The sequence below is a fragment of the Rhinoderma darwinii genome, chromosome 4, assembly GCF_050947455.1.
Source record: "Rhinoderma darwinii isolate aRhiDar2 chromosome 4, aRhiDar2.hap1, whole genome shotgun sequence".
In the NCBI taxonomy this organism is placed as follows: Eukaryota; Metazoa; Chordata; class Amphibia; order Anura; family Rhinodermatidae; genus Rhinoderma; species Rhinoderma darwinii.
In genome coordinates this window covers 402,382,643-402,454,731 of record NC_134690.1, presented here as the reverse complement: position 1 = coordinate 402,454,731, position 72,089 = coordinate 402,382,643, and the positions used below count along the sequence as shown (strand labels likewise).

The following is a 72,089-nucleotide window of genomic DNA, read 5'->3' as shown; positions in this document are numbered from 1 at the left end:
GGGTGCAGACTGATTACCTATGGGAGTTAACCCCGAAGCTGTGCCTGGCAGATCCTTTACAGATGACATCATATACCACACTGTGATGACATCATATACTGCGCTCTGTGATGACATCGTATACTACACTCTGTGATGACATCATATACTACACTGTGATGACATCATATACTACACTCTGTGATGACATTATATACTACACTCTGTGATGACATCATATACTACACACTGTGATAACATCATATACCACTCTGTGAGAACATCATATACTGCGCTCTGTGATGACATCATGTACTACACTCTGTGATGACATTATATACTGCGCTCTGTTATGACATCATATGATGACATTATATACTGCGCTCTGTGATGACATCATATACTACAATCTGTGTTGACATTATATACTGCGCTCTGTGATGACATCATATACTACACTCTGTGATGACATCATATACTACAATCTGTGATGACATCATATACCGCACTGTGATGACATCATATACTACACTCTGTGATGACATCATATACTGCGCTCTGTGATGACATCATATACTACACTCTGTGATGACATCATATACTACACTCTGTGATTACATCATATACCACACTGTGATGACATCATATACTAGACTCTGTGATGACATCATATACTACACTCTGTGATGACATTATATACTGTGCTCTGTGATGACATCATATACCACACTGTGATGACATCATATACTACACTCTGTGATGACATCATATACTACAATCTGAGATTACATTATATATCGCACTGTGATGACATCATATACCACACTGTGATGACATCATATACTACACTCTGTGATGACATCATATACTACAATCTGAGATTACATTATATATCGCTATCTTAGAGACTAGTTCGTGTCATTTATTTAAAAAATGACATGACATGACATGGAGGTTCCTTCTTGTCAAGTGGAAATACTAGGTATGAGGTGCACTTACTTTTGCCGCAAAAGAAAATGGCATATCTGTGAATTTAAAAAATTTATAATATTGTCAAGATATTGTGTTATTGCTTTTTGTCAATTCCATCTCCTTGATATACTGTGTGAATGAAGATCAAATATTGATATGTGCAGATTGGATACAAATGTTTTACCTGGGGCGTCTTTACTTTTTAAACACGACTAGTGACCCAACTTTTATGTAGATTCATTCTGTATGTAAACTGAACATGGTGAAGATGCTTTATAAATCTTGAAATCATCAGAGTTAGTTCAATGCCTTTATGATTTGGTTTCCCATGATGCATTGCTGCCATCGCCAAAAATATTCTCACGTTTTTTATTCTATTTTAATGCAACTGAACTAAGATTAACAGCCACTAAAAGGATGAACTTTTCCGGGAAAGTACTTGTAGGATATCTAGTCATGACATGATTAACTAATTTTCTCCTTCATTAAAAAATAATTAAGAGCTTTGAAAAATTGGAGTATTTGTATCATGAAGGTGCAGCTGCGGATTAAACGCTCATTATTCTGTAACCTTCATTTCTTCACAAATTCTCTTTTCTCTTTTCTAATTATTATATTAAAAAAAACACTCAGAGTTCAGACGAGGTGGAAATGTCACAGCGAAAATGACGCTCCACATATTACACCCATAATATTGTCAAAATTAGCCCTACACCCTGAACTAGACAACCAGAGGCAGTCACTCCATCATCCGGATTGTTCTATGATCACCGGAAGACATTAAATGGGTTTTCCCACTTTCTGATAACTGATGACCTATCCATATATGATCGGTGTGTGTCCGACACCCGGACCCTGCACCAATCCGCCACTCCGACTTCCTAAAGGGGACTGGACGATATTGCTGGAAGCAGATGGCTCGGGTCAAAGAATAGCGGCCGAACTGCAGTTCTGTATTCAAGTGACTAGAAGCAGAGCTGCAGTTCTGCCGAACGGCCTCTATGCGGTGGTCGGAGCCATCTGCTACCGGCTCCAACTACTGCATCCCGTTCCAAATATCCGGTGCACGAAGGCAGCCGGAGTGGTGGATCGTTGCGGGGTCCGGGTGTCGGACACGTACCGATCATATACTGATGAACTATCCGGAGGAAAACCCCTTCAGGCAAGCATTGAAGATGATACAAAAACAACAGTGTGTTCACCTTAATGCACCAAAAATCACAGGAGACACTCATAGGCCACGATGACACAGGGACGTTGTAAGGTTAAGAAACATCGGAGCACAAAAACTACTCGAAATGGGGATTTCATGTCAAATTTTTGGTGCTAAGGTAATTTTTTAAGCTTTTTTACTGTTTTCCTGATTATTTTCATTATTTAGTACAATGTATGCAGTAAGCTCCCCCTAGTGGTGGCTGCAGACTAAGAGATTTTTATCAATTTAAAGTGACGAAGCCGAAAATTACACTTTTGCCTTGAGGGAAGATGCTGAACCTGACCTGAATGTTATATACGCCCCATCTCTGGCTGCCTGAGCTCTGAATGTAAGTTCTCATAAAAGGGTTACCATTGGCACATGGAATGTGGATGACAGGTTCCCTTTAAGGGGTTAGTGAATGTTCACCCTTAAACAACATTTTGTTTTTCCCTCTACATAGGTCTAAGTTGTTTCATTTCTTAATATAGCTTTATACCAGTCAGTGCTTTGTTTTTATGATACAGAGCTCCAAATCCTCTGCATAGACATAGAGTTAAAGGGATTGTTCCGTTTAGAAAACCCATTTCCATACACCCTATTAGAGTGGAGAGCGGTCATGTAAAGCTTCTCTCTCTCTGGTGGACCTGTCCTGTCCTGTATTACACAGACAACACATTGAAATGGATGGACACTGTGTAATACTTCATTCCTCCTGTGGTGGCGCTGCAGGGAAATTGAACACTTACTGCCAGGTGTCACCACAGAGTACAGGTGATCGCTGGTGGTCCCAGCAGTTAGACACTTTGTGATCTGCTTATTGCCAAGGGACCCTTCTAACAAGTAGGGATTGTCCAAAGCGGAGACCCCCTTTAAGGACTTACACTGTGTTAGAGCAATGAACTATCGACAATGAAGACGAGAACTTGTAATATAAATCAACATATTTTTACTGAGAACTCTAGTATGTTGTGATTAGATTTTAGCGCAGTCATTATACAGAGAGGGAAGCTAATTGGCCACAAATTATTGAATACCATTTATGAAATGTGAGATTGCACTTTTTCTGCTCGCGGATTACTTACATCATCATGAAATTAATTTAAAGAAGAATTTATGATGAGGAGAAACAATTAACTAACTTCATATTACTAACAAGATTGATGTTTATGGAAATTTAAACTAGGAAAATGTTCTGACAACAATAAGCACTTAGCTCAAAGTCTTTACTGATTCCACAAGTCATTACATCAGGGTATAATCACCAACGGTACTCAGAGCGGTTGTCACCTCCCTTCCCCCGCTCCTTTTCGCAGCTCATACTCACTAGAGTAGTCAGTAGGGGGCGACAATGAGCACAGGAGAAAGCTCCTCCCAAGGACAAAAATCTGTTCTGCATCATAAGGAATGATGGGAGAGGTATTCAGAATAGAATGTTGCACTTTTTTTGGGGGACTAATTACCTATAAAAATCCAAAATCAAGTCTCTGGAGATGCCTGCTAGCCTAATAGACACCACTTGGCGATGAGTGTCTGTCCCACAGGCAGCAAATTTTTGGTAACCACTCATCGCCATAACTCTAACATGGTAGGCAGCCGTGGTCAATGAAACAAAAAAGTTAGTCAACGACCAAGGATAGCAGACCAAAAACAATATGAAGAAGGAGACCAAAAAGTTGCAACTAGAAATGAGCGAATCGATTCCATGTGACGAATTCCAAGACTTTCGGTATTCCTGGCACACAAAATAGAGCTCATCGGCGAGATCCAGCTGCCATTTCACAGTTTTAAAAGAAAATGACAAGACCTCGGGTGGGCAGTCTTCCCAAAATGCTCTGCGGTTGTCCCTCCCTCTACCCATATATGTTGCTGACACTTTGACATTACTAATGCTGTCTTGGCACTAAAGAGCCTGAATGGGGTTGTATATAGTCCTAGAAGACCTCAGGGAGTCAGACACAAGTTTTCAGGGAAATCTGGGAACTTTCAATTCGTGGCGAATTTATTCAGACCAGATTGAATCGATCCACCGATACAACGGACTCAGACCCGAAATGAATTTCGTGCAATTCGCTCCGCTCATCTCTATATGTGACCAGGCACTAATAGTCCTAAGGGAGGGCAGGTCCACAGGGAAGGGAAACAAAGCCAGGAGTCATAGGAGAAGTCAGGCTGGAACAACATGTCTAGCTGGATCAGACCTAGAAGGGGCAGAAGAGTCGGAGAGGACAAGGACCACGAACCACCAGCAGGATACCGGACAACAAGACTTCAGGAACTCAAGTACAGTATCTCTAGAGGGGGCAGGAAATACAAAGGATCAGAAGAACGGACACAAATCTTGAGCAATCTCTTATATTTCTATAGGCATAACTGCTGTGACCAAGTTGCAGGTCTATACCGCCTGGGAACACCCGAAAACGAGATAGCAACTCCACTTTTATGAAAACTCCACCTTTTTGAGGTCCCATTCACAGGAAACCAGATGGCCCAAGGTTTAATGTACCCCAGATACCCCACATTGTCCTGTGACATAAAGGGGAAATTCAATCCAAATAATTTTCTGGCTTGTCACATAGGTATCAGTATGGTAAAAATTAAGGAAACCCTGGGCATGTCAGATGATGACCTATAATCTGGCACAGTCGTGATAAGCCAATTGTTACTGATTGGAAAACTGTTAATAAAAACAAGTGGTGCAAGCAAGGGCCAGACTCAGACAGCAAAGGGGCCGAACAATATATGGGCTCTATGCTTTACAACAGCTGACCCAGACTCTCCTAGTTCAGTGTTGTTATTTTTGTTTTTAGAGAGAAGTTGCAGGGCCAGGTCCTTCACCTTCTGCAGATCCAACCACGCCAAGGGTTCCTGAAATCAAGGGCTGTCAAGTATTAGGAACAAATTATATAGGGTGCTTATGGCCGGTACCATACGTGTTGGAGTGGTGAATCTACACAGAGGTGATATTCTGTTAATGTGTGCCAGAACATGAGTACAATGCTGTGCTAGATTTGGTGTACTTTGGCCCACCAGAAGAAATGAGTCCAACACCCTTCAACAATACAGAACATTTGCACATAAATTGCATTGTAATCTTTGGTTTTATCATTGTACGCACCGGACATGTAATCAATAAGATCTTATGGGTTATTTGTGATCATCCCATAAAAAAATAGACCCTAGTGGCAAGTGATTGACTCCAAAGTCACCTCCAAATGGGGTTGTCTACTGTAGGGTTGTCTGCTGATGGACCATTGGGGACTACTTTTGTCTTAGAGCCTGGGCTCACCGGTATCCTCTGTTACTCTGGTGGGCAATCAGTCTGACCCTAGTCAAAAAGAAGATCTAAACTCATAACAGGTTGGGGAGGAAAGAGGATACTTACATTTTTTGTGTCCTGTGTAGAGATGAGCAAATTTACCAAAATTTTATTTAGTCCGAATAAATTGTCCTGCGGATCAAAAGTGCCCTGAAAATTCGTGTCTGACTCCTCGATCTCTTCTAGGACGGTATCCAACCCCGTTCAAACTCTTTAACGCCAAGATAGTATTAGTAATGTAAAAGGGACAGCGACATATATGGGTAGTGGGCAGGATAACCGCAGTGCATTATGGGAAGGCTGCCTGCAAAGCATTAAGGGAAAGCCTGTCTGACGTCTTGTTATCCTATCTCTAATCTGTAAAACGGTAGTCTGCTCTGGCCGACCGGCACCATTTTGCAAATTTGTTCGCCACCAACCCCAAAAGTTTCGGCATTTGCCATGTAGAATCAATTTGCTCATCCCAAGTCCCAACTTTTTGGTTTCTTTCTTCTCTACAATAAGGAAACAGGTCATGGCTAGACCATACCCAAAAATCATACCCAAAAATGCAATATACATATAGCACGGTGCCATTTCTGGAGAAGATATATACCAAAAAAAGAAAAAGAAAAGAAAAAAGATCCAGAAATATATCAAGGCACTCTCAGGTAAATATAATTTATATAATATCAATTTTATTTATTTAAACCTCCGAATATTTTCAGATACATTAATATAAACATACAAAAAGTTTTTTTTTAAAAAAAGATCTCCTGGCCAAGAGATGAAGGATGACATATAATCTAATACACCTTTACATATTAATTGAATCGCTCGTACAATACGTTTGTTCTCCCTAGGCATAGGGACATATAATAAATTTGGAACAATCGCTAGGTTGTGTTCACACTTGCGTTTTTGAACAGAATAGATTTTATATGCTCAAGGTGGCCACCATGCCTATTCATGACAAGTGGGAATATCTTTATCCTTATAATCTCCTATATAGTGGAATTCCAATCCTGGGAGAATAATCATCTCACGGCACATAAACTGTCTTGACGGCAGATCCTTATATTATTTAGCTCTTCCCTCCTATTGCATATATCATTGGATTTTGGGGATAATAAGTAATAGGCAGTCTATTTTAGTAGACGCAAGGTTTTAAGTATATCCCCCTCGATCCTCTTTATTTAAAAGGCAATCGGTTTTCCAAGATTTCGAAAAATAGCTTGTGTTTTTACCTCTAATGTTCCGGTGAGCCTCTGTAATCCATATGCGGGAGCAATCTGTTAACAGGTGGGACGAAAAGGCCTTCCAACGGTAAATTCCAGGCTATATATTCATCTGTTTCTCAACCCACTTTGGGGCTCCACCGCAAGGTCAGATGGCTCCCGCATATGGATTACAGAGGCTCACCGGAACATTAGAGGTAAAAACACAAGCTATTTTTCGAAATCTTGGAAAACCGATTGCCTTTTAAATAAAGAGGATCGAGGGGGATATACTTAAAACCTTGCGTCTACTAAAATAGACTGCCTATTACTTATTATCCCCAAAATCCAATGATATATGCAATAGGAGGGAAGAGCTAAATAATATAAGGATCTGCCGTCAAGACAGTTTATGTGCCGTGAGATGATTATTCTCCCAGGATTGGAATTCCACTATATAGGAGATTATAAGGATAAAGATATTCCCACTTGTCATGAATAGGCATGGTGGCCACCTTGAGCATATAAAATCTATTCTGTTCAAAAACGCAAGTGTGAACACAACCTAGCGATTGTTCCAAATTTATTATATGTCCCTATGCCTAGGGAGAACAAACGTATTGTACGAGCGATTCAATTAATATGTAAAGGTGTATTAGATTATATGTCATCCTTCATCTCTTGGCCAGGAGATCTTTTTTTTAAAAAAAAACTTTTTGTATGTTTATATTAATGTATCTGAAAATATTCGGAGGTTTAAATAAATAAAATTGATATTATATAAATTATATTTACCTGAGAGTGCCTTGATATATTTCTGGATCTTTTTTCTTTTCTTTTTCTTTTTTTGGTATATATCTTCTCCAGAAATGGCACCGTGCTATATGTATATTGCATTTTTGGGTATGATTTTTGGGTATGGTCTAGCCATGACCTGTTTCCTTTTTGTATAAATTATCTGGAGGGTGTTCCCTCCCTTTTCTTATATACCCTTGAGAAATTAACTTTTTTCTTTTTGGAGTTAGGGAGGATCAGTGGTGTGTTTTTGAAATGGCATATTGTCTAGATACTGAGGTAGACGCACGGATTGCGGCACTATTAAATTGCGAAATGAATAGAAATACAGAAGTTTTGAATGGAGATATATATGGCCTCTTTAAAAACCATCGTAGACTCATATTGAGTCACTTAAGACGAAAATGGGATATTCAGAGTTTGGAAGCCTATAAAACATCTAATATAACACCAAGAGGTTTGCGAAGACGTACAGTTCCAGCATCACATTTCAAGAGTGAATTATTTTTGGAAAAATGGGATAATGAATGTTTAAGACACTCGAGGAACTTGATGGAATTATTAATAGAGGAAGAGAAGATCATGTTAGGATCACTTACTATTGAAATTGAGGAAAGTGTTAAAAAGCTAGATATGTTTTGTAATGACCCAGAATTTGGGAAATTAAATGATAGCCTTAAAAAAGAGGTGGAAATGGAACTTCGGGAAATTTCAACACGCAAAAGAAAAAAATTCCAAAGGGATACCTTTGACTTTGAACAAAAGCAGATTTTTTCATTTCAAAAAAATAAAGAGAGACAAAATAGAGGTAGATCATGGATAAGAAGAAATACCCTTATGTCAACGGATGGGGAAACGACGAGTGACCCATCAAGTGACAATGAGACTGGGAGACATACTAGAATTGAGGAACCTCAACCAAAGGTCTCTTTTTTAGGGGACAGAAACAGAGGAAAATACGGAGAGGAAAGATCAGTAGAGAGAAAAGGAGGTCCAAATACAAGGCAACGCAGGGGAAGATAGAAAACAATATTAATAATATAATCAATTTAACAGATTTCCCTTTGACAATGGATCACATCTCCCTACTTAATCGAGGTTTGGGTTTCTCACCTGTTACCCCTGGGAAGGAATTTGAGATCTGTAAAGATCTCCATTTATTTTTGAGAAAGATCCTTTTGAGACTCTGGCATGGGGAAAGACATGAGAAAAATAGTGGGAATGGTGATACAGGACCATCACCCCAGGGAGAAATAACTAATTTAGAGACAGCCCCCAATCTATCGTTATCAGATTGGAATACCCTGGTAGATTTAAAGGAATTATGGAGGGAAGGTAACCCATTGGAAGATATTGATGGATCAGAAGATCATATTGATATCATCCCTGAATATACAGGATTACGGAAAAAAAGTAGCACTATGCCAAGTATATATTCCAATAGATATACGCAGACTTTCTTGGAGGCAATGCTTAGAGATATAGGTCTCATTGACTGGTCCTCTTTTCTGTGTGAGGACAACTTAACAAAAAAAGAACGAAAAGCTTTGAAAGAATTAATAAAAGAAAATGATATAGTGATAAAACCGAGCGATAAAGGTGGCAATGTTGTTCTCCTCAGGGAAGAGGACTATGTCAGTGAGATCAAAAGACAACTAAACACGAATACCTATACCCTCTTAATAAATAACCCATTGGAAAATATAACTGAAATATTGAATAGAAAGTTGGCCTTTGCATTGGATGAGGGTCTAATCAATAGACATGAATTCCAATATTTGGAGGTGAGGGATCCACGAATGCCGACTATCTATGTGCTTCCCAAGGTGCATAAAAATAGGAATATGCCACCGGGCAGACCGATTATCTCAGGGTGTGATGGCCCGACAGATCACCTTGGGAAGTACATAGATGAGAAGTTAAAACCATTTGTCCGTACATTGCCCTCCTTTGTTTTGGATACAGGAGACCTTCTAAATAAAATCGAGAATTTAACGCTTGATGATGATTTCATTTTGGTGGGATTAGATGTGGAGTCGTTGTATACATCGATTCCGCATAATATTGGCATGAGAGCTGCTGCGCATTTCCTGGAGAGGAGAGGAGGAGATTGGTCTCATCAAAATGAGTTTATTATAGAGATGTTGGAATTCATTTTGAATTATAACTGTTTTTCTTTTGATGGCAAATATTATCGCCAGACACATGGAACGGCCATGGGATCCTCCTGCGCACCATCATATGCGTGCTTACATCTGGGATGGTGGGAGGAGTTCATTGTATATCCTCATCCCCTCTTCAGGAAGTGTGCATCTACCTGGCTTAGATATATGGATGATATCCTACTATGCTGGAAAGGATCTTTGAGCTCTCTTAATGAATTTATTGGGGATCTCAACATTAACAATCTGAATATCCTCTTGACGTTTACACATAGTAGAAATACTATAAGTTTTCTCGACCTTAATATTTATAGGGATGGGAATAGACTTAAAACAACTACGTACCGAAAACCGACATCGGGTAATACCTTATTGGCAGCAAGTAGTCATCATTTGCCCTCTCAAATTAGGGGGATCCCAATCAGTGAGTTCCTTCGAATTCGACGGAACTGTACTGATTTTGAAAACTTTAAAAATGAAGCTCAAGATCTTTCCTCCCGTTTTATAAATAGGGGGTACTCTAAGAAACTAATTAAAAAAGGATATAATAGAGCACTCAGACAAAATAGAGAGGAAATTATGAAGAGAGACAAGGGGGACAATGGTGACAACAGAGTCAGATTCATCTCCAGATATGGATCTCACTGGGATATATTGCGGAACCTTATGATAAAGAACTGGCCATATTTAACATTGGATAAAAGGATCAATTCAATAGTAGGAAACATTCCAAGTATGGTCCCCAAAAGGGCACCTACACTAAAGGATAAATTGGTCAGCTCTGAATTTAAGAGAAATACCCCAGAAAGGGACCTATGGCTACAAAAACGCCCAAAGGGAATGTTCAAATGTGGCTCGTGTAGATGTTGTAAATATGTAACGAAGTCAGATACTTTTTCCGAACATAAAAAGGAATTTAAAGTTTACAATTTTATCAATTGCCGCTCAACGATGGTGGTATATTCTGTTACCTGCCCATGTGGGAAACAATATATCGGGAAAACGAAACGTGAGTTACATATACGTATAAGTGAACACATTTTTGATATCACCAAGGGGGAAATGAAGAATCCACTAGCAGCACACTTTAAGATACATCATGGACAGTCACCTATAGGTTTGAAATTTATGGGAATTTATCAATTATTTGAAGATAGAAGAGGGGGTGATCGGAACCGTATACTGCTACAAAAGGAAACCATGTGGATTTATACGCTAGGCACCCTAAACCCTAAGGGACTAAATAACGAAATAAAATTTAATATGTTCCTTTGAGTATTAAAAATGTTGAGAGCAGGTTGATTACTGCTGGGATGGCTGTTTACCAGCGTCCATAGCGGTCTCCACCTGCCCCCTATCATTAAAAATATAAAAATTTGAAAATAAAAACCTAAAATTTTGAATTAAACGGTTAAATTGTTATTCCCAATGGGGAATATGAATACTATATGGTGCCAACAAATGGGTCTATCGGTTTTCTCTATCTTTTCCCTATGGTCCTTTTGAATAAATGGCAATCCCAGTATATATGAAATATCCCTATCCAAAGGCTACAACTTTGGGATATAATGAAAAAGATAAAGAATCTATATTTGTATTTGTTTTCCTTATGGCTCCCTTAAACAAATGGTAATCCCAGTAGATATGAAATATCTCTATCCAAGGATTCTTATTTTGGAATGTGATGAAAACAAAAATAATTAAAATTAATGGAAAATATTGTCTTTGAAATATGGAATATTTATATAGATGGCCCTATTTTGGCTTTTTGAAATTTATATTAAAAGATTATTAAATGATCAGATTGCGCTATAATATAAATAATCCTTCCTCTTCATAAATAGGTACCTGACATATCGATCAGAGAATTTCTTGTTGGTTCCATATAGAATGGTGATATTAATAAAAATTATGTATTAAGATTGCGTTATTGAAAGAATTTTCTTTCTGGCAGATTGGCAATGGATTTGCGGACTCTCGGGGTGGGTGGGGACACAGGTCATATTGCCCTTTGGCATGAGACGTGTTCCCCTGCCCTCCCCGAGAGACTGTATAATCTAGTCAATGCATGATGCTAAAAAAGGTGAGAAATTGGCTATATGATTAGAACGGATGCATTGGGGGAAGGGGAAAAACTTTGTTTTCCGTTTTTCTATGATCCGGGAATAAATTATAATCTGGAATAGTTCTTTTGTGAAAAATTATACTGTTCTATGCTATTCGTGTCAGACTAAACAGATTATCTGTATTGGTTTTCGAAGCATACCACTGATCCTCCATTACTATGTTAATAAATTAAATATCGTATAGATGTGGGTTAATGATAAAAGGAATTATCTATTTATTTACTTGTTCTGTTTAAAATGTAAGGGAAAAGCTTTTTCCTTTTTTGAATTATAAATTACAAATAAATATATTGTGCAAAGATAACATGATATAATCTATACACATCTGTTTATATATATATATATATGAAATAAAGCCTCTTTAAACTTATAATTGAGGAACCAATGAATAACTGTTGGGACACTATAAATACAATGCCCTTGGCTACACTTGCTAAAACAGCTCTGAGGAAATCCCGTGTAGGGATGAAACGCGTCAGCTGACTTAATCAAGTTGGGCAGGTAGTGACGTCTATACCTGGCCCTGCAAATCCCTGACCAAACTTGGAGACATGATATGGAAGGAGACATCATGTGAATTGTAATTCACTTTATTGCCGGCCTATGCTCTTGCCTTCCCGGACCTTGTATCGCCTTGTGCACGGTGTGGAATAAGCGGGTATTTAGAAGAAAACCTAAAGCCATCTGACCTTGCGGTGGAGCCCCAAAGTGGGTTGAGAAACAGATGAATATATAGCCTGGAATTTACCGTTGGAAGGCCTTTTCGTCCCACCTGTTAACAGATTGCTCCCGCATATGGATTACAGAGGCTCACCGGAACATTAGAGGTAAAAACACAAGCTATTTTTCGAAATCTTGGAAAACCGATTGCCTTTTAAATAAAGAGGATCGAGGGGGATATACTTAAAACCTTGCGTCTACTAAAATAGACTGCCTATTACTTATTATCCCCAAAATCCAATGATATATGCAATAGGAGGGAAGAGCTAAATAATATAAGGATCTGCCGTCAAGACAGTTTATGTGCCGTGAGATGATTATTCTCCCAGGATTGGAATTCCACTATATAGGAGATTATAAGGATAAAGATATTCCCACTTGTCATGAATAGGCATGGTGGCCACCTTGAGCATATAAAATCTATTCTGTTCAAAAACGCAAGTGTGAACACAACCTAGCGATTGTTCCAAATTTATTATATGTCCCTATGCCTAGGGAGAACAAACGTATTGTACGAGCGATTCAATTAATATGTAAAGGTGTATTAGATTATATGTCATCCTTCATCTCTTGGCCAGGAGATCTTTTTTTAAAAAAAAACTTTTTGTATGTTTATATTAATGTATCTGAAAATATTCGGAGGTTTAAATAAATAAAATTGATATTATATAAATTATATTTACCTGAGAGTGCCTTGATATATTTCTGGATCTTTTTTCTTTTCTTTTTCTTTTCTTTCTTCTCTACTGTTTTTGATCTGCTATCCTTGGTTGCTGACTAACTTTTTAGAGGGATGGGGGATAACCGCAGTGCATTTTGGGAAGGCTGACTGCAAGGCATTATGAGGAAGCCCATCCGAGGTGATGTGATCCTTTTTCTAATCTGTAAAATGCCGGCCAGTGTCGCCGACTGACCCTATTGTGCCACATTTTGTGCACTAGAAAGTCAAAAAATGTCGGGAGTCGCTGAACACAAAACTTTTGAAAATTTGGACCAAATTCTATTCATGTCAAAACAATTTGCTCATCTCTAGTCCTGCACAATAACGGATTAGGATGGAACTGATTACTGACGCATTTAATGGGATGCAGTTAATGGGATCGGTCAATGAATTTCGCTTCACAATTATATATGTCAATATATCTTCTTATGAAAACTCAACTCTGCTACATCTGTAGCTGCAAAACATGCAGCCCTGAATAAGCAATCTGTAGCCTTTAGATTACATTGTAACACCCGAGATTTGCAGGATTTGCATTAGATTCAGACAATGGGAAAACACAGAAGCTGCCTAGAAATCATAGGATATTAAGCGACCACCTGGGCGCACGTCGATTTGCCAACGTTCCTCTGTTATTCTCAGCATCTGATCAAGCAGAACATCGCCGGCGGGAACATGTGGATAGAAAATAACTCGACAAATAAGCTCCATTTTACACGGCACATTGCAATACATCAAATCAAAAACAAATTGTGACTGCGGCAGAAACGATGGATTTATCACTGGCACGAAACACATTAGAGAAGCGTCGGGTAAAGATTGCCTGGAATATAGAGAGAAGATTGATCAGACACATTGCAAACACTTCACCCCCACACGTGAGCATGAATAGAAGATGAACCAACCGAATCTACACAAATCAAATTTACACCGAATTTCCAAAAAGTTTAGGATTCGGTGAATTCTGAAACTTTTGGGGTTCGCGGAGCAAGAATTGCAGAAACATGGCGGTCACCGGCAAGCGCTGGCCGCCATTTTACAAATTAGAATAATGATCACATGACTTGGGATGGGCTTACCCATAATGCCTTGCAGGCAGCCTTCCTTAACTGCACCTCTAGCACAACCAATCACAAGGTGTATAGGTGATGACATCACTAATGCTGGGTTGGGGGTTGGATAGAGTCCCAGAAGACCTCAGAGGGTCAGACACAAGTTCTCACGACAATCAGGACACTTGTGATTCGCTCCGAATCAGACATGAAACAAATTTCTGGAAATTCGCTCATTTCTATAGAGGACCTCAACATGTGGAGACCTTGTGTAGAGCCACAGCCACCACCCGGGTCAGGACTTTTTGGGGGTACGATTACATTGTAGGATCAGCTCTTAGGATACATTAGTTCCATTGAGTAGTAAACTATAAAAGTGGGGGGTCCCCTTCTGATCAGAAGACACCATTGGTGGGATCCATCAGCTGCGAGCTCCACATCAAAAAATCTTATCACTGCTCAGGGTGCTCTAGAAATCTCCACCATGGCACTATGATAAAAACTCCCCACCCCCATCACGGTTCTCTTCTGATATCTTCTTATGGCACCGTCCAACATTAAAGGACCCAGAATTGATCATGTCCGCTCATGTCCGTGTCAAAGTCATCCACTCTGATTGGTCTTAAAGGGATTCTCCATAAAAAATATTATTATGGAAGTGAATAATATAAGGTTCACACTGTTAAGACTCTTGGGCCCTTGTCTGATTATGTCACGACCGATTCAGCCTTGAGCTAAGGAGTTGCGTAATCTGAGACGGACTGGTTGCTAGTTGAACGTCTTCATCCCCTTAGGTAACAGTTAGGCCCTGTTCACACAGAGTTTTTTTACACGTTTTTTTGACGTGGAAACCACGTCGGAAAACGCGCCAAAAACCGGCCGAAAATGCCTCCCATTGATTTCAATGGGAGGCGGAGGCGTTTCTTCCCCACGAGCGGAAAAACCGTCTCATGGGAAAAAGAAGCGACATGCCCTATATTCGGTCGTTTACGTCTCTGATCTCCCATTGACATCAATGGGAGGCAGAGAAAGCAAACGGCATGCAGGCAGATCAATATCTGCCTCAAAATTCTAGACGGAATTTTCTGCCTGCAAAAAAACTCTGTGTGAACAGGGCCTTAGAGTATGTTCACAGAGGGTGGATACGCAGCGTAAAAAGCACACAGCATATCCGCCCTGGTCGCCGCAGGGAATTCCGACCGAAAAACCGCACAAAATTGGGGTGCTGCTTTTCGACTGTAATGTCCGGTGCGAAAAACTACATGTATGTAAGTTTCATACCCGTAGCCATGGTGACGCGTCCCTCAGCCGTCCTGCAGCCTGGCCTTCTGGGACGACCCAATGTGACCGATGCAGCCTGTGATTGGCTGCAACGGTTACATGGGATGAAACGACATCCCACGAGTCCGGCTTGGATTTTTTTGCAGTGGAATTGAAGCTTTTCCGCCGCAGAAATTGCAACATCTGGTATTTGTTTCAGGTTTTACTTCCCATTGAATTCAATGGGGAAAACCCGCATCAAAAAAGCAGCGATTACGCAAATACAATTGACGCTGCGGATTAAAAAAACGCACCGCAGGTCAATTTCTGAGCGTTTTTCCACTTATCATTTACGCAGCGTGTGGAGGAGATTTGTTCTAGCTCATCCACTTTGCTGCTACTGTATTAGGGTATGTTCACACAGAGTGTTTTCAGCCATTTTTAGGGCCGTAAACGACCCGAAAAAAACGGGTGAAAAATCGGCAGCAGAACGCCTCCAAACATCTGCCCATAGATTTCAATGGGAAAAACGGCGTTCTCTTCCGACGGGGCGTTTCTTATGCGGCCGTTTTGAGAAAAACAGGCGCGTACAGAAACGGCCGCGAAAAAAAAGTGCATGTCACTTCCTCAGCCGTTATTGGAGCCGTTTTTCATAGACTCTATAGAAAAACAGCTCCAAAAACGGGCGTTAAAAACGCAGCGAAAAACTCGACTGTTATTAAAAAAACTTCTGAAAATCAGGAGCTGTTTTCGCATGCAAACTGCTCCGTATTTTGAGACTTTTTTTATTTTGTGGATGCACATAGCCTTATGCTGAAGTTTTTCTGCAACGAATTCCGTTGTGAAAAATCCGTAGTATTTACACTGTGTGAACCCGGCCTAAAAGGGCTTAAAGTGGTTGTCTGTTATATGGTTTTTATTTGGGAGAAGTCTGCTGATCTTGTGGGGCGGGGGGGCAACATCATTCTATTGAGCAGGGCCTTTGACCTTTACATATAAAATAAAAATTCACAACCAGAATTCTTAGTCAGTCACTGTGAAATTAAGAAAAAAATAATGGCATTTCTTACAATTTATATTTCAAACACTAAATTCAGTTGTGTTGACTGAACGCACAGGAAAATCCTACCTGTAATAAACTAGTGAGACGAGAATATCCATCAGAAATTGAGAAAATAATTGCATTTTCACACTATGATAAGCGGAGTGCTAATTTATAGCCAAGAAGCGCAGAAAACAAAAAAGTGACGAGGGACAGAAACTGTACGGAAAAGGGATCCCAGGAGTTACTTCATGTCAGACACCGATTAAACCTTAGTTCCATTGGTACAATATTAATGTAATTCTATTCTTCTCCACAGGGAGCAGTATTATAGTAGTTATATTCTTGCATATAGGAGGCAGTATTATAGTAGTTATATTCTTGTATATAGGGAGCAGTATTATAGTAGTTATATTCTTGTATATAGGGTCAGTATTATAGTAGTTGTATTCTTGTATATAGGGGGCAGTATTATAGTAGTTATATTCTTGTATATAGGGAGCAGTATTATAGTAGTTATATTCTTGTATATAGGGGCAGTATTATAGTAGTTATATTCTTGTATATAGGGGGCAGTATTATAGTAGTTATATTCTTGTATATAGGGGGCAGTATTATAGTAGTTATATTCTTGTATATAGGAGCAGTATTATAGTAGTTATATTCTTGTATATAGGGGCAGTATTATAGTAGTTATATTCCTGTATATAGGAGGCAGTATTATAGTAGTTATATTCTTGTATATAGGGGCAGTATTATAGTAGTTATATTCTTGTATATAGGCGCAGTATTCTAGTAGTTATATTCTTGTATATAGGGGGCAGTGTTATAGCAGTTATATTCATGTATATAAGAGCAGTATTATAGTAGTTATATTCTTGTATATAGGGGCAGTATTATAGTAGTTGTATTCTTGTATATAGGGGGCAGTATTATAGTAGTTATATTCTTGTATATAGGGGGCAGTATTATAGTAGTTATATTCTTGCATATAGGAGGCAGTATTATAGTAGTTATATTCTTGTATATAGGGGGCAGTATTATAGTAGTTATATTCTTGTATATAGGGGCAGTATTATAGTAGCTATATTGTTGTATATAGGAGGCAGTATTATAGTAGTTATATTCTTGTATATAAGGGGCAGTATTATAGTAGTTATATTCTTGTATATAGGAGCAGTATTATAGTAATTATATTCTTGTATATAGGAGCAGTATTATAGTAGTTATATTCTTGTATATAGGAGCAGTATTATAGTAGTTATATTCTTGTATATAGGAGGCAGTATTATAGTAGTTATATTCTTGTATATAGGGAGCAGTATTATAGTAGTTATATTCTTGTATATAGGGAGCAGTATTATAGTAGTTATATTCTTGTATATAGGGGCAGTATTATAGTAGTTATATTCTTGTATATAGGGGGCAGTATTATAGTAGTTATATTCTTGTATATAGGGGGCAGTATTATAGTAGTTATATTCTTGTATATAGGAGCAGTATTATAGTAGTTATATTCTTGTATATAGGGAGCAGTATTATAGTAGTTATATTCTTGTATATAGGGGCAGTATTATAGTAGTTATATTCTTGTCTATAGGAGCAGTATTATAGTAGTTATATTCTTGTATATAGGAGGCAGTATTATAGTAGTTATTTTCTTGTATATAGGGGCAGTATTATAGAAGTTATATTCTTGTATATAGGGGCAGTAATATAGTCATTATATTCTTCTATATAGGGGGCAGTATTATAGTAGTTATATTCTTGTATATAGGGGGCAGTATTATAGTAGTTATATTCTTGTATATAGGAGCAGTATTATAGTAGTTGTATTCTTGTATATAGGGGCAGTATTATAGTAGTTATATTCTTGTATATAGGAGGCAGTATTATAGTAGTTATATTCTTGTATATAGGGGCAGTATTATAGTAGTTATATTCTTGTATATAGGGGCAGTATTATAGTAGTTATATTCTTGTATATAGGGGCAGTATTATAGTAGTTATATTGTTGTATATAGGAGCAGTATTATAGTAGTTATATTCTTGTATATAGAGGCAGTATTATAGTAGTTATATTCTTGTATAGAGGGGCAGTATTATAGTAGTTATATTCTTGTATATAGGAGCAGTATTATAGCAGTTATTTTCTTGTATATAGGAGCAGTATTATAGTAGTTATATTCTTGTATATAAGGGGCAGTATTATAGTAGTTATATTCTTGTATATAGGGGCAGTATTATAGTAGTTATATTCTTGTATATAGGAGCAGTATTATAGTAGTTATATTCTTGTATATAGGGGCAGTATTATAGTAGTTATATTCCTGTATATAGGGGCAGTATTATAGTAGTTATATTCTTGTATATAGGAGGTAGTATTATAGTAGTTATATTCTTGTATATAGGGGCAGTATTATAGTAGTTATATTCTTGTATATAGGAACAGTATTATAGTAGTTATATTTTTGTATATAGGGGCAGTATTATAGTCGTTATATTCTTGTATATAGGAGTAGTATTATAGTAGTTATATTCTTGTATATAGTGGACAGTATTATAGTAGTAATATTCTTATATATAGGGGCAGTATTATAGTAGTTATATTCTTGTATATAGGGGCAGTATTATAGTAGTTATATTCTTGTATATAGGAGGCAGTATTATAGTAGTTATATTCTTGTATATAGGAGTAGTATTATAGTAGTTATATTCTTGTATATTGGGGCAGTATTATAGTAGTTATATTCTTATATATAGGGGGCAGTATTATAGTAGTTATATTCTTGTATATAGGAGCAGTATTATAGTAGTTATATTCTTGTATATAGAGGCAGTATTATAGTAGTTATATTCTTGTATAGGGGGGCAGTATTATAGTAGTTATATTGTTGTATTATAGTAGTTATATTCTTGTATATAGGGGCAGTATTATAGTAGTTATATTGTTGTATTATAGTAGTTATATTCTTGTATATAGGGGCAGTATTATAGTAGTTATATTCTTGTTCATAGAGGGTGCTATAATAGAAATATTATTTTATAAAGATGAATAGTTTGTCTCTGTTGTGAACAATTATTATTAAAAAATTATTAAGCATGGGTCAAAAAGTAAGTTTTCCCCTCTTTACTGTGAAGTGAGTCTAATGAAGTCACTAAACAGGTTATTTGACACTTAATACAAAAACAAATTCTAACTGTTGGGTTGTTGATGACATCATATCTCCCGTCAATCATGGATAGAGGGGTCATTTACTGCAACCAGCAGAATCCTTGGCCATCTATTTTTATTCCCATTTTGGATCTCCTTCTCTAAACTGCATTGAGAATCTTTTGTCCTGAACCAAAACTATTAAGCGTTTTTCCATTTTCATTTTTGCTTTGCTGCCCTTTTTTCTTTATCTCTTGCTGTTCCATGGCCGTTTGTTGTAACTTGTTTTCATATTAACCTTTAAACATAGAGACCAATCTTAATGCTAATCCTATAGAGATTGCAGATAAATGCACAGCAGAGTGTAGGAGGCACGATCGTTCTTGGAGACTGATTCTCTCTTATCATATATCAATGTGTGAAATTGCAGCAATACGAGAGAATTCGTTGCGTGTTGATGAGAAGAGTGGTCCTATACTGACCCTTTACCTGCCAGTGATAAGAAACGCCATATACATGTGTAGACAATAGGTCTGCTGCTATAATGGCATTTATTATGGCATTTTAATTATAACTAGTGCACATGACCCCCTTCATCCCACCCCAAAATGAACACAGACCCCCTAAACTAATACAGACCCCCAAACATGTGGCCAAGTAGTCTAAATCTGTTATTACATATGGCTAATATGCAGCATATGGTCCGCTATAGGCATCAACATATGAGTGTGTGTAAATATTTTAGAGTTTAGTGATGGATGGGTGTAGTGATTTCCGAACAGCCCCATAAATGTTACAGATGTGCAAAGAAATATCTATAAAGTTGCACAAATTGTAAAAAGAAGAGGTCGGGATCCACTAATACCATGCCCCATCTAATAAAGCTTGAAAAGTAGTCCTTATTAATGCACCATAACACCCTTACATATATATATTCAATAGCCATTGTAGGGGTATACCCAACAGAGAGATTTATGGAATATCCATTCAATGTCCCACATGCCTCATATCCTCACGGACTTCTCCATAGCAGCTGCAGTTTGAATCTGCTGTCCATCTCTGCTTGCAGAAAGGGGGTTAGGGGACCACCGTTAACCCAATAGGTGGAATCCCAGAAGTGGGACATTTATAGCATATCCTATAGATATGCCACACATATGTAAGGTGAGAACTTCCCTTTTAAAAAAACACGTACAAATACTATAAGGATCACCCATAATAAGCAGCACTTAAAGGAGTCGTCCCACGAAAATATGGTTTTTATTTCAATGAAGTTCCAAAAACTGAGCCTATTTTCTATTTACAGAAGAAAAAGAATATCACGACTATGGGGTATGAGGACCCTCTAGGCAGCTCCGCCGTAGCAGAGTGACACATGGCCAAACAACAGTCAATGAAAGTCTTTTAGGACAATGGTACCTGGATAGAGGAGAGGCAGACACTTGGCGTGATGTCACTTGGCACAGATGAAACTTGGCACAGATGACCCTTGGCAAAGATAACAAACTCAACTCTGACACAATACTTTGTACTGGAACAAACACAATTACTGGATACAGTAAACAGGATACGGGAACACTGGGTACAGGATACAACCAAGGGACCATTTGCTAAACAAACATGGGCAGACACAACAATGCTCAGGCAGGAGGGCAGGGTGGATTTAAATAGGACAGAATGCACAGGGATAGGCAAGGGAAGGTTATAGTAGTGTGCGCGCTGGCCCTTTAAGATGTCACCAGGGCGCACGTGCCCACACCTTGAGGGTGCAAGCAGTTGGCGGGAGCAGTACATGCCGGCGTCCCCGGGAGGAGGACGGGAGCGCCGGCACAGACGTATGCTGTCGGCCGTCAAGGGAAACCAGATAATGGCGATCGGCGGCAGCCAGCATTACAAAGAAGAATAAAAAGGGGAAGAAAATAAATATAAAGAAGAGGTAAATTAAGAAGAGGAACAGGAACAGAACTGGTAGAGGATGAAGTAGAAGAATAGAAAGAAGAGGATGAAAAAGCATAAGAGAAAGCAGAAGGAGAAGATGTATAGGAAGATAAAGAACAGGTAAAGGAAGAAGAAGACTAGTAAGAGGAAGATATAACAAAGAGGAAGAGAAGTGCACGTAGAGGAAGAATAGGGAAGGGGAAGGATGAAGAATAAAAAGATTAAAACAAGGAAGGAAAGAGGAAAAAGAAGAAGAGGAAGGGAAAGGGTAAAGTAAGATGTAAAAGAGGAGACATAAGAATGGGTTAAGAAGAGAGAGGAGAAGAATAAAAAGAGAGGAAGACAAAAAAAAAGATGAGGAAGCAGAAATAGGAGATGAAGAGGAAGAGATGAAAAGGAAAAAAGAAAGAAGAATAGAAAGAATAAAAATAAAATGAAGAATAAGAAGACAAGGAAAGGAGAAAAGAAAGATGAAGAAGAAATAACATAAGAAGAGGCAAGAGGAAAGGAACTGGAAGAAGACAAATACAAAAAGATGAAGAAGAATAGTGAGGGAAAGCAGAAGAAGATGTAGAGGGGGGGAAGTAAGAGGAGACGGAAGAAACAGAGAAGGATGAAAAACAAGTAAAGAAAGAAGAAGACTTGGAAGGAGATAACAAAGAGAAAATTTAAGAAGGAAGAAGTAGAGGAAGAAGAATAGAAAAAGAGGAAGAAGAAGAGAATGGGGAAAGAAGAAGAAGAAGAAGCTCCACCAAGAATAACAAATTATTAGGGCATGCCCAGACGTGGCGTATTTCTTCCGCTACTGTCCGCATCAATGCCGCACAGAATCTGCGTTGCAGATTCTGTTGCGGATCTGCCCAAAATGGGCATTAAATTGATGCGGACTAGCCGTTGCGTATTGAGGTGAAAGTACTTCCCGTCTCTGTATCAGTGCAGGATAGAGAGAAGGGACAGCACTTTCCCTAGTGAAAATAAAAGAATTTCATACTTACCGGCCGTTGTCTTGGTGACGCGTCCCTCTTTCGGCATCCAGCCCAACCTCCCTGGATGACGCGGCAGTCCATGTGACCGCTGCAGCCTGTGATTGGCTGCAGCCGTCACTAAGACTGAAACGTCATCCTGGGAAGCCGGACTGGAGACAGAAGCAGGGAGTTCTCGGTAAGTATGAACTTATATTTTTTTTACAGGTTGATGTATATTGGGATCGGTAGTCACTGTCCAGGGTGCAGAAACAGTTACTGCCGATCGCTTAACTCTTTCAGCACCCTGGACAGTGACTATTTACTGACGTCGCCTAGCAACGCTCCCGTAATTACGGGAACCCCATTGACTTCCTCAGTCTGGCTGTAGACCTAGAAATACATAGGTCCAGCCAGAATGAAGAAATGTCATGTTAGTAAAACCAATACGCTCCGCAGCACACATAACATGTGCATGACAGCTGCGGACTTCATTGCGGAATTTTGAATCTCCATTGAAGTCAATGGAGAAATTCCACAATGAGTCCGCAACCAGTCCGCCACTGCTCCGCAACAACCATTGTATGCTGCGGACACCAAATTCCGCACCGCAGCCTATGCTCCGCAGCGGAATTGTCCGCAACGTGCAAACGAACCCTACTAAAAAGCTGTGGAAGGCGATGGAGAAACGGGTCCACTGCGGATTTCCGCTGCGGAGTGTCCGCAGCGGAATTCCAGAGCAATTCCGCCACGTCTGGCCATGCCCTTACAGGGGGCTACATAATTAAGAGGGGCTGTCCAAAGTAAATAATTGTTTTCAACTTAAGTGGGGAAGGGGTGTGTCATAGGGAAAGGGGCAGGGCATATGTGTCCAACAATAGTAAAAAAGTTATCAGGGCTTAATTAATAAATCTGCTGCAAATATTTGACAATGTAGGGATTTTTGGGCCATTTCGTCTATGCTTAAATCCTTTCGGCACAACATTTCTGCAAGAAGAATTTTATAAATGTTCCCTCATAGTCTTCATGACGCCTAATGCACAAACAAGTGTGAAATGGAACACACCGGTGTAAATGGAGGAAATACATCATATCGTGTAACAAGAAGCACGTGGAACGGCTCAAGAGCCTTAGTGAGGACATAAAAACATGAAAATATGAGGTTACCGGGACCTTTGTATGAAAAAAAAACATTACAGGCAAAACCCAGAAGCTGCACATTACTCTATAACACACACAACAAAGATTTACAATGGGTGGAAATCTTCTGCTCCGCTCAACAATAGAAAGGACCATTAGAAAGCGTGAGAAACTTGAATGCTCTGTTACCATAAATGTCAGCAAATGGAAAAAAAGTACAAAAAGATTTCAAGGGGAACTCAGATAAAAGCAAACAACCGCCTAGTAATGTTTCTATTCTACTTCTTAGCAGCTGGAACACAAGATTGAATAGATAGAGCTCCTATACAGCTCCGAAACCAAGTGCAGCGTAAGACTGGGGCTCCTTGGACCAACCAAAGGAGATGACCCTGAGGGCCACCCTCCATCTATATACAGTGGCACATATACTATTCAAAATGCGCCAGATTTATGAACTCTTTTAGACACTTTTTGCGCCTTGCTAAACAAGGGGGTGTGGCTGAGAGGGGAGGGGTGGGGCCTAGTAGAAAGGGAAGTGGCTTAAATGGGCCAGATTGCACTAACAATTTGGCACAAAAGAGTTGAACTAAAGTAAGTCAACTCAGAGGTGGCATTAAGTTCGATAGAAGTATATAAAGTTTCGCCAAATTTATTACACAGCATGAGCCACTGTGATAAATGTGGCGCGACTAGTTCTAAGCTCTCTAAATATGACACAGTATTAATAAATCTGCCCTATTGTTATCATTGTACACACTGGACGCATCATCAATATTGTCGAATGGGTCATTTGTGATAATCCCATAAGAAATAGACCCCAGTGAGAAGTGATTGGCTCCAAAGTCACCTCCAAATGGGGTTGTTTTCTGCTGGATCTTTAGGGACCATTATTTTATCTAAGCCTGGATGATAGAGATGAATGATTTTATTTTCCCCTATCGAATTGGGTCCGAATTTTCCAAAAGTTTCGGATTTGGAGAATATTAAAACTGTTGGGGTCTCTGGTGACCATTTGGGGTGTGTGTCCCTACACAGACTTACATTGTCCCATCACTGCTGACAGTGAGACTGTAGGGACATGCGCCTTTAACAAGGGGAATGGTAACACCCAGTTGTCAGTTTATTCCTAAATTTCTAGGAGGAATAACAGAGGAACGGCACAGCGCAGAATTCTAAGAAAATATGTTCCAGAATTGTGATTTCATGCAGCTACAAATATTTACTAAAACAGACGTGTCAGGAGAGGTGACAGGTCCCCTTTAAATCCTGAATAAATTCAACTGCTGCAAAAGATAAATGTAGGAGGAGTCTAAATATTCTAGAAAATGTGGCTCTGAACTGCTGCAAAATAACATGATCATCATATCAAAGATAATAATATTGATAAGGCCTTGACAAGAACATCCACACTATAGAGGCTGATATGGGACCCATGAGGAGAGGAGGCCCATCCTTTATTACATAACCCCTTCCTGCTTAACTGTTGTGCCCGCGAGATCAATTGTGGAGGGGCCGGCTGTGATCGACAGCTGCCAATCCTTGGCAATGGGCAGGATCAGAAAATACTCTGAACTTGGCCATTTAACTTTTGTGAATATCAAAATAATGATACTGATCAGGCCCTTCGAGGGTGTAAATACTATTGAGGCTGCTATGGGGGCCTTGGAGAGAGAAGGTCCACCCTTCGTTGGTCCCATGCCCTTTGTGACTGGGTAGAGAATACCTGTGCAGAACTCCCTTCCCCAAAGAACCTGCATTATTAGCCAGGGAGTAGGGAATTGACCCGAGGTTCAGGACATGGAGGAGGAAGCGAATGCCAAGACCTTACTTGGCACTATCATAGGAGCCCGTTTTGATCTTTCCTACGGAGCCCCTCTATTTTATGTAGGCCACGGGGCCCTGGTTATCACATGGTAGCATCAAAACATTGTTTCTCATCGTGCAGCCGGATTATCCGCCAAGTAGCTGAATGTGACACGTCCCGGGGGTCCCCAGTGAACACCACGTCCTTCTAGATGGATCCTGTTGGATGTTCAGTCAGGCTGGAAATGTCCAAATCTTAGATTGGTGACGCCAGTGAGAGACGGGATTTCCATCTAGTCCCTGTCGTCGGTATAACACTGCAGGCGTCTACAGTCAACCCATCACCCTCCATCATTGTCAGCGATCACAGCCGTTCACAGACGCCTCTCCGGTGACATGACCGCGCTCGGCGCTCTGAATGACGCGGCTCTTGACCTTCAGCTGTCAGTGAAGAATGTCCCCATAACACAACAGTCAACAGCAGCCTCTATAAAAAGTATTCACCCCCTCGGACATTTATCAGTGGATTTAATAAAGATTTTTGATCAACATAAAAAGATACAAATTTGTACAAGGGGTTAAATACGTTTGATAGACACTGAAGATTATATAATAGCTGTCAGGACTATGAAGTAAGGAACTGTTAGTTAAAAGGGTACATTAGATTTTAAGGGTAACATTCACTTTAGGGCCTCATCTATCAAAATTGTCAACAGAAAAACTTTCCTTGTCCTCAGTAACCAATCAGAGCTCATCTTTAACCCCTTCCTGACACTTGACATATACCTAAGTCATAGACGGGCAGGGGAAGTATGGAGCGGGCTCACGGGCTGAGACCGCTCCATACAATGCAGGTGTCGGCTGTATGTTACAGCCGACACTTCACAGTAACGAGCGGGATCGCGCTAGAGCACGATCCCGCTCGTTTAACCAATTAAACGTCGCAGTCAATAGCATTCAAATCGTTAGAAAGAGGGGGCGACCCCCTCTAACAGCTCATCGCCGCCCCCGCGATGGTGGCAATGGTTGCTATGTGCTCCTATTCAGGGGCGTAACTAGGAAAGACTGGGCCCCAAAGCAAACTTTTGACTGGGGGTCCCCCCTCCGCTGGGTATCACACAATCCCCCTTTGTAGATAGTGTCTCCCTATAGATTCCACCACACAGCGCCCCCTATAAATAGCACCATACAAAGCCCCCCCTCTGTAGATAGCGCCATACACAGCCCTCTGTAGATAACGCCTTACAGCCCCCCTGTAGATAACGCCTTACAGCCCCCCTGTAGATAACGCCATACATTCCCCCCTGTAGATAACGCCATACATTCCCCCTGTAGATAACGCCATACAGCCCCCCTGTAGATAACGCCATACAGCCCCCCCTGTAGATAACGCCATACAGCCCACTCTGTAGATAACGCCATACAGCCCCCTCTAGTTAACGACATACAGACCCCCCCTGTAGATAACGCCATACAGACCCCCCTGTAGATAATTCCATACAGACCCCCCCTGTAGATAACACCACACAGAACCCCCCCTGTAGATAACGCCATACAGACCCCCCCTGTAGATAACGCCATACAGACCCCCCTGTAGATAATCCCATACAGACTCCCCTGTAGATAACGCCATACAGACCCCCCTTGTAGATAACGCTATACAGACCCCCCCCTGTAGATAAAGCCATATAGACCCCCCCCCCCCCCAAAAAAAATGACTTATAGTTTGTCCTACAAAAGAGATGTATACATGTGTGATCGCTGGCAGCGATAAGGGCAACAGGGGACCGAAAGTCCCCCCAAGTTCTCCATGACTAACCTTGGACTTCCGGAGTCTGCGCAGTTCAATAAAAATGAAAGGAGCGCTGGTCACGCATGCGCACAAGCGCGACTGATGCACACGTCATTTCTATGGAGCTGCAGACAGACCCTGGAAGTCCGAGGTTTGTCATGGAGAAATTCGGGGGACTTTCGGTCCCCCCGTTCTCCTTATCGCTGCCACAGTGAAATTCCGCTTCTTCTCTGCAACAGACAGTGCATGCTGCGGAGGGAAAATTCTGCACCGCAGCGGAGTTTTCCACAACGTCTGCACGAAGATAACTAAAAAGGTGTGAAAACCAATGACAGCCTGTCTGCTGCGGATTTCCACTGCGGACTGTCCACAGCAATTCCACCACGTCTGAACGTGCCCTAAAGCATTGCAAAAAATTTAATAAATAAACATAATTGGTATCGCCGCGTCCGTAAAAGTCGGAACTATTACAATATATCATTATTTAACCCGCACGGTGAACGCCGTAAAACAAGAAAAATTAAACTGCCAGAATCGCTATTTTTTGGTCACCTCATCTCCTACAAAAAATGGAATAAAAAGTGATCAAAACCTCGCATGTGCCCCAAAATGGTTGCATTAAAAACTACAGATTATTCCGTAAAAAATAAGCCCTCATATCGCTTAATCGACAGAAAAATAAAGTTATGTCTCTCAGAATTTAGCGACACAAAATAAATTGTATTTTTCACAGTTGGTTTTTTCCTTGTAAAATATAGCAAAAACTTTATAAATTTTGTATCACCGTAATCGTATTGACCGGTAGAATAAAATGAACATGTCATTTTAATTGCACAGTGAATTTCGTAAAAACGATGCACAAAAAACTAATGGAGGAATCGTTTTTTTTCCTTTTCTACCCCAAAAATATATTTTTTCCCGTTTCCTAGTACATTATATGATACAATAAATGGCGCTACGAAAAACTACAACTCGTCCCGCAAAAATCAGGCCCTCATAGGACTATATAGACGGAAAAATAATAAGTTATGGCTTTTGGAAGGTGGGGAGGAAAAAGCGAAATTGAAAATCTGAAAAATGGTTGTGGGGGGGAAGGGGTTAATTTCTTAATTCCTTCCCTTCCTGTGCAGTAGATCAACACGTATGTGTCATCGTGATTGGCCTTCCGCTCCACAGGAGGTTTCTGTCCGCCCTGATCTCGCCTCAGGACATCTGCGTGACTTTCATTAGATCGCAGCGAGGTAGCTGCTCTGCTACGCACGAAACCAGACTCAGAATTAGGTAGTCTACGAATGATTTAGCACCGGGTTCCCACCCAACATGCGATGCGTTCTGATCCTGGCCCTTTAAATTTTGGAGATGCCACGATGAATACTGAAAGTACTCAGAGGTGACCAGTTTAGAAATCGGGATCGCAGATCTTCAGGGCGGCACATTCATACCATATGACTATGATTAGCATTTTATTACAGTATCGAGGACTCGCCACGTCTTTGATCAGTAGCACAAAGCCACGGGAGCGAGGAATCCACGAATCATATGCAGCACACGGACTATACTTGTCACGAAGCGGGTTAGTGGACCCACTAGGCCGTACCGCCATAGCGGGGAGGCAGCTGGCCAAACCACAGGAAACCCCAGAAATACAATGTCCCGCACAAGGGTACCTGAATAGTCCAGGCGGTGGCCGCAGCTCTGGCACAGATGAGATGGGTGCAGCAGATGGCGCCAAACGTGGCGGATGACACAGGAGCCGCAAGTTGCGCCAGACGTGGCGGATTCCTCCGGACGTGGCAGATGACACAGGATGTGGCGGATTCCTCCGGACGTGGCAGATGACACAGGACGTGGCGGATTCCTCCGGACGTGGCAGATGACACAGGACGTGGCGGATTCCTCTGGACGTGGCAGATGACACAGGACGTGGCGGATTCCTCCGAACGTGGCAGATGACACAGGACGTGGCACGACTTGATACTAAGGCAGAGCACGGGAAACAGGAACGGGGAACAAGGCACGGGTAACAACAGGAACGGGAAAAACGAAGGGACCATTTGCAAGACAGACTGGGAAAACTAACAACGCTCAGGCAAGGATTAGAAGGCCAGGGGCCTTCTTATAGACTAGGAAATCGTGGCAGTTGATGATGATGACGATTTCCTATTGCGCGGGACACAGCCGAACGGAGCGGAAGTGAGCGCTGGCGTCTCCTAGGAGGGAGACGGGGACCAGCGCTCACAGATCCATGGACGCTACAATACTCATATCTGCAGGCTACATACTGCTTAGGCCTTGTTCACATCTGGGGTCAGGATATCGGGTTGTTCTGCTCCGTCAGCGGAGCAGAACAAGGGAATGCCGTACGCAATGATTCCTTTGCAACACGGACACCACCGGCGGCCGATGGAAACCATTGACTTTAATGAGTTCTGTAGGCTTTCCGCCGGGGTGTCAGTCATTTTATATGCTGCGTTATTGTTTCCGGTAACGTCTGCCGGTTCTGCGACGGAGGCCCTTAATGGAGACTCCAACGCAGATGTGAACAGCCCCTAACTCCATCTTGGCCCCTCATCCAGCACTTCTTCGAACGCTTGTTTTCTTTTCCTCAAACCCCTTGAGTTTGTTGGACATCTGAGCACAGAGAAACTTCACCATAGAGGAATCCGTCCTTCATGTGGCAAAGGAGCTCCAAGCATAAGGCCACATGCACATAGCCACGTTACGGGTTAGTTTTGTACGGAGCCTTAAAGGGGTCGTCCAGTTTAGAAAACCCATTTGCATACCCCCTATTAGGGAAATCTGGGTTAATAGAGGGGGGTCCTTTGTTCAGGATCCTCATCTCTTCGGCAGAGTGGGGAGCGGTTAAATAGAGTGTCTCTCTCTCTGGAGGACCTGTCCTGTCCTGTATTGCACACACAACACATTGATATAAATGGACACTATGTGATGCTTCATTTCTCCTGTGGTGGCGCTACAGGGAAGCTGAACACTTACTGCCAGGTTTGCCCACAGATCACAGCTGATCGCTGGGGGTCCTAGCAGGGGGAGACTTTGTGATCAGCTGACCTTCTGACAAGTAGAGATTGTCCAAAGTGGAGAACCCCTTTAATAGAACTGCCATAGAGGTGCATGAGCTCTCCACTTTATCTCCATATGCCAGCGGAGCCTATACAGCAGCACGTGGAGGCTGTACGGCTCCATATTAACCATATAGCCCTTACTGTCATTAACCTGTTGATGGCTTTTTGCTGATTGGCTGAAGACTTTGAAGTGTAGCTCCACTTTTATTTTTCAAGATGGGTACTTTGAAAGTCCAACAGTAGCCAAAAATATATTTGTCCCACACCCTAAAGTGAAAAAAATCACATGGCACTTTTATGGCAAATCTCAGGGATTTATTAAAGAGCATTTCTCACATAAAATAAATAAAAAATGACCAGGAAATTATAAGATTAGGCGTCATTTAAGATTCCATTCAGCTTTATTGGTCTCTCCCTTTATATGTCCCATAGGGGTTATCACATTATCTTCAACACTTCCTAAATTACATATAAACCTACATGACTAAACAGACCCTGCAGATTATTCCTGTTGCTCTGCTGTACAAGTGTCAGTCTTCACTGTAGTCCTGGCATTCTATTCATGAATCAGGAGGCACAGGATGAACAATGGAATGTTCAAAACTGTTCCGTGCATGGAATTGTGGGAAGACAGACAAGGACGGTTTTAGAGAGGGGAAAACTTGTCAATTGCCCCGAGCCCCCAGGAGCAAGCTGAATTTACTAACGACCCCTTCACTACTGAAGACCACCAAGGAATGTAAAATTAACCACTTCACTGCCTTAGACCACCAGGGCATTTACAATGAACCCTTTCCCTATCCTAGACCACCAGGGATTTGGAAATGACGAGAAAAACTGTATAAAATTAGCGAGCAGCGTCAGGGGATTACAATGTATAAAATAAGACCTGAAACGATGTTATTATCACATTTAGTCTTTTAGATTTTCGTTGGAGAGGGGCGCGGTGAGATGCGTTCCGGTATGGCGGCTGCTCCTCGTTAGTGATGTGTCCGATCTCAGCTGTCGCCGAGTCCTTTGTTTCAGAGGACATCAATTACTGGTCTGCGGATGACCTTTCCTGGTGACCCCTCCAGGTTCCCGGGTGTCAGGCCTCCTTCTCGGCCGCTTACACTTTGTTGGCGGCGGCTTCGTTGCGTTGCGTTGTCATTTAAAATGATAATTTAGGTAGAAGAAGGTATTTATTAGCTGCAGTGAGCTGAGCCTCACATGTCCACCTGTCTCTTCTGGATTCAGGTGTCGCTGTTGCCTCTGATATTTAGTGACAGGCGTCTCATTAGTGCTTCAACCCTTCAGTCGTCCTATACTGAGCTGCCCGCCGGAGCTGTCAGCGCGGAGCTCACTCATTGTTATTGTTTGTAATACACGGAGGCAATGGAGGCTCTGCAGGTTACGTGGAGCGAGAAGGGATTGTATATGGACTAAGCAATGATCTGTCTGCTGCAGGGGAACCACAAGTCACAGCATTCTTGTATGGCAACTACTTGCAGAGACAATCCTATCCTACCAAACTCATAGGCCTCATGCACACGATCGCACTGGTTTGGCGGTCCGCAAGTCCACGGGTCCGTTGCGGTCCACGGGGCTGCAAAAAAACATGTTGCGCATCCGTGTGTCATCCAGACTCACGGATCCACCACAATTTACCAGTATTGGACCAGTATGCGGACCGTAAAATTACTCGTCCTGTGTTTTTGCGGTCCGCTAATTTGGCCCCCGCACCCGTCCGTGTTAATCACAGTCGTGTGCATAGGGCCATAGAAAAGAATGGGGCCGCAATTTATCCGCAAAAATGCAGATAAATTGCGGCTGCAAAATTACGGTCGTGTGCATGAGACCATAGTTGTCAAGATTTAAACATTTTTGTCTAGGGACATTTCGGCTTCCAAAGGCGTGCGAGACGTGGCTTGTCATGGGTTTGGGTTTGTCAGAGCATAGCCTAAAATGAGGCGGTATTTGTCTGGACGTGGCTTGTCATGGGGTGTGGTTTGTCGGGCTGTAGCTTACAATGCGGCGGACCCCATAATTCAGATCCCAGAACAGACCCCTATAATTACTCACCTCTCCCCTCTCCTCTCCAGCAGCTCAGCCCCCTCTACGACTCCGGTTGCCGCTGTGAGGAGCAGTGAGTAACATCAACCAATAGCCATTGGATTAATCTAATAGAAAACGGGCAATTTAAAAACAAAACAAAACCAAAACAAAAACAGCAGTGTAGTTTCGGGGACAGTGCCCAGGACAAATATCCAGAGGTTGTCTAGGACTGTTGGCAACTATGCAAACCAGCTTTGCCACAATGCCCAGAGTACCAGCCTTATGGTAGTCAGGATAACTATGCATAACTACCGCAGGTTCAGAGGTTACAGTCACGCGGCCCTGCTTCTTGATTAGGTCTAAAGGCCCCTTTGTCACATAAGAGGACGGCAGTACTTGATGGGACCTGGTGTAAATTTTGTTTCAGGGCCCGGTATCTTCGTCTTACTTCTCTGTGGTTCACTCCTAGTAAAGCACCAGTCAGCAGACAGGAAGTGACATGTGAGCAGCTGTGGTCTGTAACTTCCTCTTCCTGTGCCGATCCCGATCATTAGAACAGGTCAAGGATATTTTTGGCGCTCGGCTGGACACAGTTGTGGTTATGGGAGATGCATTCTTAGAAGGGGCCAGACGGCAAAAATCACAATGCTTCCTGATGTTGGATAATGCCACCCCACCCGAACATCTCTGGACAAGAGCGCTTCTCCCCCTGTTAATTCCTATCCCAGCATTAAATAATTACTGGGGCATCTGTATATGTCCTAAAAATATAAAAGCAGTCCATACTCGCCTATTAAATCTCTGTCCTGTGGTCCCGCGTCGGCCTTTGTTTGGAGGAGAGCGTCAGGAGCCGGTCTGAACCTACTACAGATCCATGGTGGAGTACATTAAAAAGTGGAGGGGATGGCAGGAAAGATGGTATTATAAATAAAAACAATACGGATTGATGGGGAAGGGGTGACAAAGGGCAAGTAAATTAATGATTGTCCATCCGACTGCTATGAAGCTGAACTTCATGGACTGGGGGTGGGGGGGGGGACATTCTAAAAACCTCTGCCTTGGGAGTTTGCGTCAAATATATTATGCCACGAGCGCCATAAATGTGTGCACCCTATGACACTATTGATAAATCCCCATTATCTCTGTCCAATCTGAATTTAATGTATAACATCCTTTTCCCAAGGTCACTAACAATATAATCTCCGGTGCTCAGATCTTGATGGGTGTGAGAATAAGGGTGATGGGTGATTGGTTTGCACAAAACACGGGCAAAAAAAAAGTTCTCATTAGCCGCAGTAGACACATCGCAGAAGAGCCATAGAATATAATTATGACACGGCCGCCCCTGCCGCCCCTCCGATCTCAAACAACACAAATTATATCTGACATTTAATTTGGGCCTCAAGGTGCCATATACGAAAGTCTCACTACAATGATGACGATAAATAATCCGAGCCGCCTCCCTGACAGATCCTTGTAGTTAATTTCAAGGCTCGTGACCATGCGCAGACGGCAGCATTACAGAGATACATGGGCGCCGAAGACGGAGATTAAAATGTGGCACAAGCTTAAACTGTTATTGGTTGCGTGGAGCTATTTCAATCTGAAGGTCAATGAGAAGAGCTTGGGGTTAGACTCACCAAACGCATCTCGTTATACTGCTCCGGGGAGCGTGAAAGCAGAGCTCACAAAAGGAATGCCAGAAATACATTTACTACGTAGGTCTGGTATGATGAAGGTAGAATGCAAACCCCATAAAGTACCATGTAACGTAAAAAAGTCCACAGCAGGTCCATCGATGGAAGAGTTTTTGCCTTTCCTGACCTGTTCACCTATAGTTGCCTTCACACTTGATTCAATGACCATCTCCCAATGATGGCCATGGTTTCTCTGCTTTCAGCCACCGGTCTTGTCGGGTTGCATTCTGATGACGTTAGGCTCAGTGGTCTAGAGTAATCCGGCCTGACACCATTGCATATGGATTAAAGTACATTCTATTAAGCTAGTTTGTTGTGTTTGACCCTGACTGTGATCCTGACCTTGACCTTAGCTTTGACTCTGTCATCTTCCGACCTCCTGGTTTTAACCCTTGGCTCATCTTCTGATTACATCTTCGTCTCATCCTCTGGTTTGTCGCGTCTTCACTACTCTTCTAGTGATGACCACTGGCTTGTTTACTGCCTCTGTTTCTGCTCCAAACGTTTCTAGCATCACACCCGTCGCCAATTCGTGACTACTTTGAGAACTGGAAATCTGATCAGGAAAGTCCATACCTTCTTACCGGGGTTAAATGGGAAGAACAGGGGGGAGATTCCTTAGATTCCACACCACATGTTAGCACTGGATCCACTTCTCTGGGGAGAATCATAACACTTGAGTTTTCTAAATTCAAGACATTCGGGATTTTTAGACAAGTAGAACAACAAATAAAGAATAGGTTACCTTTTCTCTACAGGTTATGATAGGGAATCCCAACAAACACAACTATTCAAGGGGCGAAAACATATCAAAACATAAGTGTCTCCTTAAATAATTAACCAATTGACCAACTTTCAATGATAAATAGATGGTTGATTGAACTCAGACGGGTCCAATTAAATGTAAACCTTATATATTAGACTATAGTACCAGAGTGAAGAGGTCACTGCAAAGTTTCGACCATAACTGTACACCATGATCAAATTTAGGGAAAATATGGAAAAAATAGGAAAAAATTTATTGTCAGCTGTCTGTAAAGTGTTACTAAAATATTTCCCAGCTCTGGGACTCCAACAAACCACAGGAAGAAGTTAGTTGGAGCCTATACCTTCAAATAGAGATAAGGGTTATGTATCTTCGCAAAAGCATCTGCCAAACTTAATCAAAAAAGATATCAACAACTCATCCAAGAAGCTACAGTCCATCTCAAAAACCAGAGCTGCAGCTTAAGTCCATGTTCAGAAAGTTAATAAAAAGGAGATTTATTGAAAGTTAGCAAGGAGGAAACCACTGCTACCCAAGAGGAACATCATGGCTCGTCTTACAATTGAGCAAAAACACTTGATCCATTTAGTGGAATAACGTTCAATGGAGCCCCCCGCACCACATCAATGAAAAGTTACAATAGTAACTGGGGCCTATGTAATCAACTACACGGGCCCCTGTTACTATAGTAACTGACAGTACTTACCCTCCTCTTCCTGGAGCGCATCGGAGGTTCTGACGTCACAGCGCTGTGCGCAACATATGACATCACGACGCTTTGCGCTGCGTACAGCATCCCGACACTTGATGGAGTGAGGACCTGCGGCCGAAGAGGAGGTAAGTTTAATTTTAGTGTCTTGCTGATGGGTTGGGGTCAGACACCCGGGACCCCCGCCAATCAGCTGTTTTGAAGGGGTTGCAGCCGCTCGTACGAGCGCTACTTTCCCTTCATTCCGGTCACTTTCTCACACTGAATCGCTGACATGGACGTATCAGCGATTCACAGTGTGAGCAAGTAAGGGAAATGAAGGGGAAGCAGCGCTCGTACGAGCTCTGCACCCCCTACAAGACAGCTGATTGGCGGGGGTCCCGGGAGTCTGACCCCAACCCATCAGCTATTGATGGCCTATACTGAAGATAGACCATCAATGTTTAGGGACTGGACAACCTTTAAAGCTCCTACCGTGTGTTAGGCTTAGATACAGGGCCCCAGCTTATACTGCATAAGAATACATTAGGAATACATTGGGCTTAGATACAGGGTCCAAAAAACAGTATCACACATGCACATGCGCCCTGTTCACATCACCACTGCCCTTCCGTTGAGCGGTTCCGTCTGGTTAACCCCTCAACGTAAAGGCAAACGGAAGCTTCTTTTTGCATCACCATTGATCTCAATGGTGATGGAAACTTTCCTAATGGTTTGCGTTTGTCACCGTTGTGAACGGGTTCCATTGTTGGGGCGGAATCAATAGCGCAGTCGACAATGCAAAACAACGGAACCCTGCCACAACGGTGACAAACGGAAATCTTTAGCAACGTTTCCGTCACCATTGAGATAAATGGTGAGGGAAACTGAAGCTTAGGTTTCAGTTTGCCTTTCTGTTGAGGGGTTAACCCGACGGAACCCATCAATGGAAGGGCAGCGGTGATGTGTACAGGCCCTTACTAAGGTTTTTTATGTGTTTTTTTACAGGTTCGGTCGTTGGACTACGTCGGATTCCAGGACTAGTTCGATGACAGCTTTTTTATTCTCAATAAAATGGTTAATGAGGGTTGTGTGGGGGTGTTTTATTTCAATAAATCTATTTTTTCTATGTCTTTGTATTTTTTTTTAAACTTTATCGCTGCCAAATTACTAATGGCCGCTGACAGATTGACAGCGTCCATTACTAAGGCGGGACTTAGTGTTAGCCGGTGAAAAGGCTAACACGAACCCCCATTATTACCCCGGTACCCACCGCCACCAGGGGTGCCAGGAAGAGCCGGGTACGATCCAGTACCCGAACATCTGCTGTGATGGTCGGGCACTGGGGTGACCGCAGGCTGGTATTATTAGGCTGGGGAAAGCCAAAAACAGTGGCCCTTCCAACCCTGGTAATGCTAGGCTGCTGCTGCTGTGTTGTATCTGGCTGGTTATGAAAAATGGGGGGGACCCCACGTAATTTTTTTTATACATAATTGGACAGTGCGATTTGGGGTTCCCCCATTTTTATAACCAGCCAGATACAATAAAGCAGCAGCAGCCCTGGGTCCAGCGCTTGAGCTGCAATGTCAGTGAGCTGGGCCCTGTATCTAAATCAATCATGTGTGATACTGTTTGTTGAGCCACTGTATCTAATCCAATCATGTGTGATACTGTCTGCTGGGCCCTATATCTAATCCTATCATGTGTGATACTGTTTGTTGAGCCAATGTATCTAATCTTATCCATAGCTTTAGGGTCGTAGTGCTATAGATATGCTGTCTCATATATATATATATATATATGCACATATTCATACACACATACTTTTTTTTGGGGGGGGGACACATATGTATTGGGGCTATTCCCCCTGACATTTTAAGTCCTTAGTGACGCCCCGGCTGCTAGTGCTGCATTGTTGATCACTTAGGAGATCCAGCGATGCAGCTGAAAGCTGCGGGCCATCGGCCCTGAGAATTTTGGGGGGGCCCAAGAAGAACCTTTGTATCGGGGCCCATGAGCCTTTAGCTACCCCCCTGCCCCCACCGATCAATTATTGATGGCTTATCATAAGGAATTTAGATATCAGTAGAAATGTAGTTAGTTTATGGCCTTCTCCATCTCAAGCATGTTCTTGTCCAAAACAATCAGGTTAACGACCATAAATCCACGTTTAGTTTTTTGGTTACTTCTTCCTAGTTCTCTTTGTCCGACACACCATTTTTAAGCAATTTTAGTCTCCTCTTTTTTTGACGCCTTCAAACATCTTCTTCACAAATTCTTATTCTTGTGATCATTAATCCAGGATGAAGAAAGAAAGAAAGAAAGAAAGAAGACGAAGAGATCGAAAGGAAGGAAGGAAAGAAAGAAAGAGACGAGAGAGAAAAAGAAAGAAAGAAAGAGAAAAGAGTCAGAAAGGAAGGAAATAAGAAAAGGAAGGTAGAGAAAGAAAGGAAGGAAAGAAAGAAAGAAGGAGAAGAGAGAGAAAGAAAGGAAGGAAAGAAAGAAAGAAGGAGAAGAGAGAGAAAGAAAGAAAGAAAGAAAGAAAGAAAGAAAGAAAGAAAGAAAGAAAGAAAGAAAGAAAGAAAGAAAGAAAGAAAGAAAGAAAGAAAGAAAGAAAGAAAGAAAGAAAGAAAGAAAGAGAAAGAAAGAAAGAAGACGAAGAGATCGAAAGGAAGGAAGGAAAGGAAGGAGGAAAGAAAGAGACGAGAGAGAAAAAGAAAGAAAGAAAGAGAAAAGAGTCAGGAAGGAAGGAAATAAGAAAAGGAAGGTAGAGAAAGAAAGGAAGGAAAGAAAGAAAGAAGGAGAAGAGAGAGAAAGAAAGGAAGGAAAGAAAGAAAGAAAGAAGGAGAAGAGAGAGAAAGAAAGGAAGGAGAAAGAAAGAAAGAAAGAAAGAAAGAAAGAAAGAAAGAAAGAAAGAAAGAAAGAAAGAAAGAAAGAAAGAAAGAAAGAAAGAAAGAAAGAAAGAAAGAAAGAAAGAAAGAAAGAAAGAAAGAAAGAAAGAAAGAAAGAAAGAAAGAAAGAAAGGAAGGAAGGGTGGGAGGAAAGAGAAAGGATGGAAGGAAATAAGAAAAGGAAGTTAGAGAAAGAAAGCTAAAGGAAGGAAGGGGAGGTAGAAGGTTGGATGCATGTTAAAAATAAACTACAGCGCCTCCTGCATTACGTGACCGTGTTCTCGCTAGGGGATTCTGCACAGATTGGGAAATGAAAATATATTGGTAAGTAGAATTCATATCCTATTATTATCAGTCAGGAGTTTTATATTTCCAGATATCCATTTAAGAAAAACTACATAGAAAGGCAAATATCACTGTGGAAATCCACAACCATTAGGCGACAGCTGCATTCTGCACATTTTCCGGGTGAATATTCAGGGGGGGGGGGTCGCACAGGACAATCGTGGTGCAGTTGGGGAAATGTATTTTTTGGTTTCATTGTTTGTCCCGGGTCCTGAAGTCATAGCAGAAATCCAGCAGGGAGCCCTGAGGGGCACATATATAAGCCTTGTAGGGTTTGATCTGAGTGACACTTTTTCACAAACATCTCAGTCCATCACGTTCCTGGTCCAGTATATGATGAATTCTGGAAATGTCGCTGCCTGTTCTCTATGACGCTGCCACATTTTTTTCATGTTGCAATATTTTAATTCTCCCGTCGCTGAACGTTTCACACTGTGAAAAACATTTGTGAGTTGTCAGGTGTGAGACACGTTAAATACTGTACATGACATTCTTCGGAATGATTTAATACTCGGCGCACATCTCCCAGATTAACCTTGAGATTATCTTCAGGAAAGCTTCAGGTTTGAAATATAAATTAGTGAAAGGTTGTCATAAAATCGAACAAGCAACATCAGGTTTTCCCCCTCCCAAGCTCATGACTCTTTGTTTTCGTGCTCGGTGAAGAGGTTAGACTTGAGGTGTAATAAAAAAAAATCAAGGCAATTACAATTCAATCAGATTTTACTATTTAAAGGGTTATCCTCGCCTCATAAAGTGATGACATATCGCTAGACGTGCTCATAATAGGCGGTAACATCTCAATTATAAAGCTGGAGGCAGGTAACATAGGATCCCACCATTTACAAAACATGATTACAGTACGGGACAGTTGTCCTGCAGCGAGGCAGGGACTCCTGGCGTCGTACATAACTATGATGCTAGGAGCCCGGCTCCCTGCACTGTGTTCGGTCCGGGACTTGCGGCCGAAATACGTTCCGTCCTTTACGGACGTAACATGCTCGTGTGAACCCAGCCTTAGAGAAAGAATCAACCGGAAGGCACAATTCACCCCCTTTCCCATGACTGCAGTAAGGAGCGATGCACTTAACTGGCTTCAGGACTTAGGTCCACTAGGCTGGTCTGTTGATTGAGTGGAGCCAATCACAATGGGAATCGGCAGAGCTATGGTTGCTATAGGCATCAACAGGAAAGTCACTTTGTAACATATAGGGAGGTTAGCAGGATGAGTCAGGGATTCCACAGAGAAGTCAAACAGGCCAGTGGTCGGTAGCGGAGGTCGGGCAGGAACAGGTATATAGTACCGTGGAGTAGACGTGAACATAGTCAGATGAGCCAGGTGTCAGTTAATGGTCGTCGGGCAGGATCGGGTATGTGGTACAGTGGACTAGATGTGAGCATAGTCATATGAGCCAAGGGTCAGGTAATGGTGGTCAGACCGGATCGAGTATGCGGAACAGAGGAGTAGATGTGAGCATAGCCATATGAGTCAAGGGTCTGGTAATGGTGGTCAGGCAGGATTGGGTATGCGGTACAGTGGACTAGATGTGAGCATAGTCATATGAGCCAAGGGTCAGGTAATGGTGGTCAGACCGGATCGAGTATGCGGAACAGAGGAGTAGATGTGAGCATAGCCATATGAGTCAAGGGTCTGGTAATGGTGGTCAGGCAGGATTGGGTATGCGGTACAGTGGACTTGATGTGAGCATAGTCATACGAGCCAAGGGTCTTGTGATGGTGGTCAGACGGAATCGAGTATGCGGAACAGAGGAGTAGATGTGAGCATAGCCATATGAGTCATGGGTCAGGTAATGGTGATCAGGCAGGATTGAGTATGCGGTACAGTGGAGTAGACGTGAGCATAGCCATATGAGCCAAAGGTCAGGTAATGGTGATCAGGCAGTATTGGGTATGCGGTACAGTGGAGTAGATTTGAGCATAGTCATATGAGCCAAGAGTCTGGTAATGGTGGTCAGACAGGATCGAGTATGCAGAACAGAGGAGTAGATGTGAGCATAGCCATATGAGTCAAGGGTCAGGTAATGGTGATCAGGCAGGATTGGGTATGAGGTACAGTGTAGTAGATGTGAGCATAGTCATATGAGCCAAGGGTCAGGTAATGATGGTCAGGCAGGATTGAGTATGCGGTACAGTGGAGTAAACGTGAGCATAGTCATATGAGCCAAAGGTCAGGTAATGGTGATCAGGCCGGTCTGGGTATGCGGTACAGTGGAGTAGATGTGAGCATAGTCATATTAGCCAAGGGTAATGGTGTTTAGACAGGATCGAGTATGCAGAATAGTGGAGCAGATGTGAGCATAGCCATATGGGTCAAGGGTGAGGTAATGGTGATCAGGCAGGATCGGGTATGCGGTACAGTGGAGTAGATGTGAGCATAGTCATATGAGCCAAGGGTCTGGTAATGGTGGTCAGGCAGGTACGAGTATGCGGTACAGTGGAGTAGATGTGAGCATAGTCATATGAGCCCAAGGTCAGGTAATGGTGGTCAGGCAGGATCGAGTATGCGGTACAGTGGAGTAGATGTGAGCAGCATAGTCATATGAGCCAAGGGTCAGGTAATGGTGATCAGGCAGGATTGGGCATGCGGTACAGTGGAGTAAATGTGAGCATAGACATATGAGCCAAGTGTCAGGTAATGGTGGTCAGGCAGGATCTGCCTCTAGAACTCTGCTGGCTTCCTGTTAACACTCAGGCTGTCCGGTCTTATATCTCTTGTACAGAGCATTTTCTCCTTTGGTGCATGATAAGTAATGTAGTCTTTACACCTGGCTCAGTGAAATAGGAATAAAAATGTAGCATTCCCGCAAAGTATATATGTGGAAAAAGCTTCCCCGCTAATAGAAAATTTGCTGATTGACTGAATGCTGATGAGGCAAATTTTATACAGTAGATTCACGCGTCTCTACCCAGGATCAGTACAACAGAAGTAAAGCAAACTTACTCCATATTATCTAGATTTATATTACTCCATGACACCGTTTGTGAGATTATATTCGGGTTTTTTTATGCCTTTGCAGCTTTGAGTGTGAGGATTTATTTTGCTTTTACCTGGCTATTGATAGATTACTGTTGCATTATCCTGCGTCTTTATGACCCCGTCAATGTGGTACTGAAGTGATGACATGCATCTGATTTTAACGCACTGATTTAGAGCACATAAAAAATCATCAGTCAATAAAATCCGATCCCTCCGCGTTCACGAGAAGCAGTTTTGTGCGTTTTATCTTCCTGGAAGGGCTATCGCTGACGGCTTTGTGGTTTGGAGTTGGATAAGCAGATTGTGCTGTTTATCATATCAACAGAGAATAATGTAGGATGTGCCATCTAGAGGATTGAAATGCAAATGACATCTCCGAGGTTGATGATTTTGGGGTTTTTTTCATGACAGAAATGGGATTTCTGCATAATCCGCGCTGATTACATGCAAGGAATTGTCTTGTTTCCACTTAATAGAATAGGATACAGCTATAGATACAATGTTTCCTGCAGATTGGTTATGTCTTGGGGTTCATTTCTGGTACAAAAAGCACGGATACTGTAAGGTCCATGACAAGTGTTTTTTTTTACCGCCAATCATAAATTTGAATGAACGCAACACGGCGCCATCTGGTGGCCACATTAGGATACAATTATAAGTAAGTTCCAAGACAATGGGAGAGATTTACCAAATAAAATGTGACAGATTTCTAGATGTAAATGTCTAGATCAGAGAATGGGCGCAAAATGCGTCGGATGAGTTAATGTTGTGCCAGTGCGCCAGCCAGTTTATTGCTTACAAGATACAGACCCATATAATTTACATGGTTTTTTTTTAGATTAACCCCTTCCCGTCGCAGCCATTTTTCGGATTTTCACTTACGTTTTTTCCTCCCCACCTTCCAAAAGCCGTAACTTTTTTCTTTTTCCATCAATATTTTTTTGCAGGACGAGATGCAGATTTTCACAGCACCATTTATTGTACCATATAATGTAGTAGGAAAATGGAAAAAAAATATTTGTGGGGTGGAATAGGAAAAAAACAGCGATTCTTCTATCTTTTGGGTGGTTTTGTTTTTACGGCGTTCACCGTGCAGTAAAAACGGCTGTTAGCTTTATTCTGCAAGTCAATACGATTACAGTGATACCAAATCTATGTTTTTTTTTTATGTTTTATTACTTTTACACGTTATAAACTGATTGTTAAAAATAAAATTTGAGTTTTGTCGCCACATTCTGAGATCCAGAACTTTTTTAATTTTCCATCTATTTAGCGACACGAGGGCTTACATTTTGCGGGACGAGCTGTAGTTTCTATTGGTACCATTTTGGGGTACATTAGACTTTTTGCTCACCTTTTATTTCATTTTTTGTGGGAGATGAAGTGACCACAAAACAACAATTTTGACGTTTTAAATGTAACATTTTTTAAGGCATTAAATATTGATACATTCTAATAGTTCAGACTTTTTCAGACGCATTGATACCAGTTATGTTCATTTTTTATTTTTTTTACATTGTGCTTGAGGGAAAATGAGAAAAGGTGTTCTTTAATTTTTTTTACATTTATTAAGAAAACTTTATTTTACTGTTTTACTGGATCGCTTGCACGATATACTGCAGTAATAATGTAGATACTGACAGTCTCCTATGAAGCCCTGCCGCGGTCGCTAATGACTGCGGCATTTAACGGGTTAAACCAGCGGGAATCGTTACCCGGAAGTGTCGGCTGTAAGACAGAGCCGACACGCTCGTCCTATGGAGCAGTCTCAGCCCGCTTCTTACTCCCCCACCCAACGTGCGCTGTATATATAAAGTGGATGTCGGGAAGGGGTTAAGGCCAGGGCTACGTTTAGACTTTTTCTAGTGATTGATTTTAACTATTGAGCTACAGCTGCAGTCCACAGGAATACATTGAGCTGCATGTAAATGTTGTGGACTGCAGCTGTCACTCAAGAGTTAATATCAATAAGTCTCGATGTGGATTTATTAAGAGAGTGAAAAGACTCCACACATAAGATGAAGATATTAAAGAGGGATGTACAGAACATTTGCAGAGTTGCTATGACAATGTCATAACAAGTTCCGAAGCAAAGAACGGAGAAATTGTTTAATCAAGTCTGAAATGTTTAATATATGAGCCCAAAATGTAGAGAATTATCTGACAAGAGGCCTCATGGCAGCACGACGCCGCCGCCTGGATCTCTGGAGGCTGCGGACAGGACGGAAATGAGCTGCGAAGTGCAATGTCATCCATCGTCTCCATCATGCATGAGATATACGGGCGAATAACGCCAATGTTACCCCCCCCCCCCGCACCCATTCAGTGGTGCCATGTCAGTGCCATCAATCTTCTGTTGTCCATTACCATGTTCCCACCAACTACCGACCATTCATGATGCCATTGAGTGACGCTTTACTCAACTTTCCACTTTCCACTCTTCATCATCAGTTCATTCTCTCCCTCAAAGTCACATCACGCAAGAGCAATATAGGGGGTCTTCCTAGAACCTGGAAACCCCCCCCCCCCCCCCTCTGAGCAGTTCCGGAGAGAACATTGGGTTACATGCCAATATTCTCTCGCTACTAGGGGTAGTTGACTGCATACTGATCGATCTGTTATAGAGCATATGGATCTTATAGGGAGACGTCATCTTCTCAAGAACCCCTTCTACTCATAGTTGTAGCGTCCATGGCCACGGGCCGTCAGGATTACTCACCCGCCCCCCCTCCCCGGTGGCAGCAGCCATGGATCTGTGAGCACTGGCCCACATCTCCTTCCCAGAAGACGCCAGCGCTCACTTCTGCTCCGTTCTGCTGTGTCCCATAGGGTGTGCGCGCACGCTTGTGCCCAGCCTTAAAGGGCCAGCATGCGCACATGGGAATTATCATTAATTAGCCCATGATCACTCTGTACTATAAGAAGTGCCCTGCCCCTTTGCTCATTGCCTGAGCGTTGTTGTGTTTTCCTATGTTAGTCTTGCAAATTGTACCTTAGTGTTATCCTGTTCCCGTGCACTGCTACCTGTACCCTGTATTTGTTCCTGTGCCTCAAACCTGTTAGAGTCGTGTTGTGCCATCAGTTCCGCCTGCTGTGTTACACCACATCTGGTGTCTGTTGTCAAGGTCCCATCTGTGCGGAGCCTCCATTACTGTCTGAACCACTACAGGTACCCTTGTGCTTGGACTATTTATATATTGACTTGGTACTCTGTTGGCCTGCTGCTCTCCCACTACGGCGGTACAGCCCAGTGGGTCCACATCCCCACAGAGTCAAACTTAGGGTTTGACTTACCCCTTGATAGCCCCGGCCACGGACATCTCTCTTCACGGCATCAACTCCCTCCAGGGAGATGCCGGCACTCACTTCCGGGTCCTCAGACTGATTCCCGCAGGGTGCGTGCATGGCCTTAAAGGGCCAGTACGCGTCCAGCTGTCACCCATCAATTATTAGCCCAAATGGCTGCTGGACTATAAAAAGGGTCTCTGCCCACTGGTTCCTTGCCTGAGCATTGTTGTATACCTAAGTTTGTCTTGCAAATGCTTTCCCAGTGTTTTCCAGTTCCCAGTGTTACCCGTTCCTGCTGCCTGTACCCTGTATCCCGTGCTATCGTATCTACTGTGAAAGTAAAGTCGTGTCTTCCGCTGCACCCACGGTGCCACCTGCTGTGAAAGTCAAGTCCTGCTTCCGCTACTGTCTACAGGTGTTGCTTAGATTAAGGGAGAATCATCATTACGCCAAGTTGGAGAAGTGCGTGTTCCAAGAGAAGTCTCTACCCTTCCTGGGCTATATCATCTCTGATCAGGGTCTCAAGATGAACCCTGAAAAGGTCAAGGCTGTCCTGGAGTGGCCACGTCCCCGAGGCTTAAGGGCCATACAACGCTTCCTGGGATTCGCCAACTTCTACAGACTGTTCATTCCCAACTTCTCTTCTTTGACAGCCCCCATCTCCACCCTCACTAAAAAAGGTATGAATGCCAAGGTATGGACTCCAGTGGCGGAAGTCGCATTTAAAACCTTAGAAAAGGCCTTCACGTCAGCCTCTATACTTCACCACCCTGATGTATCCTTACAGTTTTCATTAGAGGTGGACGCCTCCTCTGTTGGTGCCGGTGCACTATTGTTCCAGAGAGGTTCGATAGGCAAGACGGTGGTATGTGGTTACTACTCCAAAATGTTTTCTGGCGCAGAGCGCAACTACTCTATTGGAGATCGGGAGTTACTGGCCATCAAGCTGGCCCTGCAGTAGTGGAGAAACCTACTGGAAGGCGCAGCTCATCCTATCCTGGTCTTCACGGACCACAAGAACTTGACCTACCTACAGACGGCTCAACGGCTGAATCCTCGTCAAGCCAGGTGGTCATTGTTTTTTGCACGGTTCCGGTTCGAACTCCACTACCGACCTGCCGACAAGAATGTGAGGGCTGATGCCTTGTCTAAGTCATTTGAGACAGAGGACACTGTGGAGTCCCCACAGAATATTATCGATCCTTCCTGCATCTACTCTGTCAACCCTCTGCAGGTTAGAGACATTCCTCCGGGAAAAACTTTTGTACGTCTGGCAGACAGAGGAAGAATCCTTCGCTGGGGTCACAGTTCCAAGCTGGCAGGTCACGCAGGTGCCCGTAAGACCCGAGACCTAATTGCCCATCAGTTCTGGTGGCCCACACTGCCCAAAGACATCATGGACTTTGTCTCCTCCTGTACGGTGTGTGCAGCAAACAAAGTTGCCCACTCCAGACCAGCCGGTCTTCTCCAACCACTGCCTGTGCCCGATGCCCCCTGGCGGCATATTGCTATGGACTTTGTCACAGATCTGCCACTCTCTGCGGGATCCAGTGTGATCTGGGTGGTGGTGGATCGTTTTTCTAAAATGACTAATTTTGTTCCTCTGACTGGCCTGCCTTCTGCTGCTCGACTGGCTGATCTCTTCATGCAACACATCTTCCGTCTGCACGGATTACCCCTGCATATTGTCTCAGATCGAGGGGTCCAGTTCACCTCGAAGTTCTGGAGAGCACTCTGCGGCCTAGTCGGTGTAAAGTTAGACTTCTCCTCAGCTTACCATCCTCAGTCCAATGGACAAGTTGAAAGGGTTAACCAAATTATGGAGAACTACCTGCGGCACTTTGTCACTAGACGACATGATGACTGGGTACAGCTGCTCCCGTGGGCGGAGTTCTCTTATAATAACCATACCAATACCAGTGAGTCCACCACCTCCAGCTCTTTCTTCATAGTGTACGGCCAACATCCTCGAATACCCCTGCCTGGCTCTACTATGTCTCAAGTGCCTGCAGCCGACTCTACCTTCAGGAACTTTCTGCAGATATGGCAGCAGACACGATCTTCTATTCTGCTGGCAGTGGACCGCATGACAAGAAAGGAAGTAGAAAAGTAAAAAAACGGACCACCGGCGCTGCGATTATAGACAGGAAATAAAGACCTTTAAACGGACATCACGGCAAAGTTTTAATGTCAGAGGCTACGCGTTTCAACACCGGACTGGTGTCTTCATCAGGCCAATATAAAATGTGTAGTTCAAGCACATTTATATACATACAGAAACAGAAAAAAACTAGGAAGAGGGAACAGAACCCCGCCAAAAACACAGGTCAAAGGTCAGACACATTATAAATAAACAAACAACATGTCTAAAATTGAAACACGCTGACTATACAATGATGTTTGGAAATACATATGATATAATCCTTCACAAAATGACATTAAAAATACATTATAAGAAAAATGATCGGCATTAAAACAACATATGGCTACACACGCCGTTTTCAAGCACATACAAAAATACACTTCATATCATTAGAAGCCACAGTACTAGCCGTGGCAATGAGTACAAGTTCTGAGTATTTGTCCGTAGTAAAAAAACACAAAACAAGATTAAGATTAATACAGTGACTGTAATCCTGAGACGCTGGTTTAGCGTCCCCGGTTGCTAGGAGACCTAGAGAGTACGGTGGCCGAGACATGAGCGCTGAAGCGCATAATGGAACGCACAGAGCTTAGACAATGGGGAAAAAGACGAGTGGTGAACAAACCAACAATTCATCATTCAGGATAGGTAAAAGACTCATTTTAGGCTAAAATCCATTTGGACAAAAGGATATTTATAAAACCAAACGATGATAATGAAGTTTTTCAACAGGGGAGAAAAACAACAACAGACGATGGACCAGAGATTGGGGAAAAACACAACCGCAGCGATCCAGACCAGGAATCCAGGACAAGGTCCCTTTCTTTTTTACATAGAAGATTGTCCTTAAATGCGGTCTCTATCAGAGATTTGTATTCAATCTCGAATTTAGAAATAGGGTTGGACTTCAGTTTCTCGTAAAACTGCTCATCCAAAAGTAACCTAAATGCTTCTTTGAAATATTCGGGTCTGTCTTGAATAACAATACCCCCCCCCCCCCCCCTTTATCTGCTGACCGTATTATGATATCCTGCCTCTTTCGGAGGATTTTTAAAGCTCTACGTTGAGGACCAGACAAATTGTCCCTATGGGGAATAGATGGTTTCAAATTTTTAAACTCTGTGCTCACTAGGTTGGAGAAGGTCTCCAAAGCTGGACCCCTATGATGTAGCGGATAGAACGAAGATTTGGGTTGTAGCTTAGTCCTAACTGGCATAGGATTATCTGTAGTAACTTCATCAGGTAAAATCAGTGGTGGAGACATGGCAAAATGGCGTAAAAGAGTCAATTTACGCATGAATTTATTCAAATCCATAAAAAGTTCGAATCCATCAGGCGATGTGGTGGGACAAAATGAAAGCCCTTTGGATAGCAAGCTAACTTCATCAGCATTTAGTATATGTTGGGACAAGTTGAAGATTTTAACTAAATCAACTTGTATTTCTTTTTCAACGATGGGGGCAGGACCTTTGGTATGATGTCTCCCCCCTCTGCAGCCTCTATATCTACTCCTAGTTTTCTTTTGGAGGATAGTTTTGGGATTGTCAAAAAATAAGAGTTTATGTTTAGAGATGAGGGACTTTGAGGTCTCCGAGGGAAGGGAAAGGGAGTGACTGGGGGCATGGGAGGATGAGGAGGAGGATCTAAAAAAGACACAGAACCTATGGGATCAGATGTCGCGAGGAGAGTGGTCTGGGAGTAGGGGAAAGGATTATTAGTAGGGGATGGGGATGGATGCGTGGTGAGATCTAAAAGGTTGGGTGAGATAACGGATATAACAGTGGTGTCGATGGAATCATTAAACATAGAACAATTGGAGACTGAGCCTAAGGGTGTATCTGGGATAAGATTGAAGAGTCTGAGGTGTGCATCCAAATCACATGACTTGAAGGCAAATTGAGGAATAAATCCCAATGACTTTGGGACATTAGAGATACTAGCAGGGGAAAAATTGATGAGTGAGGGCACCTCAAAAGAGGGAAGGCTTGAACTAGAAGTCGTTTTGGGAGTAGGGGACAGATGAGATGGAAGGGGAATGGGAAGATTATGGGCATTGTGATTATGCCCTGGATGAGACAGGAGTGTAGATCTGATGGTATTTGTAACTTTGGGACGGTGTATGGGAGTGAAGGTTTTTAGCCTCTGACATTAAAACTTTGCCGTGATGTCCGTTTAAAGGTCTTTATTTCCTGTCTATAATCGCAGCGCCGGTGGTCCGTTTTTTTACTTTTCTACTTCCAATTTGGACAACAAACTGTGTTTGTTTGTGTTTTGGACCTGGCAGCAGCCCCAATGCTTGTTTGACACCTCACAGTGTCCATTGGTCAAGGTGAGCTTATATCTAACCAATTTGCTCCTTTGCCTAATCCAACTTTTACTTTGCACGATGTGGCGCCGTGTTTCTTTTTCTTTCCTGTTTTAGCATGACAGGAAAGGCAGACACTAGAAGACGAGAACCTCCCCAGTTTCTTCCAGGTACAAAGGTCTGGCTGTCTTCCAGGAATATCCGGCTGAGGGTGCCATCTTGCAAGCTTGCTCCCAGGTTCCTTGGACCCTCCGAGATTCTACTACAGATCAATGCTGTGTCGTACAAGCTCCGACTGCCTCCTACCCTCAAGATCCCTAACTCCTTCTACGTCCTACTTGCTAAAACCCGTGGTCCTGAACTGCTACTCCAGGACTCCTAGTTCCGCAGTGGCTCCTTTGGGTTCTTTCGGAACTTTCGAAGTGAGGGAGATCCTGGCCACCAAGAAAGTAGGAGGAAGGACGTTTTATTTGGTGGATTGGAGGGGATTTGGTCCAGAGGAGAGGTCTTGGGAGCCAGAGGAGAACATCGATGCTCCTGTCATCATGAAGAAATTTCTTTCCCGCTCTGGCCCCAAGAGGAGGGGGGGTAAGAGGGGGGATACTGTAACATCTATGGCCGGGGGTCGTCGTTCAGATTTACCCCTTGACGGCCCCGGTCATGGACATCTCTCTTCACGGCGTCTGCTCCCTCCAGGGAGATGCCGGCACTCACTTCTGGGTCCTCGGACTGATTCCCGCAGGGAGCGCGCGCCGCGCGTGCATGGCCTTAAAGGGCCAGTACGCGTCCAGCTGTCACCCATCAATTATTAGCCCAAATGGCTGCTGGACTATAAAAAGGGGCTCTGCCCACTGGTTACTTGCCTGAGCGTTGTTGTATACCTAAGTTTGTCTTGCAAATGGTCTCCCAGTGTTTTCCAGTACCCAGTGTTACCCGTTCCTGCTGCCTGTACCCTGTATCCCGTGCTATCGTATCTACTGTGAAAGTCAAGTCGTGTCTTCCGCTGCATCCGCGGTGCCACCAGCTGTGAAAGTCAAGTCCTGTTTCCGCTACTGTCTAAATTGCCTCAGGTACCCGTTCCAAACTATAGACATTGTTTTGTACCTTGTTGGCCAGCTGCTACCCCGCTACGCGGTACGGCCCAGTGGGTCCACACCCCGTGCCGTGACATGGGGGAGTTCCTATTACCTACAAACTTCCCTCTGAAGTTATTTTTGTCTCCACTAGGGGGCTTAAGGCATACTGATGTATTAACCCCTTGGCGACATGTCACCACAGTAGATGGATACTTTTTCCAGATTTGATCGGGCCAGGTCTCTGTATGTTCACAGCGGGAGATCAGTGACCCAAAGTTATTTAACCCTTCAAAAAAACTAGACGAATAAGAAACCAACTTCAGCATCGTTCTAGGAAGGAGGTTTCAAACTAAAAAAGTGCCCAGTCGTAGCTGACAGCAGCCGGCAGTATAGGGAGTTAACCCCTTCACTGCCAGCAACAACCAGGGATGTGACCATTAACCCCTTCACTACCCTAGACCACCAGGGATGTAATAATAAACCTCTTCATTGACCTAGATGACTAGGAATATTACCATTAAACTTCGCTGCTGGGAAATGATAACTATTTAGACGCGTTCCAGAGGAATAACAGAATTATTATTTTTTGTGCAATCATTATTTTGAATATGACAATTTGCAGGTTTACTGCTGGATGGGGCCCCACTTGCTATTTTTGCACTGGGGCCCTCAGGTCTCTCTGCTGCTGCCCTGACCTCACTGATGTCACATTGGCGTGCGGTTTCTCAGCATTATCTGCCTCTTCTGTTTAGTAAAGGGTTAATCTGGCCTGTAGACCCCACCTGTATATTCTCAGCAATTATTTCCTGCCAGGAATGAGTTTGTGGCTCACTGAGTACAAACACTGACAGGCTGAGAAATGGCAGTGACATTGAAACAGGATCGCCCAATGTAAATGTCAATCCTCTGCGCTTGTGACTTTGTCTCGTAGGGCCCCAGGCGCAAAAATCATGTGTTGTAGACATGTCAGTGCGGCCGCGTTACTGTAAATTCCCAGATACAAGGCCGCTCATAGCGCTTTATATTGGATTTGTGGCGTCCTGAGGAAGAGAAATGCTTCATGGGGTCATTAACTCCTGAGATGCCTTAAGTCATTGATAAGCCTGCAATCAAGAGGCTTGTATGTGGTTATGCCATAGGCCTGGTAAAGACAGATTTCCAGCACGCGTCCATGTGACATGGTGCGCAATTCTGAGGCTTTCTCTGATGCTGGAGGGAACCATCAACATACATTTCCCATGATTCACTTGTGTATTAACACATCATTTTAATAACTTTATCCCAAACCCTAAAAAAGTTGCTCCAAACGTAAAAAAAAAATTCCAATAGTCCTTTATAATTAGTTTCTGCACTACTGGTCATGATGTGGCAGCGGTGACATCACTATAGACAATTAGCGAGTGATTGGCTGCCGTAGTTACATAGTCATTACATGGAGGAACTGGAAGCCTAGCGACCATTTGCTCGGAAATGCTGCCAAATGTAAAAGTGTCCTTCTGCTGGGACCTTCAGTGATCAGCTGTGATCTGTGGAGAAACCGGGCAGTTAGTGTTCAGTTTCCCTACAGCGCCACCACAGGAGAAATGAAGTATTACACAGTGTCCATTCATATCAATGTGTTGTCTGTGTAATACAGCACAGGACGGGTCCTCCAGAGAGAGAGAGACGCTCTATGTAACCGCTCTCCACTCCAACCAAGAGATGAGGATCCTGAACAGTGGAACTTCTATAATAAATTTCTAATTTCCTAATAGGGTATTTGAAAGTAGCTTTTTAAAATTGGACAACCCATTTAATACAGCAATTTGGTGCCCCCGTCTATTAGCAGGAGTACAGAGCAACGTCTCTCTCCCTCTCTGGAGGACCCATCATGTCCATTTATTGAATGTACATTTCATTGATTACAATAGGAATACTGTAATGCCTAATTTCTCCTATAGTTGGCGCTGTAGGGGAATTGAAAAATTGCTGCGATTACAGCTGATCACTGAGGGTGACAGCAGTGGTTTAACCAGTGATCAGATTATTTTTGGGAACCCTTTTGAAAAAAATGATTGCCCAAAAAATACAACTCCTTTAAGTCAATATATTCGACATATATGTCAGCTCTTCCTTGACACATCATGTCTAATCTACATATAATGTTCAAGGACTGTAGATAATCTCTTCTATATACTGGTAAGGCTCTATCATGGTATGTAGCGGTAATGGAGGATGGGGGATCCTCTACTATCTACAGCAGAGAGTCATTGCAAATAGAAGCTTTTATCTGGACTGGTCCCTCAGCACTCAGTTTCTAATAATGTAGACCAGAATTTATTGTACTGATTCAGTCGTTTTTGTAAGTTTAGTAAAAAAAAATATATTTTTTTTTTTATCAGTTTCCCTTTAAATAAATACTGTACATTGAAGTGGAAAATTATTTAAAAAAACAAAACAATTGCATCAACAGGAGACAGTGGCGGATTAAGTAGACCATGGGCCCTGGGCTGTTACCCAAACTTGGGCCCCCCTTCCTCACCGTAACTATTTTTAACACTACCTTTTTGGGCAAGCATTAACAGTGTTACGATTCCCCTTGTCACAGCGCGGTGTCCCTACATACTGACAGGATCACACTGTGCAGGGACACAACCTTCTGACAAGGGGAATTGTCTATCAGTCCTGGACCGCAGAAAGACTTTTTGTGAAATACAAGGATTTCCTATAATAAACATGTCAGGAGAGGTGACAGATTCTCTATAAATCTAGTGACTCACAGGTGACGACGTCTCAGATTCTAGTAGTTTTTTTCCTCTTTTCTTCTCCATCCGGTCCAGCGCTCATGACGACTTCTCCCGGCCATGACTCATTTCTGCAGAATTTGCCACTTAGACGTCTCCTCACTTTTCCAACATTTCCACACCTATAAACGAAAATAAAGTTATCATGGTGCCACATAGTGTACCCCTAAATATAATAGCACCAAACACTGCGCGCCTGAATATAATACCACACACTGTAAAACACCATACACACAGCCCCCTGTACATAGTGCCACACACAGCCCCTGTAGATATTACACACCCCCATAGATATCGCCATACACAGCCTCCTCTATATATCACACATCCCCCTCGTAGAGAGCGTTACACACAGCCCCCTATAGATAGTGCCATACAGCCCCCCTGTAGAGAGCGCCACACAGCCCTCCCCCTCTTGTAAATAGCACCAAAAAGCCCCCCCTATAAAGAGCGCCACACACATACCACGGTGGATAGCACTACACAGCCCCCCCTTGCCTCACAGCGCTCCCCCTTGTATATAGTGCCTCACAGCGCTCCCCCTTGTATATAGTGCCTCACAGCGCTCCCCCTTGTATATAGTGCCTCACAGCGCTCCCCCTTGTATATAGTGCCTCACAGCGCTCCCCCTTGTATATAGTGCCTCACAGCGCTCCCCCTTGTATATAGTGCCTCACAGCGCTCACCCTTGTATATAGTGCCTCACAGCGCTCCCCCTTGTATATAGTGCCTCACAGCGCTCCCCCTTGTATATAGTGTCACACAGCGCTCCCCCTTGTATATAGTGCCACACAGAGCTCCCCCTTGTATATAGTGCCACACAGCGCTCCCCCTTGTATATAGTGCCACAAGGTTATGTACACATTTAAAAACTTTATATTATAATTATATATATATATATATATATATATATAGTATGTCTGTGTATCAGTGTGATTGATTGATTTTATTAAAAAATATTTTTACTTTTTGAGATACGGCTGCTTTGTATCCTGTATCCGTCAGGTCAGCAGGACTGACGGGATCAGTGACACGCAGGATCCACCTCAAATCTATCACATCTAAGATAATAATTTAGCGCAGGGCCCGTTTCACTGATCCCGTCAGTCCTGCTGACCTGACGGATACAGGATACAAAGCAGCTGTATCTCAAAAAGTGAAAATATTTTTTAATAAAACGTAATTACAAAGTTGCACCAAACACACATTTTTATTAAAAAAAAATAAAACCGACGTTATTTTTGCGACGTTTTTTCCGTAGACAATGCAGGTTTCGTTTTTTATCGTTTTTATGCACACATTTTTTGCCATTTTAGAATTTTTATTCATAAAGTTTGAAAATAATAGTAAAAAAAGAAGCTTTTTTACGTTTCAGCTATTTTTTTTTGGTAATAACATTGTTTTACCCTAAAATAGACCTTTTATCTGTGATCGTCATTGTCTACCGTAAATTTTAATATATTACATGTCTATATTAGGGTAATTGGGTCAGCGCTAGCGTTACAACAATGATTGGCGGGGGGGAACGTTTTTTTTGGGGTGGGTATTTTATGTGTATTTATTATTATTTATTTTTTTTGCACTTTACTATTTTTTATTACTATGTTCTGATCCTCAAAGGTCAAAAAAGACCTTTGGGGAACTTTATATCTACTTTCTCTTTGTTTTACACCATGTTTTTCCACTGTAACTGGAGCTGCACAGCAGCCCCAGTTACAGGGGAAATCAGCCCTCTCACAGTGACGATTGTCACTAATAGGGCTGTGCTGGGTCTAGTAAGACCCAGCAACAGTCTGCCACTAACGGCACCCGGCGATCATGTGACCTGTCACATGATCACCGGGAGGAATAGAGACAGCGCCGCTGCTGCTGTCTCTATTCCTGTCGGAGAAGACAGAAGCAGCGAAAGCTGCTTCTGTCTTCTCCTCAGGGTCCCCGGCAGTCACTGACAGCCGGAGACCCGACATTCAGCTGCCCGATCGCGCGGGCAGCAAGTTAAAACCCGAGCCGTAGAAAGTCTATGGCTCGGGTTTTAAGCACCCGTCCCTGACCGCTGGCCGTAAAAATACAGCCAGCGGTCGGGAACCAGTTGGGCAGGAGGATAATCCTGTACTGACCTCAGCGCCGGTGACCGCCCGCCGGCTCTTCTCTTGCTGCTTTGGAGTAACAGAACAGCCGTCCGTCGCTGTTCTGTTACTCAATGGCGGCGGCCCGCACTGTCAGGGAGGCGTGTCCTACCCCTGGATCCCGGCGAATTCCCTGCTCCTCCCCATCTTCGGCCGTTAGCAGCGCTAGCGCGCTGAATAGATTTACGAGATAATGTGCGTTTCGGGCTGCCATGGGCCCCCTGGAAGCCTCGGGCCCCGGGCGGCCGCCCGAAACGCCCATATGATAATCCGCCACTGACAGGAGACCAATAACCGTGTCTGTAATTTTATTTTAGATAAAATCTTGTACTTTTATGTTACATTTTTATATTTTACGTTTTTCCTGGAAAATAATCACAGACTTCAGCATTTAATATCCATCCTCCTCATATACGTTCATTAGGGAGTCATTGGGTCTTCATGATACCTATAAAGAGATTCATTTTTCTGCCCCCCAGTGTCTAATTTTCCCACAAAAATCACTCTGACGAATCATTATTCTTCATGACTTTTTTCACTTTTTGTTATGACGCTTGATATTTGCCTGAGTTCATTAAATCGAATGATTTTTTTCCATCCTCAGTAACATTTTAGTGCAGGCGACTACTTGATAAGAAATCATTCAAGTTTGAAATAAAAAAAATAGTGACCGGATCGATGGATAACTTCTGTGCTTTTTTGCCTTCCTTTTTTTAACTGGTAGTAGTCCCACTATAGCAAGATTGGAATGGTGTAGTCTATCCAGGGCTGTGAAGTCTTGTGTACACCCTTAAAACCCCTCAAGGAGGTATTACCTTTGATGAATATTATTCCCCAGGTCGCGGTCCACAATTGTCTCCAATTTCGGGCAAACCCACCACAGGGGCCAGAAGCCGAAGACAGAGATCAAGTCGAAGGTAGTGGATCTAGGGAAAACAAGACACTAACTCACAGGCATAGCCAAAGGTCGGTATAGAGGTCAACAGTCAAGAAATCATAACCAGGGCAAAGCAGATCATAGATCGATAGACAGATAGACAGACAGACAGACAGACAGACAGACAGATAGATAGATAGATAGATAGATAGATAGATAGATAGATAGATAGATAGATAGATAGATAGATAGATAGATAGATAGATAGATAGATAGATAGATAGACAGACAGACAGACAGACAGACAGACAGACAGATAGATAGATAGATAGATAGATAGATAGATAGATAGATAGATAGATAGATAGATAGATAGATAGATAGATAGATAGATAGATAGATAAAGTTTAAAGTTTAATGTTTGGATCAAAAATATGCGCTAAGAACCTCCCTATTGTAAGTAGATTTAGCAGTAATGCATATTTATTTATATTTAGTGGCTGAGGTGACATTAGTGTTCGCCATTTTTTTGTGTGCTAGATAGATCGATATATGGTCAAGGAGGACACAGCACCACGGAGACTCTTTAGCAGTGTAAAAAAGTTGCTGTCGATTTATTCAGACAGGTACATAAAAAAAAGTGCATACAGAGCTGCAACGTTTCGGTAGGCAAATCCACCTTTGTCAAGCATGCAAGTGATTGTACATTGTGGCTATATATACCCCACCCCTTACATCCAGCAATCACAACACTGGGCAAATGAGTCACCATTACAATTTTAGCAACCCCAGAAAACATCCCATCCACTGGTGTAAACATCCCACCCTCTGGTGTAAACATCCCACCCTCTGGTGTAAACATCCCACCCTCTGGTGTAAACATCCCATCCACTGGTGTATTCATCCTATCCACTGGTGTAAACATCCCATCCACTGGTGTAAACATACCATGCACTGGTGTATTCATCCTATCCACTGGTGTATACATCCCATCCACTGGTGTATTCATCCCATCCACTGGTGTATACATCCCATCCACTGGTGTATTGTGGCGTCCATGGCCACAGGCCGTCGGGTTTACTCACCTCCCGATGCCCGCAGCCATGGATCCGTGAGCGTTGGTCCCCATCTCCTTCCTAGGAGACGCCAGCGCTCACTTCCGCTCCAGTCTGCTGTGTCCCGAAGGCTGCACGCGCACGCTCTTGCCCGCTCTTAAAAGGCCAGCGCGCGCACCTGTAAAACAGTCATCATTATCAACCACATGATTTCCTGGTCTATAAGAAGGCCCCAGCCCTTCTGATCCTTGCCTGAGTGTTGTTAGTTTATCACAAGTCTGTCTTGCAAATGGTCCCTTAGTGTTTCCCATTCCAGTTGTTACCCGTGCCCTGTTACCTGTCCCTGTATCCTGTGCTGTTCTTGTTCCTGTGCCTGCTAGTGTTGGAGTTGTGTCTACTGCACCTGCTTTCATTTGCCACGTCCAGTGTCTTCTGCCACATCCAGTGTCTTTCGCCACGTTCAGTGTCTTCTGCCACATCGGATACTGCCCGCCACATCTGGCGCTACCTGCTGCACCGACCTCCATCCGTGTTGAAGCCGCAGCCACTGTCTGGACTTGTTCAGGTACCCAAGTTTTACAAACTGCTATAGAATTTTGTATAGACTGTGACCTGGTCAGCTGCCACTCCGCTACGGCGGAGCGGCCTAGTGGGTCCACATACCCTGTGACCGTGACATGTATTGATCCCATCCACTGGTGTAAACATCCCATCCCCTGGTGTAAACATCCCATCCCCTGGTGTAAACACCCCATCCACTGGTGTATTCATCCCATCCACTGGTGTAAACATCCCATCCCCTGGTGTAAACATCCCATCCCCTGGTGTAAACACCCCATCCACTGGTGTATTCATCCCATCCACTGGTATAAACATCCCATCCACTGGTGTAAACATCCCATCCTCTGGTTTAAACATCCCATCCACTGGTGTATACATCTCATCCACTAGTGTATTCATCCCATCCAGTGGTGTCAACCGCTGAGTGTACTGATCCATGGCCGCTAATGATATAAAAAAAATGACATATTTTCTATTTTGCGTCTAAACAATACCATTGCGCCTGTCCGGAATACAGAAGCTAGAGAGGCTTCAATACCTCACGTGCTCCTGCGCCGGATAACTGTGCATAATAGAGACCGGTTCCACTAAAGACTCACGGAGCTGGGAGTAATAGCTCCCTAGTTCGATTACCTCAAGTGCGCATGTGCGACCATACATCCACCGCTCGGTACAGCACACCAGGCATCCACCGCTCCACCAATACAAAATACATGATGATGGTATGGTAATAACATCACAAAAAATCCAAACGTGGTCCAGCGCAATAATAGATTATTGCTCTAGATTATAGACGCCCAATATTCACTATTGTCTATTATATATGTGATAGAAGTGAATAAATGTGGAGCTTGGGAGAAGCAGACACCAGTGGATGGGATGTAGACACCAGTGGATAAGATGTTTACACCAGTGGATGGGAATGTTTACACCAGAGGGTAGGATGTTTACACCAGTGGATGGGATGTTTACACCAGAGGGTGGTATGTTTACACCGGTGGATGTAATGTTAACACCAGTGGATGGGATGTTTACATCAGAGGATGGAATGTTTACACCTGAGGGTGGGATGTTTACATCAGAGGATGGAATGTTTACACCTGAGGGTGGGATGTTTACATCAGAGGATGGAATGTTTACACCGGAGGGTCGGATGTTTACATCTGTGGATGGGATGTTTACACCAGTGGATGGGCTGCTTACATCAGAGGATGGAATGTTTACACCAGAGGGTGGGATGTTTACAGCAGTGGATGGGATGTTTTCTGGGGTTGATAAGATAGTAATGGTGACTCATTTGCACATGTGTTGTGATTGCTGGATGTAAGGGGTGGGGTATATATAGCCACAATGTACAATCACTTGCATGATTGACAAAGTTGGGCTTGCCTACCGAAACGTTGCAGCTCTGTACGCACTTTTTTATGTACCTGTCTGAATAAATCGACAGCAACTTTTTTACACTGCTAAAGAGTCTCTGTGGTTCTGTGTCCTCCTTGACCACATGGGTGTTGGATTAGCTATTCCATTGACAGCATAGCTCACCTGAGTGCTGGGATAGATAGATAGATAGATAGATAGATAGATAGATAGATAGATAGATAGATAGATAGATAGATAGATAGATAGATAGATAGATAGATAGATAGATAGATAGATGATAGATACGAGAAATAATGATAACCACATTCATCCAGAAACCGTTTTTTTTTCCCTTCTGTGGTATATTTCAGAAAACTATTGATTTGCTGTGAAATGCTCTTAGTTAGATCTCAATTATTTATTCCTTAAATGTAATATTCTGGTTGATCTTGTGTAACATTGTATTTTCCAGGTAACCTCGAATTCAGCCGCCGCATTCCCTTCGAGATTAATATTTACTTATTACGAGAGTCTGTGCATTATACACAATGTCCTGCTTATTCCTCTCCCATCAGTAGCCATAGGGTCCTGATAGCAGCCAGGTCTGAATGTGGATAACAATGATAAACCATATGATGTGATCAGGGTGGGTACATGGGGCACGTGCCCTGGGGCCTCCACCCCTCACTGATAACTGTTCAGGGATGTTATCCAGCCCAGAAGAGGCGACATGTGTGTGACCTCACTAAGACTTCATGACATCACCTTTCAAGAGATGTCATCTTTCATCTCCAGTCACATCCATGTGTATAGGTAGAGCATAGCTACATACACTTCACCACTAGGGGGCACTATCTTGACAGACCCAGGGACACTCGCACAAAAGATAGATGTCAACTGTATTTGCGTTATCACTGCTTTTTTGTTGGGAGTTTTTCACATTGAATTCAATGGGAGGTAAAACCCACAACAAATACCGGATGTTACTTCAGCGATTCTGCAGCAAAAAAAAAATACAATTTAGAAAATAAAAAATCTTATAGCATTTATACAATATGCCCGGCCCAGGAAAAACGGAGCTATCACTTCCATACATCTCATCTTGTACATTAAATATTAACCTACAATACCATCATGTCTTACCGTTTACAGAATTAGCTGAGAAGGATTTGTATTTACTGCAGTTCTGAAACCGAACAGAGAAGATATTACCCAATAAAAAGACAATAAATAATGTATATAGTAACAACCAACATCACAAGTAAGAGTGGAACTCCAGTCATCAACTAAAAACTAAGGTAAAAGTGTATGTAAAACCCTCAGCACTAGGGGTTGTAGGACATGTCATATAGCAGAGCTAAAGAACATGTATGCAGTGGGCTGTGCAAGACAAATGTATGTCATTTTTGTACATAGGGGGCAGTATTATAATAGTTATATTCTTATATATAGGATACAATATTATAGTAGTTATATTCTTGTATATAGGGGCAGTAATATAGTAGTTATATTCTTGTACATAGGCGGCAGTATTATAGTAGTTATATTCTTGTATATAGGGGGCAGTATTATAGTAGTTATCTTCTTGTATATAGGCGGCAGTATTATAGTAGTTATATTCTTGTATATAGGGGCAGTATTATAGTACTTCTATTCTTGTATATAGAGGCAGTATTATAGTAGTTATATTCTTGTATATAGGCGGCAGTATTATAGTAGTTATATTCTTGTATATAGGAGGCAGTATTATAGTAGTTATGTTCTTGTATATAGGGGCAGTATTATAGTAGTTATATTCTTGTATATAGGGGCAGTATTATAGTACTTCTATTCTTGTATATAGAGGCAGTATTATAGTAGTTATATTCTTGTATATAGGCGGCAGTATTATAGTAGTTATATTCTTGTATATAGGAGGCAGTATTATAGTAGTTATATTCTTGTATATAGGGGCAGTATTATAGTAGTTATATTCTTGTATATAGAGGCAGTATTATAGTAGTTATATTCTTGTATATAGAGGCAGTATTATAGTAGTTATATTCTTATATATAGGGGGCAGTATTATAGTAGTTATATTCTTGTATATAGGAGCAGTATTATAGTAGTTATATTCCTGTATATAGTAGCAGTATTATAGTAGTTATATTCTTGCATATAGGAGCAGTATTATAGTAGTTATATTCTTGTATATAGGAGCAGTATTATAGTAGTAATATTCCTGTATATAGTAGCAGTATTATAGTAGTTACATTCTTGTATATAGGAGCAGTATTATAGTAGTTATATTCTTGTATATAGGAGCAGTATTATAGTAGTTATATTCTTGTATATAGGAGCAGTATTATAGTAGTAATATTCCGGTATATAGTAGCAGTATTATAGTAGTTACATTATTGTATATAGTAGCAGTATTATAGTAGTTACATTCTTGTATATAGGGGCAGTATTATAGTAGTTATATTCTTGTATATAGGAGCAGTATTATAGTAGTTATATTCTTGTATATAGGAGCAGTATTATAGTAGTTATAGTCCTGTATATAGTAGCAGTATTATAGTAGTTATATTCTTGCATACAGGAGCAGTATTATAGTAGTTATATTCTTGTATATAGGAGCAGTATTATAGTAGTAATATTCCTGTATATAGTAGCAGTATTATAGTAGTTACATTCTTGTATATAGGAGCAGTATTATAGTAGTTATATTCTTATATATAGGGGGCAGTATTATAGTAGTTATATTCTTGTATATATGAGCAGTATTATAGTAGTTATATTCCTGTATATAGTAGCAGTATTATAGTAGTTATATTCTTGCATATAGGAGCAGTATTATAGTAGTTATATACTTGTATATAGGAGCAGTATTATAGTAGTAATATTCCTGTATATAGGAGCAGTATTATAGTAGTTATATTCTTGTATATAGGAGCAGTATTATAATAGTAATATTCCTGTATATAGTAGCAGTATTATAGTAGTTACATTCTTGTATATAGTAGCAGTATTATAGTAGTTACATTCTTGAATATAGGGGCAGTATTATAGTAGTTATATTCTTGTATATAGGAGCAGTATTATAGTAGTTATATTCTTGTATATAGGAGCAGTATTATAGTAGTTATATTCTTGTATATAGGGGCAGTATTATAGTACTTCTATTCTTGTATATAGAGGCAGTATTATAGTAGTTATATTCCTGTATATAGTAGCAGTATTATAGTAGTTATATTCTTGCATATAGGAGCAGTATTATAGTAGTTATATTCTTGTATATAGGAGCAGTATTATAGTAGTAATATTCCTGTATATAGTAGCAGTATTATAGTAGTTACATTCTTGTATATAGGGGGCAGTATTATAGTAGTTATATACTTGTATATAGGGGCAGTATTATAGTAGTAATATTCTTGTATATAGTAGCAGTATTATAGTAGTTATATTCTTGTATATAGGAGCAGTAATATAGTAGTTATATTCTTGTATATAGGAACAGTATTATAGTAGTTATATTCTTGTATAAAGGGGCAGTATTATAGTAGTTATATTCTGGTATATAGGGGGCAGTGTTATAGTAGTTATATTCTTGTATATAGGGGGCAGTATTATAGTAGTTATATTCTTGTATATAGGGGCAGTATTATAGTAGTTATATTCTTGTATATAGGAGGCAGTATTATAGTAGTTATATTCTTGTATATAGGAGCAGTATTAGGGCGGGTTCACACATGGCGGAATTTCACTTAAATTCCGCTGCGGACACTCCGCAGCGTTAATCCGCAGCGGAGCCGTTTCTCCATTGACTTCCACTTCTATTTAGAAGTGTTCGTTTAGACGAGGCGTACAATTCCGCTGCGGAGCATAGGCTGCGGAGCGGAATTTGGTGTCCGCAGCATGCTCTGTCTGTTGCGGAGCAGTGGCGGACTCATGGCGGAATTTCTCCATTGACTTCAATGGAGATTCAAAGTTCCGCAATGAAGTCCGCAGCTGTCATGCACATGTCATGTGTGCTGCGGATGCGTCTTGCTTTTTTAACTTGACATTTCTTCATTCTGGCTGGACCTATGTATTTCTAGGTCTACAGCCAGACTGAGGAAGTCAATGGGGCTCCCGTAATGACGGGAGCGTTGCTAGGAGACGTCAGTAAATAGTCACTGTCCAGGGTGCTGAAAGAGTTAAGCGATCGGCAGTAACTGTTTCTGCCCCCTGGACAGTGACTACCGATCCCAATATACATGTATCTGTAAAAAAAAATGAAGTTCGTACTTACCGAGAACTCCCTGTTTCTGTCTCCAGTCCGGCCTCCCAGGATGACGTTTCAGTGTAAGTGACGGCTGCAGCCAATCACAGGCCAAGCACAGGCTGCAGCGGTCACATGGACTGGCGCGTCATCCAGGGAGGTCGGGCTGGATGCCGAAGGAGGGACGCGTCACCAAGACAACGGCCGGTAAGTATGAATTTCTTTTACTTTCACTAGGGAAAGTGCTGTCCCTTCTCTCTATCCTGCACTGATAGGGAGAAGGGAAGCACTTTTCCCGCAGTCCGCAGCAGCTAGTCCGCATCAATTTTCTGCACATTTTGTGCAGATCCGCAGCCGTAATCCGCAACCCGGATTAGGTGCGGCATTGATGCGGACAGTTGCGGAGGAATTCCGCCATGTGTGGTCATGCCCTTATAGTAGTTATATTCTTGTATATAGGGGGCAGTATTATAGTAGTTATATTTTGTATATAGAGGCAGTACTATAGTAGTTATATTCTTGTATATAGGAGCAGTATTATAGTAGTTATATTCTAGTATATAGAGGCGGTATTATAGTAGTTATATTCTTGTATATAGGAGGCAGTATTATAGTAGTTATATACTTGTATATAGGAGCATTATTATAGTAGTTATATTCTTGTATATAGGGGGCAGTATTATAGTAGTTATATTCTTGTATATAGGAGCAGTATTATAGTAGTTATTTTCTAGTATATAGAGGCGGAATTATAGTAGTTATATTCTTGTATATAGGGCAGTATTATAGTAGTTATATTATTGTATATAGGGGGCAGTATTATAGTAGCTATATTCTTGTATATAGGGGGCAGTATTATAGTAGCTATATTCTTGTATATAGGGGAAGTATAATAGTAGTTATACTCTTGTATATAGGGGGCAGTATTATAGTAGTTATATTCTTGCATATAGGGGCAGTATTATAATAGTTATATTCTTGTATATAGGGGGCAGTATTATAGTAGTTATAGTCTTGTACATAGGGACAGTATTATAGTAGTTATATTCTTGTACATAGGGGACAGTATTATAGTAGTTATATTCTTGTATATAGGAGCAGTATTATAGTAGTTATATTCTTGTATATAGGGAGCAGTATTATAGTAGTTATATTCTTGTATATTGTGGCAGTATTATAGTAGTTATATTCTTGTATATAGGGGGCAGTATTATGGTAGTTATATTCTTGTATATAGGAGCAGTATTATAGTAGTTATATTCTTGTATGTAGGAGCAGTATTATAGTAGTTATATTCTTGTATATAGGAGCAGTATTATAGTAGTTATATTCTTGTATATAGGAGCAGTATTATAGTAGTTATATTCTTGTATATAGGAGCAGTATTATAGTCTTGTATATAGGGGGCAGTATTATAGTAGTTATATTCTTGTATATAGGAGCAGTATTATAGTAGTTATATTCTTGTATATAGGGGGCAGTATTATAGTAGTTATATTCTTGTATATAGGGGACAGTATAATAGTAGTTATATTCTTGTATATAGGGGACAGTATTATAGTAGTTATATTCTTGTATATAGGGGGCAGTATAATAGTAGTTATATTCTTGTATATAGAGGGCAGTATTATAGTAGTTATATTCTTGTATATAGGAGCAGTATTATAGTAGTTATATTCTTGTATATAGGAGCAGTATTATAGTAGTTATATTCTTGTATATAGGGGGCAGTATTATAGTAGTTATATTCTTGTATATAGGGGACAGTATAATAGTAGTTATATTCTTGTATATAGCAGCAGTATTATAGTAGTTATATTCTTGTATATAGGGGGCAGTATTATAGTAGTTATATGCTTGTACATAGGGGCAGTATTATAGTAGTTATATTCTTGTATATAGGGGCAGTATTATAGTAGTTATATTCTTGTATATAGGGGCAGTATTATAGTAGTTATATTCTTGTATATATGAGCAGTATTATAGTAGTTATATTCTTGTATATAGGGGGCAGTATTATAGTAGTTATATTCTTGTATATAGGAGCAGTATTATAGTAGTTATATTCTTGTATATAGGAGGCAGTATTATAGTAGTTATATTCTTGTATATAGGGGGCAGTATTATAGTAGTTAAATTAAATTTTGTCATTAATAGCCAGATATGGGTAGTATTCCCACTCTATTTCCATTGAATTACAGAAATTTTTTTCTCTCTACTTATCCATTCGCTTCATCCAGATAAACTTTCTTTTATGCTTGTGTCTATTTCACAGCAGCTTCTTGTGTCTCATCTATAATGTTACTCTTGCTCAGGAGATGCTGCAGAATATTGAAGCCACATTGATAAGACAGCGGAAGCTCCATTAAGACTTTCCCTTTTAGCCGGAATGAAATATTAAAGAATTTTAATCTTCTATAGTTTGTTCCACGTCTTAGTGAATGTGGATGATCTGCAGATGTAACGTCACCATCATCAGGGCCATTATAAAGATGAAATGATGTTATTATAGAGGGAAGAATTCTTTATCAGTCATAAAGAAAGACAAAATCTCAGACTAATGCCGGTAGATAACAGAGAGACAAAACATCTTGACTACCAGCAGCACTTAAAGGGCCGGTCTAGACTTACTAGATAAATCTTAAACATTGTGTAATGAAAAGTTCTGCAACTTTCTAATAGATTTTATGCATCAATTTGTCTCTGTTTTTAAAGTCTCCGCTTGCTGTCAGTCAATGGGGAGATTATTGAATACATGCAGAGGCTGTAAAGCTGTAGAGACCTATACACCTCATATCTAAGGTTTTGTTACAGTGTATCAGTGCAGGTAAAATGTATCAGTCTGGAGTCCTAGCTGTGGATCTCACAGAGGATGGTCGAGTCTGGATACAATTGTAACAATCCTTCTAGTGGGAGAAGTGTAAGCTTTTTGTAAACTATATGGAGAAAAGTATTGGGACACCTCCACATTGCACCTGCAGGAGCTTTTATGTCGCCCCTTTGTAAATCCATAGACATTAATATGAAGTTGGTTCTCCCTTTGCAGAAAAATATCTTCCTCTCTTCTGGGGACTTTTTACAAGATTTTGTGGGGTCTGTGGGAATTTTTGCCCATTCATCCAGAAGATCATTTTTGAGGTCAGACATTGATGTTGGGGGAGGGGGCCGGCCTCCCAATCTCCGTTCTTGTTCATCCCAAAGGTGTTGGATGGTGTTGAGTTCAGGACTATGTGTGGCGCTCAAGTTTTTCTTCACCAAACTACCCCAACCAACCAACCGACCAACAAATGACCGACCAACCAACCAACCAACCAGCCAGTCATGTCTCTATGGACCTTGTGCACTGGGGCGCAGTCATGAGGAACAGAAAAGAACATACTGCCCCCTACAGTCTGGATAATGTCTACTCCGTACAGATGTAGCCATCCTTATCTTGACTCATAAAGCATTAAATGCTCAGTGACAAGAAACTTTAACTTGACCTTTTTAATGGCTTTTGTTGTGATATCACGCTGCAGCAAGTTATCAGAGTCAAGATAAACTTGGCTACATCTGTACATCCATCTTGGTCCGGACGGCAATGTCAACTTCTAGACAAATTCCTTAAAGGGAAGGTGTCATGAGGTTTTTTTTTCTATCATATTGCTTTTAATATGATAATAACATAAATTTTCTTTATTTGTGTTCTCGTGTTCTACTTTTTACATTGTTCTTACTTTTACTTCTCTATGGGGGCTGCCATTTTTTTCATCTCTGTATGTGTTGATTAACGACACATACAGAGATGGAATACGGCACATACAACCCCATAGAGAATGCGAACGGGAGCCGTTCCATTCTCAGAAGCGTACGCATGCGCCGCTCCCACACAGACCAAAACGAAGCTCGTTCGCAGAGCGAAATCCGGCACCATTTTCATGTGGACCGGAAGCTGCTGCCAGACAGTCAGATGACGACTTCCGGCCGCGGCTTCCGGTCATATGTTCAACGAACCAAAGGCACAAGGAATAGGAGCGGAGGCGGCAGCGGCAGGAGAAGGTAATTTATGTTCTTGTATGTGATGTGTGTATTATGTTCCTGTATGTTCGTGTTATACTGTCTGCTGAGCCCTGTATCTAATCCTCCTACACTGTGCAGTTGCTCAGAAAATGGCGGCACACAGTGTAGGAGGTTTGAAGATTCAACCCCCTCCTTCTCCTGGCACTAGCCAGAATAAGGGAGGGGGGATTGTGTGAGGACACTAGAGAGAGTGTGTCCACCCCAAATTTGCAGCATAAATCAATGAGGTTGCTTTACCTCAGTGACCATGCTGCAATTTTGGGAACTGCCCCCTCTAGTGGCCAGCACATGGAAATGTTATAAATCAGAATCTAATTTATAATATTTCCTGACTTGTGAAAAAATTAAAACAATGTGTAATCACTCAAATAATAATTGTTTAACTAAAAAAAAATAATAATAATTTCTAGCGACACATTCCCTTTAAAGACCTTGGAATTCTCCTCCAGACTTGACACTTTGTTCCTATTTGGTTTGGAGAATTTGATGACACCAACTCTGAGTCTTTGAGAAACGCTTCGTTATGTTGTTACTTTGGTGTCTTCAGGGAGAAAGTTCTTCTTTTTTTTTTCCTTCTAAATGTTCATCGTCCTCGTTGTGCTGAATCTAGAGCGACCTCAGTGTGAAATCTAAGTCTGGGGAAAACAGCGATCCCGCCTGACATCTCACATTGTCTCCGCTGCCGCAGCGCCCGGGAACATCTGCTGTCTGAGAAGAAGCTTTACATGAAAATGTCTCGACATGACATGGGCTTCATTCTGCACAGAAAGCCGAGCTGTGACATTGGCCGCAATCTCTCTGTCACATCATGAGTCTGGGGCAATAGGGTTTGATTGCAAGCTCTTTAGACAAAGGACAGAACTGAGGTTCGGAGCACCGGACGTGTTCTCTTATTGCTCTCTATGTTTCTGTCTTATAATAATCTTATTATATATTTTACTGGCAGAAAATCCAACTCTCCTCCGAATCAAGTTCATTACTAGGCACGGCCACCAGGGGCTTATATAGAAATCATCGGGCCCCATAGCAAAATTTAGACCGAGCCCCACCCCCCACTGAGAGCTCCAACAAATGTACTACTTTTTTAATTAAAGTCAGTAAGCGTCAGTTCACACCGTTTTTTGGTGCTTATTTTCACATGGAAACCGCATCGAATCAGCGCCAAAAAACAGCTCAAACCACCTCCCATTTATTTTAATGGAAGACAGAGGCGGGTTTTTTCCCAGGCGGCCTTTGACTCGCTCGCAGAAAAAAAAGCAGCATGCTCTTTCTTTGAGGGGTTTCCGCCTCTAACCTCCTATTGAAATCAATGGGAGGCCGACAAAATGTTCATTTTTTCCCGCGGTTCTTGCAGTAGATTCAACGGTCATGGGCAAAAAACACAGAAAAAAAGCGTGAAGGATTTTTGAGGCAGATTTTTTTTTCTGCCTACAAAAAACTCTGTGTGAACAGGGCCTTAAAGTTTATTATAGTGGTCGGGGCTCCGGTTTTCACACATGCTGTAGAGCTCCAAATGTCCTGCTTCCCTTTGCACATTAAAAAGACCTCAAAATGTATTCAAACCCCAGAATAGACCCCAAAGTCCTGACCTCAGACCAGACACCAAAACTATTTCAGACCACAAACCAGACCCCTTAAATAATTCATACCCCAGAACGGACTACAAGATTTAGTACAGACCCCAGACAAGACCTTAAAATGTATTAAGACCCTAGACCACACCTCTTAATAAATTCAGAGCCCAGACAAGACGCCTTTCTTTACTTGCCTCTCTTCACTCTCGGGTCCTCCGGATGCCGCCAGGTCCCAGGTGCGAGGAGAGTAAGTGATTATCTATTGGATAAATCAAGTATATAATATCCAACTAAAAAAAATAAAACAGTACTGTGGTTTGGGGGCCGATTGCCCCATAAGCCCCCCCCCCCTAAATCCTTCCCTGCTCAAAGCAGTCTGTAGTTCTTTTCTCTGCCTGAAGGATCTCTGTTAATGTTCACAAACCTTCTCAGTCCTAAAAAAAAAAAAAAAAAAAATCCATCTAGAGAAATACAGTAATTAGCAGACAGGATGGAAGGGAGAGGAGGGGGATGCAGCTGCAGATTCTCAGCCTGACAGAGAGGGAGGGAAAGCAGCAGAGGGAGACATGTGATTGGTTCAGAACTCTGACATCACAACAGGTAGAGCCCGCCTACTCATCAGGCTTGGAGAGGGACAATGTAGAAGCCAGCAGAGGGCAGGGGAAAAAAATCTGTAGAATACACACAAAAAATGTCCGCTACACTACATAATCCACATCGACAGCTGCCTGAGGAGGGATTGTTTATTTTGTTTTCTTTTTTTTTTTCTTTTGTAACTATAGATAGAATTTAAATATTAGAGGGGGGCAAATACTTTTTGGAGATAAGCTTAACCCAAAGGTAAAAGGATAATTGCTTTCCCCATTAACCAGCGCGTACCATAGCGGATGATTGACATTTTCATACAGTTACTGATCCCCGTTCATGTTGCTGATTTCTATTTATCTGCTTCCGTATGAATGCAAATCGCCCGCTGCTCCGCTAGTGTTATCTCTTCCAATCCGAATATCTCCAACTTCCCAGGAAAATCCAGGGGGACGCTGAGGAAGCGAGCAAACACGCGGCTGCTGTCACCGGCAGATGGAAGGATAAGCCTGCTGCCGCCGTACCAGGCTCACAGTATGCCCGCCATATCCCTTCACATAATCCTGCTGACGAGCGTTTAATATTAACAGTTTTTTCGGAAGCATGTGACGGACCCCCAGACGCGGGGAGACCTTTTACATTTTGAAAAACAACAATTAAATGAACATAAATTTTTTTTATGTAGGATCTAAAGGGAAATAAAGCAGAAAAAAAAAAATCTAAATTTTTTTTTCTTTTTTCTGTATTTTTGTTACTTTGTGTCTTGCTGCTTGAGTCTATGTTGAGAACTTGATTATGCAGATTTGAAATGCATGTGGGCTTCCCCTGTTATCCTTGGAAAGGACGCACAATCTCGTCTTCTTGTCTTCGGGTTTTATGCAAGAAGCTCTTGACAGTTTCATTTTTTTTTTTTTATGGAAATAGAAATTGTTCCATTTTTTACGAGTTCTGTTAATTAACTGGAGCATAATGAGAATCGTGCACCTGTGATAGATACATGTATGGAGCTCTGGGGTCTTGTTAATCAGGGGCTTCACGGGGGGCTCAATGACAATTGAATTGTCTGAGATTGAAGAATTAAAATCAATTCCTACATTGAATCTTTGCGAAGTTTTGGATTGGAGCAACTTTGTTACTAGAGATAAGGAAACAACATAGACTGAAATTTCCAGGATGATAACCAGATCCCCCCCAGCAGGACGAAGCTCCATTTATTATGCCTTTGGAATTTCACATCTTCCACTTTTGACTTGAAGATCCATCATCAGCATGGATCTGTCATCAGCCTTAAAGGGAACCTCCTTATTGCATGTTTTTTTTTTAGGCTCTGCTCACATCTGCTTCGGAGACTGTATTAGATGGACACCACGCCAGAAACCCATTATAAGTCAAATCAGGCGCTGGTGGTATCCACCAAATTACGGATCTGGCAGAGTGCTGAGCCACAGCTCAAATGTAAACTTAGACTAAGGCCTCATGCACACGAACGTATTTTTTTCCTCCCGTAAATACTGGCGTAAATACGGGTCCTTGGTCACCCGTATTCCCCCCGTATTTACGGGCACGTTTTTGCTGCAAAATTGCACTGCAGTAATCGGCAGCCCCTTCTCTGTATCAGTGCAGGATAGAGAGAAGGGACAGCCCTTTCCGCAGTAAAAGTAAAATAATTTCATACTTACCCGGCCGTTGTCTTGGTGACGCGTCCCTCTTTCGACATCCAGCCCGACCTCCCTGGATGATGCGGCAGTCCATGTGACCGCTGCAGCCTGTGATTGGCCTGTGATTGGCTGCAGCCTGTGATTGGCCTGTGAGCCGTCACTTAGACTGAAACGTCATCCTGGGAGGCCGGACTGGAGGAAGAAGCAGGGAGTTCTCGGTAAGTATGAACTTCTATTTTTTTTACAGGTTGCTGTATCGGTAGTCACTGTCCAGGGTGCAGAAACAGTTACTGCCGATCGCTTAACTCTTTCAGCACCCTGGACAGTGACTATTTACTGACGTCTCCTAGCAACGCTTCGGTAATTACAGGTGCACACACGTAGTCACCCGTAATTACGGGAGCCCCATTGACTTCTATGGGCTGCCGGTGCCGTAATTACGGTCTGAAATAGGACATGTTCTATATTTTTCAACGGCACGGGCACCTTCCCGTTAGCATACAGGGAGGTACCTGTGGCCAATAGAAGTCTATGGGCCCGTAATTACGTGATTACGGGCGTTTTTAC

The 72,089-nt window shown here is 42.0% G+C and overlaps 1 long non-coding RNA gene across 1 annotated transcript; it reads left to right on the top strand.

The window, feature by feature from the left end:
• Positions 1 to 38,702: 38,702 nt before the first annotated feature.
• On the top strand, positions 38,703 to 60,693 carry LOC142761442 (uncharacterized). Its single transcript, XR_012883645.1, has 3 exons — positions 38,703 to 38,808; positions 56,387 to 56,514; positions 60,556 to 60,693. It is a non-coding gene; the product is annotated as an uncharacterized LOC142761442 (long non-coding RNA).
• Positions 60,694 to 72,089: the final 11,396 nt, after the last annotated feature.